The 60,948-nt window shown below is 40.5% G+C and overlaps 2 non-coding genes and 2 pseudogenes across 2 annotated transcripts; all 4 read right to left on the reverse strand.

Moving 5' to 3' along the window:
- Positions 1–36,754: 36,754 nt before the first annotated feature.
- On the reverse strand, positions 36,755–36,918 carry LOC126027453 (U1 spliceosomal RNA). Its single transcript, XR_007502270.1, has one exon. It is a non-coding gene; the product is annotated as a U1 spliceosomal RNA (small nuclear RNA).
- Positions 36,919–42,394: 5,476 nt separating this feature from the next.
- On the reverse strand, positions 42,395–46,403 carry LOC126029418 (plasma membrane calcium-transporting ATPase 4-like; annotated as a pseudogene).
- A 76-nt stretch (positions 46,404–46,479) lies between these two features.
- On the reverse strand, positions 46,480–47,832 carry LOC126030446 (plasma membrane calcium-transporting ATPase 4-like; annotated as a pseudogene).
- Positions 47,833–56,641: 8,809 nt separating this feature from the next.
- On the reverse strand, positions 56,642–56,774 carry LOC126031592 (small nucleolar RNA SNORA51). Its single transcript, XR_007503430.1, has one exon. It is a non-coding gene; the product is annotated as a small nucleolar RNA SNORA51 (small nucleolar RNA).
- Positions 56,775–60,948: the final 4,174 nt, after the last annotated feature.

The following is a 60,948-nucleotide window of genomic DNA, read 5'->3' on the forward strand; positions in this document are numbered from 1 at the left end:
TTTAAATGAATTGCCTTTTTTGTTTTGTTTTGTTTTGTTTTTGTTTTGGGGCCACACCCAGTGATACTCAGGGGTTACACTGGCTATACACTCAGAAATTAATATTGGCTTGGGGGACCATGCGGGATGCCGGGGATCAAACTGCAGTTTGTCCTAGGTTAGCCCATGCAAGGCAAATGCCCTATCGCTTGAGCCACTGCTCCGGCTCCAATGTATTGCATTTTAAAAAAAAAAATTTTTTTTTATTTCTTCTAATTGTTATTATAACACCGTGATCTACAAAGTTGTTCATAATACAGTCATTTCAGGCACTAAATGTTCTATGCCAATCATACCACCAGTAGGACCATCCTTTCGCCAGGATCCCCAAACACCCATTTCAATTACCCCCTTAAAATTAAACTGAGTGCAGCCCACAGCATAGCTACTTTAAGTTTCAGTTCTCTTCAGTGCCAACTCATCAGGTCTAAAGAAATCTTTGTCTTGTTTTGAAAAGAACATCTTTCTTGCTTGTTTATGTGTGTATTACTTCAATATTTTTATATATTAAAAATAATTTTATACACTATCTTGGTTATCTTTGGACACCCATTGGTCCAAACATATTATGTACAGGGCTAAACAGATAGTACAAGCAGAGTTCTTGCCTTGCATGTGGCCAACCCAGGTTCCACTCAGTCACCAAGTATGATCTCCCTAAGCCAGAAGTGATCTCTGAGAACAGAGCCAAGATAAAATCCTGAGCATCAATGGGCAAATCCCTGCCATGCCTAAGTCATGCCAGCATTATCTACCACCCACAATGGCTGCTTCACCAATGGCCCAGCTTCCCTCATCTCTGCAAAGATGCCAAACGAACTAAAACTCCATGTATGCTGTGATTTGTGTTGACATCACCTGGACTTTTTTGGAGTGAATGTGGTACCCTCACCTCCACCTTCTTGTACTTCCAGAAATCTTGCAGTTGAAACTATCTCCCACACCAATTGCAATATCAGCCACAGAGCTTGGAATTCCTGGAACTTAATGCTGCATTCTGTCAATACTGTCATCCCAGTTTTGATATCGAAATCATCTGATGCTAATAAACAAACAAGTATCACAAAGATCAATTAGCAAGAGATAGCTTAGTAAACCTTCTGACCATGACTTAATGACCTCATTGCAAGATACAATAATTTTCACAAATATTCTTTTTACAGTACTTTTTTAAAAAATAACTTAATTACAGCTTACCTATAAACATGCAATAAAAAATATACTACATCTTGCCTGCCAAGAGCATAGGTGGAAATTAATAGACAAAGATGAAGGGAATTTACATAGGCTGTGGGATTGGTGTTGGAACATGAGTGCCAGAAATAAATGTATTGTGAGCAACTATGAAATATATAGTCTTTAAATAAAGTAATTTATTTTTTAAACTGTGCCTGACACAATATACTGCAAGAGATGAAAGGCTAAAAGTTAAGCTTGAGAATAAACTTGTGAAGAAGCCATATGTCAGAAAAGGCAAATATATTGATTTTATTTCATGAGAGTGAATATAAGTTTTTATGTGTGTATCTTATCTGTGTAAAAGGGGATCGTGGTAGATAAGAATGAAAAGGGAGCAGTGTCTTTTCTTACTAATACTCATTTTTATAACCGTGCGGGCGCAAATATACTTTTTGGTATTATCTAAAAATGTTCTTCATTCTACACAGTTCCTAGGAAAGGAAGCGGAATACCAAAGATTTGGATGATAACACTCATATAGATCTTTAAAGTCAGTCTTTATGGACGTGACTTTCTGTACTGACTCCAAGCCGAAATCACAAACAATTCATATATATGTATTGTATATAGCCCCTGTCATGTATTGCCTCTCCCCTTCCCCTGTGTCTCCTCTATCCCCTCATTTTTCAATCCTGATCCTTTATCTTCCCCTAATTTAATCCTCTTTACCCTCAGTTCCTAACTCAGCAGGCACCAAGATTAACCTCCTGCCCCAACAGACCACCTTCCAGCTCCTCAGTGAAAGACACCCTCTGGGTCCCTGTTCTCATGCATTGACAAAGAACTACAACCAGCATGCCTGCTGACTCATGCTTGATGGCCCCTCTCACCCCCACCAAATTGTGGACTGTTGCACGATACAGGAATCGGCCTCAGCAAAACTCCCAGCTCAAAGACACTAAATGGTCTCGTAATGCAGCAAAACATCTCTCAAACTCAATTCCCAGGCCTGTGAATCGAAAAGTACCTTGGCTTTTACTCCCCACAAGAATATATCAAAAGACTTAATTGGGAGTCTTATATTGCCTATTGGAAGCTCAATACCTGTATAACAATACATGTTAAGATGTGTATTCCTAAATATACAAGTAGCCTCCTCCACCACTTGTTTTATTCAAATACCTTTTCTTTTAAACTCAGTTTTATTTATTTGTTCTATTTTAATATATACATTTTTTCTCTATCCTTACCATTTTTGGTGCTGCTTGATACAAAATGCCTTGACTGGGATAAAAGCTCAGAACAAAACCAGACGACAGAGACTTTGTGTGCAGCCTGTCATCCTTACCCAGAATAACACCAGCAACACAGTATGACACCATACGTTTTTGTATGGGCACAGTAAAAAAAGGGGGGGAAACCATAGACACAGAAACAAGATCTTATCTTCTAGGGATAAGAACTCACTTTTTATAGCAGAAGGGTGCCTCCCATCCTGAACATGTGTCATGTGGATCCAACCAGTCCCCAGGAGATTGGACAGTGTTAGTCCAATCTGAAACCCCAGATCCCCAACGTAGAAATGATACAGCTCCGGGCAACACCACTAAGCTCCATTAGGAGATTTATAACACTACTACCAACTTGTGCCAGTTTTGATATGACAACGAGGAAAGAAAAACTTGACCTAAGACCAGGCTGTCCTATCACATCACCTAACACTAAATGGAAATCAGAAGAGCTAACGTCCTTTGAACTGTGAAAAATAAGAGCACCAACAACAGAAAACTGACTTTGACAACTGTGACTGAACAGAACCTACCTTGGGACTAATAAGAAAAACCCCACCCTAGGCTGTAGTCCAGGACACATAAACAACAACAACAATAACAACAACAACAAGATGTCTTATTGCAGAGGTCCAACTTGGACAACAGAGACTGAGCAGAACCTTTGGATCCATAATATCCTAGGCTTCAGCTTAGGGACTTAACGAAAACAGGGAGCAAGTGTTACAGAAGACTGAACACCACAACAACGATGGATAGGAACCTCTAGATTCGAACCTAGAGACTCTATCCTAGACCCTGACCTACAACCTGCGCAAATACCAAGATCGCTAGCTACAGTGGCTTGATTTTCTCACACACAACCGAGAGAAAACTTTCCTGGCCTCACAAAAAAGCCTTTGGGATGGGGTAATGAGTATATATGGAGCCAGGAGTTGATCGCATGATGGTATGCTTCAAGGATTGAGAAACCCTGAATCTCTTAGGCCTGGGGAATTCCCTTTCTTCCCCAATGCTTACTGTGCCTATGCAAAAAAAAAAAAAAAAAAAGTGGGGGGAATGCCAAACCCTACCACTCCAGCACCCATACTTTTTCTTGTTTTTTTTTTATTTGTTAGTTTTTTATTTTATTTTCCTTCTCTTTGTTCTTCCACTTTTCTCTTTCTTTTTCACACTTGTGGTTATTATTTAGAGATTTATTTTTATTTGCCGGGTCCATTTTTTTTCTTTTTTCTTCCATTTTTCTTTTTTTTTTCTTTTCTCCTTTCTTTTTTTTTTTTTTGGTAGTTGTCACCAAATTTTTTTCTCTCCTTCTTCTTATCCTTTTTATCTCCAATGACGGTGGAATAGATGCTCAATCTACAATAAAGTAAAGTGGAGACCAGTTGCACTGGCATACTGGGGGGTAGAGGAGGGAGATGTGGGATGCATGCTGGGAATAGGGATGGAGGGAGGACAGCACTGGTGGTGGGAATGCTCCTCATTCATTATCACTATGTACCATAAATGATGCAGTGAAAGATTTGTAATGCACTTAGGTCACAATAAAAATTTTTTAAAAATGAAAAGGGAAAGAAAATAATCAATGCCCAAAGAAAATAAGTAACCCTCCAAAGTTTATTGAACTCTGTCCACCTCACAGCACCTAAAGCCAACAGCCACACAGATGAAGGAAGAAAATCAAAGTGGACAAGGAGAGGGGGATGAACAAAAGTTGAGTAACATAAAGGAGCACTTTGAGAAATAAAAGAAGAAAGACCCACAGGAAGAGTGGTGCTCCTTTTATAGGGAGTTCACCCTATAGTTTTAATAGATAGCATAAGTTACACATATTCAAACTTGAATCCAAGATTTTTTGCAACATATGGTAATAAGCGAAAATAAAATAAGCCATACATATTTCCAAATGAATTAGAGACTTCAATGTTAGACCAAAATTTATACATGGAGGAAAACATGAACTCTCCATAATATTAATCTCAAAGGAATCTTCAGTGATTTGGTCATTTGAAAAGTAAACAAAAGCAAAATTAAACAAATAGGAACATCTAACCAAAAGTTTCTGCAATGACAAAAGAAATGACAACTAAAGTCAAAAGTCACTCTAATAGAAGAAAATGTGTATATCACATATATTTGAAAAAGGGCAAATATTTGTGAGACATAAAGCTGTCAGAAAACTCAACAAGAAAAACACAATTCCATCATAAAAATAGAAAGAGGAGCTGAGTATTTTCTCCAAGATGGCATGCAAATGCCCAGTAGACATATGAAAGTATTTATCATCATAATCTCACAATCAAGAAAATGCAAATCAAAATAGCAGTGAAGACCTCTGGACCTTTCAGCTGCCATCACAAAATCATTAGCAGCTTGGCATCCCGTTACCCCCCACTTAGGGGGGCAAGCACCAAAATTGTCTCCTTGGCTTTCCTGGTGCAGTCTAACTTTTTCTTCCAAGAAACATCTGCTAGAAGGCCCACATAATAGAGGTTTATTATGGATGGATCCTTTGCGTGGACGGCTAGCGATATTTCTCTCACACCCACCATGTGACTGTGACCCTGCTCTCTATAACCAGACCTCAGTGTTTCTCCTAAACAAAGAAAATACAGTACAGAAAAAAACCGCCAAAAGTCTCCTGCTGAGCTCTTTTGTGATCTCTCTCTCTCCCCCCCCCCCATTTCCTTAAAGGTATCTGGTTTCTCTTTACCTGTTTCTTCATATGCTAATTCTAGCTCTGATCTCATTGGTTCATCCCCTTTTCCTTTCTCCCTGGCTACGCCCCAAAAATCCGTCTATATAAGGCCCGATTCAAGAAATAAACTCTCTCGGGCCTCTCCCTCGCCGCTTGTTTTCACCATGTAATTCTGTGTGGTTTCATTTATTTCATATTTCATAATTCATATTTCATATTCGTCCGCTCGTGCATCCGCTTGATTCCCAGTGGAAAAATAAACCCACTAAGGTTTGCTTCATGGACTTTTATCTAATTATGATAAAAGTCTGCAGCAATCCCCAATCATCAGGAAAGGTGGAAAAATTTAATCACACCTTTAAAAAGATAATGTCTCTTACCTATAGCCTTTCTCAGATACGGAAAAGTCCCTAGAGCAAAAACTTTATTTATTCATTTTGATCTGCTATATAGCAGGCCTCTTTTAATCACAGGTTTCTTATTGGGCTCAAAAAACATAGAATGAATTAAGTATAGGAGGTAATTCAGGAATAATGGGAATGCTGTTTTGCCTTATCAATATATGGGAGTGAACCTCCAAACAAAATTCAGCCTTGGAGTTGAGTCTTACTAAAAATTTAAAAGGTTAAATCCCTTTCTGATGAACTGTTCCCTAAGTGTAAAGGTCTTTACCAAGTTATACTGAACACTCATGGCTGTAAAATTTAGTGGAATTTCTAATCAATCATTCCAGGATAAAGTCAGTGCCATCTACTTCAAGCAGTAATGAGACACCGACAGAGAATAAACCTACTCCTGTGAATCCATCAAGGACCTAAAACTTCTTTTTAATAAAAACTAAGAAATACCCGTCATTTAGAAGCTAAGTGTCATGTCTATCTAAAACTGCTCCTGTTGGGACCTGGCTTCTAAACAAGGAGGGGCGCCATTTTGTAAAGGCCACATGACAGGCTTCTCAGGTTCTGAGCAGGGAAAGATAGCATTTTGTAAGGACCACATAGTGAAAGCCACAAGCTAGATCTCCACAAGTCTATTTCCATTAACACTGCCCCAAACAACCTGGCCATACCAGGAAAGGACACAAGGGAGCAGTAGAAAGATATCTAGACAATAGCCAATCATTTTAAAGATCATCAGAAAGCTGAAGCCTCCCTTTCCTATATAATCTTCTTCATGACCTTGAGTGGAGTTCATTTCCTTCAGGAGATGGCCCTGGTTGGCCAGTGCAGAGACAGGGCCTAACATATTTCAGCATGAGCCTACCAGTATGCAAAAAAAAAAAAACAAAAAAAAACCTCATGTTGGATATGGGGTCTTATGCAGCTATCTAGCACCTTGAGGCTGCTTTGGTGAATGCACTCATTTCAAAAATAAAGTGCTCATCTCTCCACAAACTTATTTCTTTCTTCAAGCATCTCGTGTACAGATCTAGTATAAATAAATGTCATAGTATTTTCATGTCCCTAAAAAGATGTTGCTCTATTTTTGTTGTTGTTGTTGTTGTTATTTTAATTTCTCTTACTATCCCAGAAGAGAGTTTTCTAAAACAAACAAAAAAAACCTGTTTTGCCTTCTCAAAGACAGAGAAAAGGCACTTTACCCTTCCAGTTCTAATCATATGCTTCTCTCGTTTCAGACTTTGAAACTAACAACTCTGAAACCCAACTGACTCATTGCCTTTAAAAACTAAGGTAGCATGAGATTTCACCCCTTATTAGATGGGGTCTTTTCCAGAATAAAAATAATAAAACCAAGAGATAAAATTTGAAGAAGTTACTTCATTGATAAGTTACTTCTTTGATTATAACTTCCCAGATGATCTCAGAAGGAATGCAAGCCAAGCTGCTAAAACTTTCAGGTGCTGAAAACCCTTGAAAGGAAGATTGGTCATGTTGACCTTCCAAGGCTCCAGCAGTTACAGAGGAACCCGATAGCCAATGTCATGCAAAACATGCAAATAGTTCAACTTTACTGTTTCACAAATAACCTCTGTAGAGAAGTCAAGCTGCCAAAAATCTCGGTTTTTAGGCTGAAAATTCTGGGATCTTCCTGGAGTGGAAGCAAGCAGTTTACCACCACTCTTGATGTAAGCTCCAGCAGCCACAATTTTATAGCTTCATTACTAATCTCAGGAAAGACACAAGCCAAGCCTAGCCACTGAAACTCATCAGCCCAGTTCTACAGATTCTTGAGCTCCTAAAATCTGAAATCCCATAGTACTGATACCCTGGTTGTGACACACCAAATTAGATGGGAGAGTAGCATAGACTCTAAGTACAATAAACAAAAACAAGAACATAGAAGGCTCAACTAGCAACAAACAACTTAATAGACTCTAAAACAATTATCTTAATGACCCCACTAAAATTTTCACAAATTTTCTTTTGAAGTATTTTTCAATAATTTTATTATATAATTCGTTGTAGCAAGCAATATAAAATAAATTATTCTGTACCTGTTAAGGGAAAGGCTTGGGGAGGTAGGAAACTAGAAACAAAAGTGGAGGGAAGGTCACACTGGTAGTGGATTAGTGTTAAAACTTTGAATATGAGGCCTAGAGATAGCTTGGAGGTAGGGGGTTTGCCTTGCATGCAGAAGGACGGTGGTTCTAATCCTGGCATCCCAGATGGTCTCCCGACCCTGCGAGGAGCGATTTCTGAGTGTAGAACCAGGAGTAACCCCTGAATGCTGCCAGGTGTAACCCAAACCCCCCCAAAAATTGAATACCCTAAAAAACTGTATTATGAACAACTTTGTAAATTATTGTGTTTAAATAAAGTAAAAAATTAATTAAACAATGAACATTTAAGTTAAGTATAATGTTAATATACAATAAAATTATACTGCAAACATAATTCAGACTTTTAGGTACTATAAAATTTATATTTGAGGGGCCAGAGCAATAGCACAGATGATAGGGTATTTGCCTTGCACAGGGACTACCTGGATTCAATCCTCAGCATCCCATATGATCCCCCTCAAGTCTGCCAAGAGTGATTTCTGAGTGCAGAGCTAGGAATAATCCCTGAGCGCCACCAGGCATGGCTCAAAATTTTTAAATAATCATATTTCAAACGACATTTAAGGATTGAGAATATTATTTCTTTTTTTTGTTGTTTGCTTGTTTGGGGCCACACTGGTGATGCTCAGGGGTTACTCCTGGCTAAGCTCTCAGAAATCGCCCCTGCCTTGGGCTAATCTAAGATGCTAGGTTAGCACATGCAAAGCAAACACCCTACCACCTGCACCACTGCTCTGGTCCGAGAACATTATTTTTTACAGAATATAAGTTCCGAGTTTGCTCAATATCATATTCTCAGATCCTTGCACAGTGACTCATTGTGGCGTATTGTATAAAAGAAGTATGAAAATATTAAATTAAGAAATAAAAGAAGTGGGCCAGAACTATAGTACAGCAAGTAGGGTATTAGCCTTGCACATGACTGACCCAAGTTTGATTCTCAGTATTTCATATAGTTCCCCATGCCTGCCAGGAGTGCTTCCCGAGTACAGCAACAGGAGTAGCATCTGAGCACTACCTGATGTAGCCCAGAAACATGTAAAGCAAAACAAAACAAAGAGGGCCGGAGAGATAGCATGGAGGTAAGGCATTTGCCTTTCACGCAGAAGGTCCGTGGTTCGAATCCCAGCGTCCCATATGGTCCCCTGTGCCTGCAGGTAGCGATTTCTGAGCATAGAGCCAGGAGTAACCTCTGAGCACTGCCGGGTGTGACCCAAAAACAAAATAAACAAAAAACAAACAAACAAAACAAAGAAGAGGGGATAGAGCTATAATACAATGTGTAAGATATATGACCAGGCTTAGATCCCAAGCAGCCTCTATGATTGCTCAAGCTCTGCCAGGAGTGATTTCTGAGCACAGAGCAAGGAATATGCCTTGCTTGCCACCTGTTTATCAAGGAAAACAAAGAAAGGAAGGGAAAGAAAGAAAGGAAGGGAAAGAAAGAAAGGAAAGGAAAGAAAGGAAGGAAGGAAGGAAGGAAGGAAGGAAGGAAGGAAGGAAGGAAGGAAGGAAGGAAGGAAGGAAGGAAGGAAGGAAGGAAGGAAGGAAGAGAGAAAGAGAGAAAGAGAGAAAGAGAGAAAGAGAGAAAGAGAGAAAGAGAGAAAGAGAGAAAGAGAGAAAGAGAGAAAGAAGAGAAAGAAGAAAGAGAGAAAGAGAGAGAGAAGAGAGAAAGGAGAGAAAGAAGAGAGAAAGAAGAAAGAGAGAAAGAGAAGAGAAAGAAGAAAGAGAGAAAGAGAGAAAGAAAGAAAGAAAGAAAGAAAGAAAGAAGAAAGAAAGAAAGAAGAAAGAAAGAAAGAAAAGAAAGAAAGAAGAAAGAAAAGAAAGAGAAAAGAAAGGAAAGAAAAGAAAGAAAGAAAAGAAAAGAGAAGAAAAGAAGAAAGAAAAGAAGAAAGGAAAGAAAAAAGAAAGAAAGAAAAGAGAAAGAAGAAAGAGAAAAAGAAAGAAAAAGAAGAAAGAAAAAAGAAGAAAGAAAGAAAGAAGAGAAAGAAGAGAGAGAGAAAAGAGAGAAAGAGAGAAAGAGAGAGGAGAGAAAGAGAGAGAGAGAGAAAGAGAGAAAGAAGGAGAAGAGAGAGTGGGAGAAGAGAGAGAGAGGAGAAGAGAGAAAGAGAGAAAGAGAGAGAGAGAAAGAAAGAAAAGAAAGAAAGAAAGAAAGAAAGAAACACAGAAAGAAAGAAAGAAAGAAAGAAAGAAAGAAAGAAAGAAAGAAAGAAAGAAAGAAAGAAAGAAAGAAAGAAAAAGAGGGAGAGAGAGGGAGAGAGGGAGAAAGGGAGAGATGAAGAAAGAGAAAGAAAGGGAGAGAGGGAGGGACAGAGGGAGGGAGAGAGAAGGAGGGAGGGAAGAAGGGAAGGAACATTTCCACATATAGTTTTAAATCATACTATTTCTTCTCATAAAAAAGATTACAAAGAGACTATCACCAGGGCCGGAGAGATAACACAGAGGTAAGGCGTTTGCCTTGCATGCAGAAGGACAGTGGTTCGAATACTGGCATCCCATATGGTCCGCAAGCCTGCCGGGGGTGATTTCTAAGCGTAGAGTCAGGAATAACCCCTGAGTGCTGCCAAGTGTGACGCCCCCCCCCCAAAAAAAAGAGACTATCACCATAATCACAAATAAAAACATGTTATTTTTTTTTTTTTTTTTTTTTTTTTTTGTTTTTGGGCCACACCCGGTAACGCTCAGGGGTTACTCCTGGCTATGCGCTCAGAAGTCGCTCCTGGCTTGGGGGACCATATGGGACGCCGGGGGATCGAACCACGGTCCGTCTCCTAGGCTAGCGCAGGTAAGGCAGGCACCTTACCTCCAGCGCCACCGCCCGGCCCCAAAACATGTTATTAAAAACACTTCCTTCTCAGGCTTATTAACATAATAAAAAGGCAATTGCTTTGAAAACAGAAATAAGTCCCTTGGATGCTCATGTAACCTTTTACCTTTTTTTTTTTAGCAATTTTGAGTATAACATAGCATAAATCGTTTTATTCTAATAAATTTTTCCCCTGATTCAATTATATTGAATTTTAGTTTTCAAACTTTTTCTTTGTTGCCATAGTGATCAACTTCCAACGTGAAATCATCTCAGACTGTCTTTCTCTCAAGTTTTAATAACTTGCTATCAACACCTACTTCTCTTTTAAAATGTTCAAGTCCTCTAATCACTTCCATAATAGCTCAGTTTTTGGAGCTGATGTGGGAACTGTGTGAATAAGAAAGGTATGTAGAGTAGGAGTCAAAAATATATAAATAAAATTTGAAAATAAATTAATTTGGCATATGAGATAGAATTTCACCTCCATCAAATAATAAATTCTTCCCCAAATATCTCAGAGTTTAATTTTATAATTATGGGTTATATGACCTTTAAATGAAATTGAGAGTAATTATATAATAAAGGTATATGAATTATATAAGCACTTAATATAAAAATGTCGGCATTATTTATCAATATATTAATACTAACAAATATTATCTTAATATAGAAAATGTATTTACAAAGAAATAAGACACATAAAGAACAGGTGTCATTTATAGGTAAAATTAAGAAGATGGTCAAATATATATAAAGTGATATTCAACTTTGTTAGTAGCCAATTAATTAGCTCCTTTGGAGAGAAAGGTAGAGGAATATAGTTTATGGAAAAGTGCTTGTATGTGTGAAAACTTGGGTTTGATCTTGGCACCACCACCACAAAAAGTCATCTTTTGTTACATAGATTGGTAAAAGTTAAAAAGCATAAAAATGCCAATAGTTTAGAAAAGTGGGTATCTTAATATACTATGGTAATAATTATATTGATATAAATTTTCTAGATATAACTTAAATTCATATATTTACTTCTAAGAACTTATCAAAAGGGGAAAATGGAGGAAAAATATATACAAATTTTAACGGATGGGAAAATAGATTTTCATTTCACCCTTATTTTAATACAATAGAATCAACCTCAATTTCCATCAATATGGAATGGTTTTATACATTATGTTATAAATATATAATGGAGCATTCTGAAGCATGAAATGAGATATGAATCGGTATTTCTTTTTTTTCCTTTGGTTTTGAGCCACACCCAGCAGTGCTTACAGCTTACTCATGCTCTGCACTTAGGAATTACTCCTGGTGGGTTCAAGAACCATAATAGGTTCTGGATAAAGCACCGGTTGACATCATACAAGGCAAATGCTATAGTTCCAGCCCCTACATTTCTGTTTTTTAATATTGATACAACAATATTAAGAGGGTAGAGAGTCAGGTAAGCTAGTTAATTTAACTGGACAGTTTGAATCTTGCCCATGAAGCAGACAGATAACAGAATGGTTGGGGGTGATAAAAAGAAATTCCTAGTCTCTCTCAATCTCTGTGTCTCTCTGTCTTTGTCTCTATCTCTCTCTATCTCTGTTTCTCTCTCTCTCTCTCTCTCTCACACACACACACACACACACACACACACACACACACACGCACACTCACATACACCCAGACAGACTGCCAAATCAGGCAGAGTGCATAAGTCCAAACAGACAGCAAGACAGCAGTAATTTAACCTAAGCACATATGTCCATGGCCAGAGACTAGGAAAAGTGATGGAAAAACACTGGATTACAGTCCTAACGTGGTTTAGCAACAAGATCACATACTAGGAGAATGTACTCTCCATAGAGAATGGCATAGGCACAGGACTAGGCCATTATACACTGGATGCCAGCAGATGATGAGGCACAGGCTGAGTGGTGACACACATGGGTATGTATGTTTACAGGAGTAAAAAAGAGAGGCCTAGGGGCCGGAGAGATAGCATGGCAGTAGGGCGTTTGTCTTGCATGCAGAAGGATGGTGGTTCGATGTTGTGTTAAATAAATAACGATGGGGCTGGATGGCGATGGATGGAGGCCTTTGTGCTTAGGCCCCAGCCACGTGGCTTCATCCCCATCCAGCTGGCGGATTTCAGGCCCAGGTAAAATCACTCACACGCAGGCTTCAGGAAGAATCATCTTTATTCATGCCCTAGCCACCACAGGTGTGTGGCCTATGTCAACCTTTCAAGCATTCAGCAATATTTTGCTAGCCCTGCATCTTATCTCCTGTTAGCCATCTTCCCTTTGGGCTCCATGCGGCCCAAAGATCCAAAAGCCAGAAAGCCAAGCCGGGCCAAGAGAGAAACGGCAAAAGGGCAAAAAGGGGCGAATCCCTTTCGTCCCAGGCTTATCTAACTTTTTCCCGACCCCTCCCAGGAATGGGAGGTCTTGCAGGTAGGGTCACACCTATTATCCGGTTAAGACCCCTCCCAGAAATGGGTGGGTCTTAGGGTACACCACAGTTCAAATCCCAGCATCCCATATGGTTCTCCAAGCCTGCCTGCAGGAGCGATTTCTGAGCATAGAGCCAAGAGTAACCCCCTGAGCACTGGCGGTGTGACCCAAACACCAAAAAAAAAAAAAAAAAGCAGAGGCCTAGACACTAGTGAGAACCTGGGCCCATTTATTAGAACTATATGACCTGAGTTTTGTGTGATACTCTTTCATATAATTTTTAAGAACCTGCTATCACAGGAAAAATTCACTTTCACATTAACAATATTGAAGCAAGCAGGCAGGTAGGCACACAGACATGTAATAACACCCAAGGCAGTGGATTCTTGGGATATAATAAAACAAGAGCCAGCGTTTGGACCAAGGAGTTATTTCACCATTGATAAATGCATCACCTGCCCCCTCCTCCTGTAAACTCAGAGAAGACTGGATCCCCTATCAAGAGAAACTCCAGCAGAAACAAAGGTGAAGAAAGAATGATCAAAAAAGACAATCAACTTCCCTTAGTCACAGGACTCTTACCATGGTAGAAAGCCCAGTATGGACAGGTTGGGAAAACCCTATAAAAGTCAGCTTAACAAAGAGGTGCACACATGTGCTGTTCAGATGAATGGTGCCTGAGTACATGTAATCTGCATCTTCCCTCTTGAGATGGGTATTTCCCTACTTGGATGCTGGGCTGTGTAACTCCATATAAAAACTGGTTTTCACTTCACAGCATGTCTCCTCCTGAAATTTTTTTTTTCTGTGAGGGAAGGTGATGGATGCAAAAGACCTAGGACTGACTGCTCTCCTTGACAGAGCTAAGTCCATAGGCCTAGATCTCCCCAGCCACTTCCTGGGTAGAAGTGGGTTAGAGAGAAAATGGCAGATTCCCTTCTGGGTCAGCTGCCTTTATCCTCCCTGCCCGCCCTCCCACACACACTTCACATAAGTCACCTGGGGACCTCCACTGGCATCAAGATCAAAGTTCTCACACTGACATAAAAATATATCTACATAATATGAAGTCTTTTAAAAAAGAGTGAGCATTTGTAAGACTTCTGAAAATACCATACTATTAGAGGAAGTTAAAGAATTGAGATTACAATTGGGTGGAAGAGAAAGGAGTTTATGCTAACAAACCAAAAGTTCAGGTAGCCTTGAAAACTCTTGGTATTGGACAAAAGTAAACATTCGTATACAAGCTAAATTGCAGTTCAAGTTGATGTGGCTTTGAAGAGCAAAGGGTTTTGCACTAAACTAACCGTTTTGCTTCCATTTCCATTATCTACTGATTTGAGTGCCTCTATACCTTGTTTTCACCTTGTCTTGTTACCATAAATCTTCAGCGCCCCCTTTTTTTTTTCTCTTAGATGCTCCTAAATTCTTCAGCTGTTTTTCACTCCCCAGTTTTCCGCAGTTTCCCTCACCCAGGAAAAATCAATGTAGGAGTATTCACAGAAACAGGTCTAAATGCAGCTACAAGATACGGACTATGAACTTTTCAACATATCTTGTTGAAAGATATGCTTACATGTAACCACAATAGAGATGTTTCTGACTTTGGAAGCACCGATTTTTTTTTTTTTTTTTTTTTTACATAATTTGAAATCTTGGTTCACTGTCACACAAAACTTACAGAAGAGGTCTTTGGGAATTAGACAGCACTTGCAGGAAGTATTGAAGATTGTACTGGGGAATATGTATGGATATGTTTGGTGTAAGACTATGACTGAACAGTTGATGAGTTTGAACCTGTATTCATTGCCCTTTTTGACAGGGCAAGAAGCACAGGCTCAGTAAATAAGGGTGCTCATTGGAGTTCACACAATGAGATTAGGTGTTAACCTAGGCTGCCTGTCTCTGACTTTGTTTTGGTTTTGGTTTTCCCTCCCAAACAGACCATCCCCATTATTCAAATGATAATCTGGTAAGTACACAGAAGGTGTTGATTAATTTTTTATTTTAGGTGGATGACATATTCTGAGCAAAGAAAACATGACTCAAACAATGAGTTGAATTTACATAGAAATTATAGGCTGTGCAGCTATTTGGTAAGAGTTGGGAATTAATTATAAGGTAGTCCCCTAAACAACACCTCTTTAGGCATCACCTGAATTTCTGAAGATTTCCTGTAAATGATATCTGGCCAGGGGCATTTCCTCCCTAAAAATCCAAACAGTTGCCTGTTTATTGTTATATTCCAAACTTTCTAGGAATCAGAAACATACTAAAATACTAACTATATACTTTATATAAGTATTTCTTTTGCTAATATAAATTATTCCCAAATCCAAGTATTATAAGCAGAAAGATAGTTAAACCTCCCTGCCTCTGCCACCCTTGGGGTAGCTGATTTGGTCTAGGACTGATAATGTCTGCAGTGAGCCCCTGCATGGCCTGGACACCAATTGGTACACCAAGTTCCACTAGCCCCTGTAGCCAACAGCCAAGCTTCACCTGACATCCACTTGTTCTGCCCAGCATGGGACTTAATCAGAGATTTATCTCTCAGGGAAATTATGGATTCAGGCTAGAGCAAGGAATTGCTCTTTGCAAGTAAAGGAAAGTCAATCTAGACCTTGCCCATCACCTTCTCTAAAAGAAGAATTTTAGGAAGAGACAAGCAATGAAGTAAGAACAGATTTTATTCAGAAGTATTGAGGAAGAGGAGGGAGAGGATAAGAAAGAGAGAGCAGGCTTTTCCAAAGGCAGAGAGCCCTGGTACACATACCAGAGTTAAAGTAGGAAATTAAACCTCTCAAGAGAGGAAAATGGGTAACATGTGCTTGAGTACATGGTATCCAAGCAACACCTTCTTTTTTCTAATTTGACCTTTAAAGGGTTTTCCCTACCTTTCCCATGTAGTGCTTTCTACCCAGGTAAGAGTCCTGTTGCTAGAGTGATCACCAGAAGGAAGAGTTGGTGATAGTTGAAGGTTGTCTTTGATAGTCCTTTTCTGGCCTTAGTTCCTGTTGTAGCTTTTCTCAGTAGGGAATCCAATAGAGATGACCAATAGGGATGCCAGGGTAGACTCATCAGTTATTTAGTGACTCCTCCAAATTCTGTCCCTTGATTTTTATTACATCTCAAGAATTCATTGCCTTGGATAGAAGGGGGAGGAGGGCCTTCCTACTTGCCTGCCTGCCTGCTTTACCTGCATTTCCTTTTGATATGTGATCTTTTATACACTAGGGAACATTTCTAGGAAAATGTCCTGCCTGTCTTTCCTTAGGATGTATAATTTGCTTTTTCTGTTTTGAGGAAGCCATGTTTTTATTTTCTCTCTCTCTCTCCTTTTCTTTATCTTTTCTTTTTTTTTTTTTTTTTTGCAGGGGGGAGTGGTATTAGGATCTAAGATTTAGAATTACGTGTAACCTAAATGTTGATGTTAGAATATGGTGTGCCTTTAAAGACAATATTTCATTGGCTTCTGTACTCTGCTTGCTTAAGGAAGTTAACTGCTGTAAATCTGGCTTTGCTGTGAACCTAAGTGCAGACATGACAGACTGCAGTTTTAATGTATAAAGACTAGGCCCAGAAGAACATTCAGTTCCTGGCACCAGACCCTAGCGGTAAATGCCAGGATATACATTCATTTAAGGCTAAACAGCAACTGATGTATAGCCAGATGACACTGTACCCTAGATCTGAGGGTGGGGGGAATCATCCCATCCAGCTGTCTGTTTGATGGTACATTTGAACTACAACCAATCCCAGTCTCCTTGTACTAAGGACTAATAATTTTAAAAGTCCAATACCCAGAGGTGGGTATCTTCTAGACTAAGTCCTAGGTATCCCTTTAAATTTGGCCTGTGATGTCCAAATTGATGTCCTCATTTCTTAGGAGATATTGGACCCCAGCATGCTGGAATAAACTCTCTTGCATTTACATTACTGTCTATCTCCCTGTGTCGGATCTTGAGTTCCGGACATAACAGGGTGAGGCAGTACATTGGTGGTGCTCAGGGTTGACTTCTGGCTCTGCACTCAGAAACCACTCTTAGTAGGCTCAAGGTACCAATGTGTGGTGAAATGGGATGGAACCCACATCAACCATCTACAAGGCAAATATCCTGCTCACTGTACATGGCTACAGCCCCTTAAAAATGCACTTTTATCTACCTCTCTTTTTCCTTCCCTTCATTTCTCAAATAAACTTGTTCATTTCTCTCCTTTTATTTCATGAGTAAAATTGTTTTGGGATGAGATGAATAGTAACTTTGAGATGAGATGAGTAGTAATTATTATCCATCTCCTCCTGAAACTTTTTGTTTGTTTGTTTGTTTTTAGGGCCACATCTGGCAGCACTCATGGGTTATTCCTGCCTCTGAGCTCAGAAATTACTCTTGGCAGGGGCCGAAGAGATAGAATGGAAGTAAGGTGTTTGCCTTTCATGCAGAAGGTCAATGGTTCAAATACCGGCATCCCATGTGGTCCCCTGTGCCTGTCAGGAGCAATTTCTGAGCGTGGAACCAGGAGTAACCCCTGAGCACTGCCGGATATGACCCAAAAACTAAAAAAAAAAAAAAAAAAAAAGAAATTACTCTTGGCAGGCTCAGGGAACCATATGGGATGCCGGTGGTAGAATTCAAGTTGGCCATGAGCAAGGCAAAAGCTCTACCTGCTGTACTATCACTTCGACTCCTTCTTTTCTTTAAGGTGAAGGTAATGCACTCGAAAAGCCTGGGTAAGTTTTAGAACTGACACCACCTTCCTTGCAAAGAGCAGCTTTCTCTCCAATCTGAATCTATGGTTTCTCTGAGAAATTGTGTGGTTGGGACTATCTTCCATGCTATACAGAACAAGTGAGATTTAGACACAGCGTTATGACTGCCTCATAGGCTGGTAAGATATAAATTCTGTACCTTTCCAGGTCCCATCACAAATTTTCATCAATTCTAAATTTCCTAGGTACTTCCCCAGGTGACAGAGGTAGGTAGAGAGGTAAATGTAGATTTCTTTCTGCTGCCTCTTTTTCCCTCTTCACATAAGCCACCAAGAGATACTTACTCCTTGCTAATGTTGCATTTCCCACAGACATTGCAGGTGATTTCTGTTTGCTAGCCTGTAACACAGGAAATGACTATGGATGATGTTATATTAGTGGGAAAAGCCCATATTTCTCTGACTCTTGATCTAGTCTCATCTTCAACACTGAGTTTTCTCTGATGTTTCTTGATGTTTCTCTGAGTTTTTCTTTCTTTTTTTTTTTTTTTTTGGTTTTTGGTTTTTGGTTTTTGGGCCACACCCTGTGACGCTCAGGGGTTACTCCTGGCTATGCGCTCAGAAGTTGCTCCTGGCTTCTTGGGGGACCATATGAGACGCCGGGGGATCGAACCGCGGTCCGTCCTAGGCTAGCGCAGGCAAGGCAGGCACCTTACCTCCAGCGCCACCGCCCGGCCCCTCTCTGAGTTTTTCTTGATGATTAGTCATCTGGCCCAAACCTATCCTTCAAAAATATCCTCAAAGTGGGGGATATTCTTCATATTCTTTCTGTCTGCCTGGTATTTTTGTGAAAATCTACCCACCCTCAGCAATCCTATTGCTGCTACCTACCAAGAAAGGTGGATGTCCATTCTCTTAATCTCCAACAATGTCCCTGTGATAGTCTATTGGCATATTCTCTGAAGATAAAAGGATAAAAGAGAAATCGCACTAACTCTAAATCACATTTTTTCACTAAGAATTAAAAGTTACTGAATCTCTCACAAATGACCACCAGGGCCAAATTTTGGAGGCCAAGCAGTAACTAAACCTACTCTACTTGTTCCTATATCTTTTCCATGTATTTGAGAAGCCTCTTTACATCTTTCATAACAAAATAAGTCATATCAGATGCAGATCAAGTCACAAAAATTACCTCCTAAGTGGGTCAGAGCAATCGTAGGTAGGGCATTTGCCTTGCACATGGCTGATCCAGGTTATATCCTCAGCATCTTATATATGGTCTCCCAAGCCTGCCAAGAGTAATTTCTGAGTGCAGAGCCATGAGAAAGCCCTGAGGGCTGCTGGATGTGGCCCAAAAATAAACAACAACAACAACAACAAAGAAAAACACCTCAAGTATTTTCCCCAGAAATTTCTTCATGTATGGACATATCTGAATCTAATATTGGAAACAACTAAGGATCCCAACTACATTTATTTTCATTGTCATTTTACAGTCCACATCAAAACCTGTTTTAACAAAAGAAAAACAGTGTAACTGGTTTGGTGTTAAAAGAAATTTAGCATCTGACTGCTTTAAAAGGTCTATCCATTTGGGTAATGTTCACTGAAGAGAAATGCAGAACAGGGGCTAGGAAGATATAGAGCTAGAGCACATGCCTTGTGTGCAGCCTCTATGTTCAATTCTCAGTATCACTCATTTTATCACTCCCATTACCATCTCTACAGGGTGTAACTTCTGAATACTTCTGTGAAATAGCTCTTCACAGTTCTCTGAGTATCACTGAGGAGGAAATCCAATTCTCCTAGAAAAAAAAAAAGCAAACCCAAACAGATAAACATAGAAGATAAAACCAAGTTTAGTAAACAGTAAAAACACGAGGCCAGAAGACTGTATGGTGATTAAAGCACAGGCCTTGGATAGGGAAGAACCTAGTTTATTCACTTAGATCACATGATTCTCTGAGCATCATTGTGTATAACCCTGGAAATTCTGAGCACCGTCCTCCAAGCACTATTTAGGTAGCCTGCACCACAGGACCCAAACAGCACTCCAACCTCAGGCCATAGCATTAAAGTGCTGGCCCAGTTGCTGTCATCAGAGTAAAAGAGTTCTAAGACCCCTAATTATTACTTAGGTAACCTTCCCCCAAATGATTAAGGAAAATAGTATAACTTCATTTTGGTCTTAAATCTCTTTGTCCCTCTATGTCTTTCTCTGCTCTCTATTCCTGTCTCTCTCTCTGTCTCTCTGTCTCTATCCTTTCCTCCCTCTCACTCTCCCTCCTTGCCTGATTAAATCAAATTTTTGCTTAGAGAATTTTTAAAAAGAGTGCAATAGTCTGCTTCTTTGTATTGCAATTGTCAAACTAAACTTAAAATATGTTTCACAATACTTCCATGAATAGAATGAATCATTAAGCTACCATAGAGCAGTCAGAGAAATCCAGGCCAGAAATATTATGTTATAGATGGAATAAGTTGTTCTCCACATAAAAGTAGGTGTCCCGGGTGGGTTGCAAACATTGTCAGTTGCTTAATTCCTATTTATCTCATCTAATGTTGTAGATGACTTCAACAAAGTAGAGAACGAGGTAGGTAGTAGTGCTAGAGTCCAGATTCTACAGACCACACAACTGAAATAAAGTTTAATACTTTATAATTTGTTAAAAAAGACCCCAAACTGGCCGGCCAGGGTCATCTCCCAAAGGAAATGAATCTTGCCCAAGGTCATGAGGAAGGTTATGTAGGGAAGGAATATGGAGAGGTTCTAGCTTTCTGATGATCTTTAAAATGATTGGCTATTGTTTAGGAGCACCTTTCTACTGATGTCTTGTCCTTCAACTTAAGAATCATTGGAGTCCCAGAGACTCAGGAAGAAAATCTCCAGGAAGAATCAATGGTCAAGAACATCATTAAAGAGAAACTACCAGAGCTAATGAATACATGCTTCAAATCCTGCATGCCCGAAGAGTACCAACTAAAAGAGACCCCAGAAAAAACACCCCAAGACACATCCTAGTCACAATGACAAATCCAACAGATAGAGACAAAATTCAGAAAGCAGTAAGATCGAAAAGAGAAATTACATTCAAGGGAACATCCTTGAGATTTACTGCAGACCTGTCACTGGAAACACTCAAAGTCAGAAGGCAGTGGTGGGACATAGTGACAAAACTCAATGAAATAAATGCCTCACCTAGAATACTGCACCCAGCAAAACTCACTTTCAGGTTTGAAGGAACAATATATGGTTTCACAGACAAACAACAGCTCAGAAACTTTACAGACTCAAAACCATTCTTAAAATAAAAACTGAATGGCCTACTTTAAGACAAGACTGACCAACAGATACACCAAACTTTGACATAAAGATGGCACTAACTCCCAGGACAATTCTTTCTCTCAATGTCAATGGACTAAATGCACCAATTAAGAGACACAGGGTGGCTAAATGGATCAAAAAACTCAATCCAACCTTCTGCTGCCTACAAGAAACGCACCTGAATAATTAGAATAAACATAGACTTAAAATAAAAGGCTGGAGGAAAATCATCCAAGCAAACAACACCCATAAAAAAGCTGGAGTGGCCATACTAATACCAGATGATGCAAACTTTATACGTAGGAAAGTTGTAAGGGACAAAGATGGACATTTTGTATTAATCAAGGGATACATACAGCAGGAAGAAATCACTCTCCTAAACATATATGAACCGAATGAGGGGCCAGCAAAATATTTAATAAAATTGTTGACAAATCTGAAAAATAATATCAATAACAACACAATAATTGTGGGAGACCTCAACACAGCATTGTCAACACTTGACAGGTCAACCAGACTGAAACCCAACAAGAATATACTAGACCTGAAAAGAGAAATGGAAGAAAGAGACCTAGTAGACATATATAGGACACTCCACCCCCAGAAGCCTGGATACACATTCTTCTCTAATGTACATGGGACATTCTCCAGGATAGACTACATGCTAGCACACAAAACATACCTCCATAATATCAAGAGAAAAGAAATTTTGCAGGCTACCTTCACTGACCACAAGGCCCTGAAATTATATGTGAACTACAAAGGGACACAGAAGAAAAACTTTAATACCTGGAAGTTAAACAGCCTCATACTCAATAACCAGTGGGTCCGAGATGAAATCAAAGAGAAAATCAAAACCTTCCTAAAAACAAATGACAATGGAGACACAAATTATCAGAACCTATAGGACACAGCAAAAGCGGTACTGAGAGAAAAATTTATAGCTTTGCAAGTACACATCAGGAAAGAAGAAGGGGCATACCTAAATAGCTTAATGACGCAGCTCCTAGAATTAGAAAGTACTCAACAAAAGGACCCAAAAATAGGGAGACAGAAGGAAATAACAAAGCTGAGAGCAGAAATCAACGAAGTGGAAACCAAAAAAACAATCCAAAAGATCAATGAAAGCAGAAGTTGGTTCTTTGAAAAACTAAACAAGATTAATAGACCACTGGCAAAACTAACAAAGAAAGAGAGAGAGAAACTTGATAACTCATATTAGGAATAAAAAAGGAGAGATCACTACTGATATGATAGAGATCCAAAGGATAATCAGAAACTACTTTGAGAAACTCTATTCCACTAAAAATGAAAACCTGGAAGAAATGGATAAATTTTTGGACTCTTATAATATTCCACGGTTGAATGAAGAGGATGTAGCATATCTAAACACACCCATCACTATTGAGGAAATTAAGACAGTAATCAAATGTCTTCCCAAAAACAAAAATCCAGGCCCAGATGCATTTACTAATGAATTCTTTCAAACCTTTCAAGAGGAACTTCTACCAATCCTGGCAAAACTCTTTCATGAAATTGAAAACACAGGAACACTTCCAAATAGCTTTTATGAAGCCAACATCACCTTAATATCTAAACCAGACAGAGATGCTAACAAAAAAGAAAATTACAGATCAATATCACTGATGAATGCAGATGCAAAGATCCTCAACAAAATCCTGGCAAATAGGATTCAATGCCTCGTTAAAAAGATCATCCACTTCGATCAAGTAGGTTTCATCCCAGGAATGCAAGGATGGTTTAACATCCGTAAATCTATCAACATAATACACAACATAAACAACAAGAAAAATAGAAATCACATGATCATATCAATAGACACAGAGAAAGCATTTGATAAGGTCCAACATTCATTCTTGATCAAAACTCTCAGCCAGATGGGAATGGAAGGAACCTTTCTCAATATAGTTAAGGCCATCTACCACAAGCCAGAGGCAAATATTGTCCTCAATGGAGAAAAACTGAAAGCCTTTCCTCAATGGAGAAAAACTGAAAGCCTTTCCTCTAAATTCTGGCACAAGATAAGGCTGTCCTCTCTCACCACTCCTATTCAACATAGTACTGGAAGTACTTGCTATAGCGATTAGGCAAGAAAAAGATATCAAGGGAATCCAGTTAGGAAAAGAAGAAGTCTAGCTCTCGCTGTTTGCAGATGACATGATACTCTACCTAGAAAACCCTAAAGTCTCTATGAAAAAGCTTCTGGAAACAATAGACTCATATAGCAAGGTGGCAGGCTACAAAATTAACACACAAAAATTAACGGCCTTTCTATACACCAATAGTTATAAGGAAGAAATGGACATTAAGAAAACAACCCCATTCACAATAGTGCCACACAAACTCAAATATCTTGGAATCAACTTGACTAAAAATGTGAAGGACCTATACAAAGAAAACTATAAAACTCTGCTCCAAGAAATAAGAGAGGACACACGGAAATGGAAGCACATACCCTGCTCATAGATTGGCAGGATTAACATCATCAAAATGGCAATACTCCCAAAGCATTGTACAGATTTAATGCGATCCCATGACATTCTTCAAAGAAGTGGATCAGGCACTTTTGAGATTCATTTGGAACAATAAACACCCTCGAATAGCTAAAGCAATCATTGGGAAAAAGAATATGGGAGGAATTACTTTCCCCAACTTTAAACTTTACTACAAAACAATAGTTATCAAAACAGTAATAAAGTTGTTTAAATAAAAAATAAAAGAAATAAGTATGAAAAAGAAAGAAGGAAGGAAGGAAGGAAGGAAGGAAGGAAGGAAGGAAGGAAGAAAGGAAGGAAGGAAGGAAGGAAAGAAGGAAGGAAGGAGGGAGGGAGGGAGGGAGGGAGGGAGGGAGGGAAGGAAGGAAGGAAGGAAGGAAGGAAGGAAGGAAGGAAGGAAGGAAGGAAGGAAGGAAGGAAGGAAGGAAGGGAAAGAAAAAAGGAAGGAAGGAAGGAAGGAAGGAAGAAAGAAAGAAAGAAAGAAAGAAAGGAAGGAAGGAAGGAAGGAAGGAAGGAAGGAAGGAAGGAAGGAAGGAAGGAAGGAAGGAAGGAAGGAAGGAAGGAAGGAAGGAAGGAAGGAAGGAAGAAGGAAGGAGGGAGGGAGGGAAGGAAGGAAGGAAGGAAGGGAAAGAAAAAAGGAAGGAAGGAAGGAAGGAAGGAAGGAAGGAAGGAAGGAAGAAAGAAAGAATGAAAGAAAGAAAGAAAGAAAGAAAGAAAGAAAGAAAGAAAGAAAGAAAGAAAGAAAGAAAGAAAGAAAGAAAGAAAGAAAGAAAGAAAGAGAGAGAGAAAGAAAGAAAAAGAAGAAGAAAGAAAGAAAGAAAGAAAGAAAGAAAGAAAGAAAGAAAGAAAGAAAGAAAGAAAGAAAGAAAGAAAGAAAGAAAGAAAGAAAGAAAGAAAGAAAGAAAGAAAGAAAGAAAGAAAGAAAGAAAGAGTAAACCAATTTTGCCAAAACCCAGATTCAGAGGTTCATCAATTACTTTGCTTTTTTTTTGGGGGGGGGGGCCCACACCCGGTTGTGCTCAGGGGTTACTCCTGGCTCCACGCAGGAGGCTCGGGGGACCATTTGGGACACTGGGATTTGAACCAACTATCTTTGGTCCTGGATTGGCTGCTTGCAAGGCAAACGCCGCTGTGGTATCTCTCCGGGCCCCATCAATTACTTTGATAAAAATGAATTTCAGAATGAAACAAATAGTAAAGTAAAATATCTTTATTCAGAAAATAAACGGAGGTGCAGGGAGATAGTACATTAGGTAAGGTACTTGCCTTACACACAACTAATTCAGGTTCAATACCAGTGGACCCCGTTTGGTCCACTAGGTCTAAAGGAGTGAAGTGCAAAGCCAGGAGTAAACTGTGAGCACCACTAGATGTGCCCCAAACAAAACAAAGACAAAGCAAAACATATGAAGCGAGACACAAAGAATGAAACACATTCAAGAGAGAACAAAAGCTACTCCAAAGTAGCTTTTTAGACTCTGGTTTTGGGGAAGTGGATATGTGTGGATAGTCTCCAAAGTACCTAGCCTGGAATTCACTACATAGATAAGATTTTCATGGGAAAGAGTTTGAATTTCTGGTGGCCTTCTTTTGTGTTGTTGTGTCCTTTTGTCTGCAGGACCTTCTCTTCTCAGAAGAGTAATCCTTACTGGTACTAGTGCCAGTTCAAATTTTATCTGGCTCTTTTTTCTGAATCTCAATAAGCTCTGGCCTTCATGCTTTGCGGCTGCTTTCAGTTGAAGACAGTGACTTCTTTAACTCACTTCTTATTTTGTTACTTCCTGAGAGAGAACAACATAACAAAGCAGAAAGGGGCCTCCCTGTCTGCCTGCTTCCATAGATCAACAGACAACATAATTTGCATGCAGGAATTCTGGATTTAATTCCTGGCACCACATGGCCCCCAGCAATGCTAGAGGCAATCACCCCACCCTACTTAGCATAGAGTCAGGAGTAACTTTGGATTGCTGCCAGGTATGACCCAAAAGAAAAAAGAATAAATTCAAATTCTATTCTAATAACAAACTCCCTTCTTATAATATATGGCCAATGTTTCATGGAATGCATGCAAATAAAATTTAAGCATTATGAAGCATATCAAGTTTAATGCTTTTAAATCTTATCACTCTGACAGAAATGCAATCATTCTTAGAGAATGTTTATAGTCTTAAAACTATTCAATATTTAATTTACAGGCAAGTTAGTTTTGGTTTGAGTCAAAGCCTGATAGATCAGGGGGTTGGCTTTGTTTTTCAATGACAACCCACCAAAAAAACAGCAAATAAACTTCCAGATTCAAATGCTTCAATTTCTTCTCCAAGAGCTCAGGATTTGTATCTCAAAACAAAGTGTTCTTTGAGTGTTTGGATTACTTTAGGGTTAGGCAATTTCATTTTAGTTTTGTTATTTCCCAAAAAAAATTCATTACTAGGGACCACCTACTTATTTGCCTGCAAAAGTGCCACCATCACACAGCTCTATATTATTTCATAAAACAGTCAGCAAAACTCCTCTGGAATCCTTTGATAAATCTCGAACAAAAAAAATCAGAGGTGGGGCCGGGCGGTGGCGCTAAAGGTAAGGTGCCTGCCTTGCCTGCGCTAGCCTTGGACGGACCGCGGTTCGATCCCCCGGTGTCCCATATGGTCCCCCAAGCCAGGAGCAACTTCTGAGCACATAGCCAGGAGTAACCCCTGAGCATTACCGGGTGTGGCCCAAAAACCAAAAAAAAAAAAAAAAAAATCAGAGGAGTGAAGAAGAGATTTATTGACAAAAACCAACAAGCAGAAAGCTAAAGTTGGGAAACTTTGGTCAACAGAGTCTGTAGAAAAAACTGCAAAGAGAAGTGGGAGTCTGATTTTATGCCTAGTAGTGTTAGGGGTGATGTAGCAATTTGTACATATTTAGTGGTCTTTTTTTTCTTCATGACCTCATACATGTGCAGTTGTGGAACAAATCATTTCCATTAAATACATATACACAAATGGCAGAGAAATCTTCCCCGGACTGTGTTTTAGTCTGATAAGGTGAAGAAAATGACTGTTGAGGAGGATTCCATTGCAAAGTTTCCTCACACTAGTATTATTCAACCAGATATCTGGGGTCCTTATCAACAAAATGGTACTCCCACAATTGGTTTTAGCCAAATCCAAAACCAAAGAAAGTAATGAGGTCATTAGGTAACTTCAAACAGAAAGATGTTATATCTTCCAAACTACCAAAACTTGGGTCAATCTGATTTTTGCTTGGTGTGGAGTGCTCAGGACTTACTCCTGTAAGTCTGTGCTCAGGGATCACTCTTGGTAGTACGTGGGGCCTTGAATCTACTAAAGTCAGCTGCCTGCAAGGCAAGAACATTAATCCTGTTCTATTGTTATTGTAGAAAAGGAAATGGGGGGGGGGGGCAGAGAGATAGCACAGCAGCCAACCCAGGACCTAAGGTGGTTGGTTCCAAAATACGATGTCCCATATGGTCCCCCGTGCCTGCCGGAAGCTATTTCTGAGCAGATAGCTAGGAGTAACCCCTGAGCACCACCGGGTGTGGCCCAAAAACCAAAAAATAAAAAATAAATAAATAAAAGAGAAGGAAATTGAGGATGGGGCTATTTACATAATCATTGGTTTTTTTTTTTTACTCCCTTTTGCATTCTTTCATAAAACTTGGTTATTTTTAATCTCGCCTATATAATCTAGTTAATAAATCTAGTTAATAAAATGGCGGCAAAACTTAGGACAGGAAAAAGTAAAAACATAAAAGCAAGTCTCTCCCCAGATCTATCTACACATCCACACACAGACAGACAACACAGAGAAAAAGCAGCTTCATACATGTGCTATAGAGAACAAAGACAGTGAGGCAGCCAGAAAAGACATACCACAGAACACCAGGGACATACCAGCAGACTTTCCAGCACAATCATGGATTGAACGCCATGTGAGCTGGACATTGTTTATAGATACCAGGGAACCTGAGCAGCATGGGACAGAACATTGAAACCTGACTTCACAGAGATTATCTGGCTACAGCAGTACAGGGCCCCTGCTTAGGCCAATAAGTAAAAATATGTGATAAATCTCCCCAACATCTGAGTGTCTTCGTGTTAATCTTACATACAATTTCCAAGGACCCAAAAACTATTCAGTACTCACATTAACACTGTCTTTCCTACCTGTTTTATTTTCTTCCCCAAACCATAGAATCAATCTAAGTTTTAAGGGAAAGAAAAGGGGCACAAAGTTGCACAGTTTTTTGTTACACAAATTATATGATTGATAATACATAGTTATAAATCCAATTGATATATTAGATTATATTTGTTTGTTAAAAGGGAATATTAGAATATAAGCTTAGAATTAACCCTGTTTTTGCTTAGACATCTAAATGTAAGTACAGCCATGACAGGATCAAGTTTAAGGAACAAAGACTAGGTACAGAAGAACAGCCAGTTCCTGGAACCAGACCATAGGGGTACATACTAGGAAATGCAGCAAAGGACAGATGGCCAGGCAACCACATCCTGGGTCTCACAGAAACTGACCACTGAATCCTTGATCTGAAGGTACATGATTTTCTTTCACTGAGCCTCCAGCCCACCTGAGCCATTTGTTTGATGCAACATATACCCTACAAGCAATTCTTGCCATTTGTTCTATTTTTGTTCTAAGAACCTATAGTTTTAAAAATCAACTACCCAGAGATGGAAACTCCCTAAATTCCCTAAAATAAAGCGGCCTGTGAGTTCAACTGGGGTCACCATTTTCTTAGGAAGTAGTTGACCCCAGCACACTAGAATAAAGCTCCCTTACATTCTTGCAGTGCTGTCTGTTTCCTTCAGTTTTTGTGGGATGAGTTTTGAGTCCAGATTTAACATGTTGACCCAACTCTTGTTCTAGTAACCTATGCTAGAGATTCCAAATAAATTTGAGACAGAAGCTATTTGCATGACTTGATTAAGAGTTGTTTACATTGAGGGCTAGAGCAATAGTATAGTGTTTAGTTAACTTGCCTTGGAGGCAGCTGACATGGATTTGATTCCAGGCATCCTATATGTCACCAGGAGTGATATCTGAGCACAGAGCCTTGAGTCTTGGGCATCACCAGGTATGATTTCCAACACTCCCCAAAATGAGTCATCTTGTACTCAAAAGAAAGTTTAGTAAATCTTGCTTTACATACAGGAGGCCTGTACCAACCATTAGTACCACCTGGTTCCCTGATCACTGTCTAGAACAAGCTCTGAAGCACTGAGTCAGGAGTGGCCCCTGAACACTCTTTTGTGTCAAACAAAAAGTAAAAAAGCTATTTGCCTTTGTTCCAGCTTCCCTCTTGCTGAATTCATGGCCCTGCTCTTGATCTTTTATTTAGTTAACTCTAGATATATTCTGTCTTCTAATTTTCTATAACAATTGTCAGGAATATAACTGACTCTGCTCTTTGAAGTGTCTACACTTCATGTGTCAAAGATGATTAGGTGGTTGTCCAAGACATTGTGAGCAGTCACTGCTTTTCCTAAGTAGTCAATGACTAAATTCACAAAAGACCTTATTTAGGGAAGAGAGAAAAGGGAAAGGAAGGCAGGGGAATGCCCAGATTATGGGAGGTTTCTTCTGAGTAAGGATTCCAGAGAAAAGTAAAAAATAAGTTTAAAAAAAAAAACTGTTTTTAAAACTTTTTTAACAAAGGAGTTATGGGGTGAGTGGGCATTTATTTAATGTATATTTAATATATATTAATTAATTATAATTATTTTATATATATTATATAATTATAATTAATTATAATAAATAATTAATATATATTTAATATAAGTCAAAAGCACAGGGAGAGGATGCTGAGATGGTTCTGGTATCTAGTCCTCTAGATCATCAGTCAACCAGGATATAAGGCAGCACCAGAATTCCTTGTGATATTCCAAACCAATAATTTTCTTTCCTTAGAGTAATATTCTTTTGTATTAATTGGTTATGGGGTCATATCAGGCAGTGGGCAAGGCTTACTTCTGGCTCTGTGCTCAGGGATCACTCCTGACAGGGCTTGAAAGACCATACAGGGTGCTAGAGATTGAACTTACTATAAAAGTGACTTACCTACTGTACAATTGCTCTGGCCCTCCTATTCCCACTCCTAGCCTGCCTGTTCCATTTTTGTCCCTATTACATGCTTACTATACTTAAATAATAGCAACATGGCTGGTCTGATGACAGTGGTTTATCAGAACGTATTAACGTTAGTATCACAAAAAAAGTTGGTATATAACCCCCCCTCCCACTGCTCAGTTTGACTGGCTTAAAAAATAAAGAAAAAAAATAATAGCAACAAAATATTTAACAGAGAATTGTTTCAGAAAATATAATTTCCCTCAAAATTTTGTCATTTCACAGAAACCAAGTTTTTCTGATTCTGTTGGGGGAAGTTAATTCAGTCTGGTTCTATTTTGAAATGAACCAGGAGAGGCTCCAGAAAAAATATGCATTAGCAGGCAACTAAAAAGGCAAATAAAATAGAAGGAAATGAATTGAAAATTAGAAATGACTGTTGTAGTGACAGTCAAACTCAGGGTAGTCTATTTATTTTAAACAAGTTAAAATTTATGCAATCCCTCAAAATGAATATGTATTTCCCATTTTCATCAAAGTCGTGGCTACTTTCAGTGTCAAATCACTATTACAACCTTGCTTACAACATTGCTTACATTAGAGTTGTTTGCCTTGCTTACTTAGTGAATACATATTTACCTCCTCCCCCATCTCTTACTTAGATAATATAAACATTTAGCTTATTTAATTAAAATTAGGTGTATAAATTACTAAGCTTTTAACAATGGCTTGCCAATAATTGGGTCATCATAACTAAAATAAAACTAAACATTCACATTAAAAGCATGCAAATTTAAATGTCTCCATTCAATAATTCTTTTTTTTTTCACTTACTAAATGCCTACGAAACAAGGGTTGCAAACACAAATAACTTAGAGCTGACTATGCTGATTAGCAACTCTCTATGTAGATAACCCCCACGAACTTCTATAATTATTGACATAAAATAATTTGGGTTTCATTATAACCCAAGCCATCCAACGTCTCTTTCTTGTGTGGATATCAATGGGAAAAACCTGGACTTATTGATTATCTTTTTTTAAAGAGATATTCTTTTTTTTTTTTTTTTTTTTGGTATTTGAGTCACACCGGCAGCATTCGGGGGTCACTCCTGGCAGGCTCATGGGACCATATGGGATGCTGGGATTAGAACCAATGACCTTCTGCATGAAAGGCAAAAGCCTTACCTCCATGCTATCTCTCCAGCTCCAAAGGAGATATTCTTAATGTGGTCTTTGTCACAGAGGTCGTATCTCTCTTCCCAGAGGTTCATCCAAGTTCTGGGTCTGAAATTCTGCAACTCAATTATTTTCCAATTTCCTTAGATGGATCCTGTGTCTTCAAGGCCTTCATGCCTTTGAATTGATTTAGATTTAAGGTAGAGTTTTTCCAAATATATGTTATAAGGGCTCCCATCTCTTTTTCTCTATCAATATCTATAATGAAATGCATATAGTTCTTAGTGCTAACTAAAAGAGATAAAAAGATATATACAGTGGACCCTGATCTCCTTCTGCTCTCTATCCAGGGAAAAATTGTGACACACACAATTAAAATTTTCAGAGAATGTTTAGGAAAGGGGACTGGAGATTTAGTGCCGTGGTAGAGCACTTTTCTTGAATATAGCCAAACAGGGGTTTGAGCCCCTGTGTTCCATATGGTTCCTAGAACCTCACTAGAAATTATGCCTGAGTCAGAAGTCAGCCTTAAACAAAGCAGAGTGATGTCCAAAGAGTAAAAAGCATGTAAAGTAGTAAATATATTTGCCAGGGTTCTGATATATGTATGTACACATTACAGAGGGCCAAAAAAGTGATTATGCTTACTATAAATTGCTAGTATATGTATGTATATATGTGTGTCTTCAAGGAGGCTATGGTATAAGATAAAAAAGGAAATCAAAGCCCAAAGACATATTAAATGTTTCACCCAAGGTTGTGAAATTCTAGAGCTCTCAAGGCATCTAAAACTTGAACAAAACTATGACGAAGCACAAGTAGAAGGAGGAAAAGTAAAGGACTAGGAGAAGAAGGTCAAGCAAGGGGCTTAACAAGAAGGAACATATAGAAGAATAGAAGAAAAGAGGAAGTCAGGTGGAGCATAGAGCAGTTATGTTCCATCCATCAGTTCTTAATGAACCACATTCATAAGTAATATCTATAAGAGTTTATTCTCATGATCCTTTACAAAAGAGGTGCTACTGCAATTTTATGATAAAACAGTAAATAAGGCATGCTCATAGGGAAAAAGAAATAATATTTGTCAATAGTGACAAAGAACATATTAGTTATTATACATTATTTTATCTTCACTCATTCTAGTACATAAGAGCTATCATTATCCCTATTTTATAAATGAAGACCACACCCCCAGTGTTTTCAATGTCACACAACTAAGTTGGCACAGAAGTTAAAACTGTTCAAAATATCCAGGGCATAACTATTACTTATATCCCATCTCTAAATGAACTCATAACCTCATGGATGACCTCATTAAGTCTTGGGAAAGTCTCATGAGATAGGTATTACTACTACTACCACTGTAGAATCAAATAATTAACGATGGTGCTGGATGGCGGTGGATGGCGATGGATTTCTTTCTGCCATCCCAGGCCACGTGGCTCCGCAACCCCATCCAGCCGGCGGGTCTGGGGTCCAGGAAAGCGACGGGAATTGAACTCACTCACAGGCAGGCATCAGGAAGCATCAACTTTATTCATGCCCTATCCACCACATGTGTGTAGCCTACATCATAACCTTTCAAGCATTCAGCCATTCTTAGCCCTGCATCTTATAATTCAGCCATCTTCCTTTGGCCTCCATCCTGGTCAAAGACCAAAAGAGGAAAAGAACCTAAAGCCAGCAAGCGCAACAGGGCAGAGCACCCTTAATCCCCAAGCTCCAGGGTTTATCTACCTATTCCAAGACCCCTCCCAGGAATGGGCCGGGTCTTGCAGGTAAGGTTACACCTAATATCCGGTTCCCAAGACCCCTCCCAGAAATGGGTGGGTCTCAGGTAGCTACACCTTAATCCAGGGTTTCAGATAGGTACACCTACAACCACTTCTACTACAACTACTAGTACTACTACCACCACCACCACCACCACTGTCACCATTACTACTACTACTGCTCGTGCTGCTGCTACTGCAACTGCTACTACTATGCTACTACTATCAGCCTACTTAAAAAGTAATTAAATTGAGGGGCCAGAGCAGTGGTTCAGCAGTAGGGCGTTTGCCTTGCAAGTGGCTAACTTAGGACGGACCTCAGTTTGATCCCACAGTGTCCCTTATGGTCTCCCAAGCCAGAAGTGATTTCTGAACCCATAGCCAGGAATAACCCCTGAGCATCACTGGGTGTGGCCCAAAAACAAAACAAAAGAAAACATGATTAAATTGAGACTTGGAGTAAAGGTGACAGCTCTGGGTTAGAAACTGGTGTTTTTGATTATGAACTGTATCTGCTCGACCCCATTTCCAATACTGCAAGCCTCCACCTCAGTCCACAAAGAAATAGCTGGCAAACATTCAAATATGACCAACAAAAGGAATGGCATTTAATTCAAGTAAAGGAAAATGCTGGTAGAATGTTAGTAGTAACGTCTTAGTTTTCTCAGATTTAAATGCATTAAAGGGGAAAAAGAAAAGAACTGATTTGCTCAGGAGATCCTGATATATTCAGTATTAACATCTCTAAACTAACATCTCCAACTAATAAAGACTTAATTAGAATATGTAGCTAAGTTCTGAATTCAGCTATTGATTGGCAAAATTAGAAGCACGAGGTCCTTCCATCCTCACAGTAAACAACTGTAATGTTGGTTTAACTAAAAATATTTCCTGACTTTATCCTAGTTACATACATTTTTTTGTTTTTTGTTGGTGGTGGGGGTTTTTGTTTTGTTTTGTTTTGATTTTTGTTTTTGGGTCACACCCAGCAGCACTCGGGGGTTACTCCTGGCTCTACGCTCAGAAATCACTCCTGGCAAGCTTGGGGGACCATATGGGATGCCGGGATTTGAACCACTGTCCTTCTTCATGCAAGGCAAATGCCTTACTTCCATGCTATCTCTCTGGCCCCCTAGTTACATATTTTTTTCAAACAAATGCTGAAAATCATTTCCTCATTTATTAAGTAGAAAACATATTTTATTATATATAATTTTTATTTTGACCATATTGGCTTACATATCTTTCATAATAGTATTTTAGGTATATATTAACATTGAATCAGGGGAATTCTCGTCACCAAGTTTGTCCTCCCTCCACCATATTTTGATATAACTTCATAGAACCGATTAAAAAACTTTTCTTTCCTAATTCACTTTAAAAGACTCCTACACTTTTTATCCTTTTCTTCTGTAAGTTATCTTTTCTCTCCTGAGACAGAGTGTGTGAGAAATATGTTCTGCCCTATTTCTTGCTGAGGAAAGAATTTAGAGATTATAAATTTCTACATGTCCAGTTGTAATCTCTTTTCAAGACCTTTATATGGGAGTCAACCCTCCTCCTCTGCCCATAAGGACAACCTAAGCTGTAGGGTGACAATTTAACTATTGTTTAACACTTAATTATACCCTTAATTGTGTTTTTATTTTAATTATATATCTATAATAGTAATCATCTAGCCCTTCATAATTTTGTGATGAGCATGATATTGCAGACCGAATAATAAAAAGGACATCTGTGTGCTAGGTACTGAACTATATACAAATTTAAAATTCATAATAACTTTAAGAGAATATACTGCTTTTCTTTTGGGTTGTGTGCATTAGTGGTGCTTGGAGGCTCTATGCTCAGGGGTCATTTCTAGCAGTGCTCAGAGAACATGTTATCCCGAGGATTAGATGGGAATCAGATCCATACAAGGCAAGTAAGTACTAAATTTCTATACAAACTATCCAACTCCTAAAGTTCTTCACTCTTGAATGTGTCTCAGGAAAACCCATCACAACAGGCTCACAGGGACATAGCAATACAAGACAAGGCAAGCGTCAGTTGCCCTTCTATGATGGAAATTAGGATATTCTGCCACCCAAGAGAAAGGAAGATAAATGAATGGAGCCTGGCAGATAGATTTGTCCTTCATATTTGGACACTTAACAAGACTTCAATCCAAATCTGTCACAGGCTCAATCTAGACAAAAGAGATACCAACTAAAAGGTCATATGAATGAGAGGAGTATGTATGATAATGGGCCTGAAACTTGTTACCATTTCCTTAGGCCAACTTGATAATAAAGAAGCACACAAACCACCAGGACTGATCCCTGAGTAAAGAGCCAGGAGTAAGCCCTGAGCACTGCCAAGTGTGTCCCAAAAACTAATAACAAAACAAAAAGACGATTAAGTTATGAGATCGCTATCAAATTTAAAAGACAAACTTCATTCGCATCACTATAGAAACTGGTTTGAATGTCTGGCAGAGAAGGCAGAGCTATGGAAAATCAAATACACTGAGTAGTTAATTGTAAACTTCAATTGCTAGCTTTATACAAGTGGTTCTGCCAGCAGTGGTTCACTCTTATTTTCCTTATAGGCAAAATATAATATTTTATGCAAATGTTTCATTCAGGTATTTACATGATGAAACTAATGAAGAATGCCCTTGAATGGCATCATCTCTCTACTTTTAGATTCCTTAATTAATGACCTGACTTTTGCTTTTAATAAGAGATAAAAAGATGGGCCCGGAGAGATAGCACAGCGGCATTTGCAGACAGCCAGGAGTAACCCCTGAGCACCACCGGGTGTGGCCCAAAAACAAAAAAACAAAAAAAAAAAAAAGAGAGAGATAAAAAGATTTTTTGAGAAACATGTTTTATGTTATACTGCTCAAAATTGTTCCTCAATGAAAATATATGAGCAATGATTTTAAAATCATGCAACTCTTTTTCTTTTTTTAATTATCTTTATTTAAACACCGTGATTACAAATATGATTGTAGTTGTATAATTACAGTCATGTAAAGAACACCCCCCCTTTGCCAGTGCAAGATTCCCTCCACCAATTTCCCAGATCTCCCTTCTCCCCACCCCACCCACACCTGTACTCGAGACAGGCTTTCTATTTCCCTCATTCATTCACATTCTTATGATAGTTTTCAGTGTAGTTATTTCTCTAACTGTACTCATCACTCTATGTGATGAGCTTCATTTCATGAGCTGCACCTACATGGGTAAGTGGGGGAAAATAATGGTTGGGACTGAGACAGTAAAAGATTAGAAATGAGCTTTGTAGGGCAGTATCAAGGTCACAATACAAGATAGATATTAAGCATATATAAACTATATGCATATAATGCTATCAATACATATTGTATGCGTGGAGGCACTAGCCCCTGTGTGGTTTTTGAAATGGAGACCAAGGTGAAAAAATTTCCAGTGACTGTCCCAACATAAACGAGTGCTGCAACCGCCCGCCCTCCTCCCAAAGTGCATTCCCATTAGTGTAGGGAGAGGTAGGGGGAAAGCCTGATGACCTCTATAGAATCCACCTGGACCGGCGCCCAGGGAAGGCCTGGAGTCCAGGGGAGAAAGAGGGGAACAGTTGGGGGCCTACCAAGCCTCCCTGCACTCTTTAGGCTAGGGAGAAGGCCTCCGGCATGGGGCCTCCCCAAACCCCATACCTAGCAAGAGCTGGCCTCCAGAATCAAAGAGGAAACCGGAAACCAGATATCTGCCTGCCCTCCTCCCCATGCACCTCCCCCCTGGAGTACAGAGGGAAGGGGGAAGCCTGAGGACACCTAAGTGTCCACCTGAACCCACTTCTGGCCATCCAGGCTGGCACCCAGGGAAGGCCTGGGCAACTCTTTTTCTTTAGACAGCTTTATTGATATTTTCTGGGTTTAGTTGTAAAATTCAGTAATGCTTAGTGAACCATATAGTTATTTTAAAAACATGTCATTTCAGGGCTGGGGCTATAGCACAAGAGATAAGACATTTGCCTTGTAAGTGGCCGACCCGACTTTGGTCCTTAATATCCTATATGGTTTCCTGAGCCTGCCAGGAATGACTTCTGAGCACAGATCTAGGAGTAATCTCTAAGTACCACCAGGTGTGCCCATCAAAAAAAAAAATAGTAAGAGTACTTTTTTTTCCAGTGGGAATGGGTTTTTATTCTTTTTCTTTTGGGGGGGAGCGCAAACGCAGTCCCCCACTACCACAAATTATGCAGTCGAGTTTCCCACATTTGGGGAAATTGCAGGGGTCAACACATTCGGAGTGCAATGGATAAGCCTCACCCTGGGAAAACCACCTTCATGATCATGGTATCTACTCTGCCAGGTAAGTATTGGGCTTTTATTCTTAGTGAATGGCATTTTGGTTTCAGATCATCAGCCAGTTTTATTGGTTCCACAGTTTTTCTCCTGTTTTCCCCCATTTTTGAATATTTCCATCTCAGTAGGATAATATAGTTCAGATTTGCCAGTGCTTTATAATAGCCACTACCCCTATGAACCATATAAGTACATGCAAAACATAGCACAGAGAGCTTGAGGAATATCAAAATGCCAAGAGATTATGTGCATGATTAAGCTGGACTGCAAATTAGACAACACATACACACACACACACATATACACATACACACATGAGTGTGCATGCAGCTCTAAGTCACCATGTTGTCTATGCCATGCAGACTGCAAATGTCAATCTTTTGTTGTGTCTTTTTCATACTAAAGTGAGTACTTGTTACAGTTATTGCAAACCAAAATAAGGGGGGGACTCAATCCTTGTGCCTACTGATCAGAAAACAGACAGACTTATTGACATATACATAAGGCATATTCACACATGGCATATACACCTGGGAAGAGACCCAAAGGCCCATGCAGAGGCTAGGAGTAACTCCTTCCTTCTCTTCTGATGGCCAAGTAGTCTCTCAGCAGAAGGAGGCAGTGGGCTGCTCCTGGCTCATGTGGGATGTGCATGGTCTGTCCTGGAATCTGGGTTGCCGGGATGGCTTATTAATAGTAGGCCACACCTAGTGCTCTTAGGGGTTACTCCTGGCTCTGAAGTCAGGAATCACTTTGGTGGGAAATTGAGAGGTCAATCATGTGCAAGGCAGGCACCCTTTCTGCTTAACTATCTCTCTAGCACCAAAGTAGACCTTGGAAGCACCTTGCCTGGTGCTCTCTTAGAATGACTGGGTGGTCCCAAGGTGGATACATAGGAAGTGCACTTTTGTGATGGTGGCTTTCCTCTTAGGTAAAGAAAATCGCAAAAGGAAGGGAGTCCTCAGTGGCTCCAAGGCCCAAGGGAGCTGGCTACATCCCACTAGGCACACCCAAACTCTTTCTGTTCTCAAGTTCAAGAAGAAATCTCCACCTGACAGAATAAGCAGGTACTAGGGTGTTCCTAGTCTACTTCCACCCCCTTGAAGAATGGGGGTTATCTCAGCAGGTAGGGGCTGCCTGCAGAAGGAACTGGCCCTAAGGCTATCACTCCACCTAGAATCAGCCTGTTTTATCCACCTCCAACTCTTTCCCCATAGAATACCTTGAGCAGAATCTTTTTAGGGGAAGTCTTAACAGACACCTGTGCACAAAAACTCACCACTAGAAAACTCCAGAGAAAAAAGGTGAAAAGAAAAGCTAGAAAATAAAAATCTCAAATCTAGGTACTCTTGCAGCTCAAGAGTCAAGCCCTGGGGACCCCTTTGCCTCTGCTTTTCTAGAAACAAATTCAGCTACAGTTATGCTCCTAGGAATCTGGGGCACATCCTGTCCTGGGGCTCCCCTCTTCACCTGGTACTTTCCTTTCTATTTTGGTTCACTGCCTGTTTCTAGCATGTCCTGAAAGGACCCTAAGATGATACATTCCCCTGCTTCCCTTCAGACCCTTTTCAAATCCAAAGCACCATTTGGGGGAGAGGAGAAATTTTATTATTTTATGCCATAGTTAGTTACTCACAGCCAGTAGGATCATTGAAACCAAATGGGGTGGGGGGGAACTTATATATTAAAACATATGCATATAAACACTGGAACTTAGTAAATTCCAAATCAACAAAATTTATATTAAAAAATATAGAGCCCAATGCTTCTCCTACCCCATCCCCAAGAATAAAGATGACTGTCAGGAGAAGGGAAGTACAATGCACTGGTTTAATACCAATCACAAATATACAAAGTTACCTGCTATGTGCTCTAGCCACAGGGAGACACAAAAGCACTTTATTTTAAACCTTTTAAACAAAATACATATGACTGACTCAAAAATATCAATTTCTTAGCTAAAATAAAGCATATAGTTTTGCATATTTCTATATTTACTCTCCTATTATGGAAACTAGAATACACACACACACACACACACACACACACACACAAAACAGCTGGCTACAAGAAGCAGATACAAGCCCTCCAAGCACCATGAGAGTCATGTCAGACACCATGAGAGTCTTGTGGGTGCAGGAATGGTAAAAAGAGCCTCCAAAGATTGTTATTGGCTTGGTTTTTTCAAAAACTGATTTGAGGAAATAAGAAACTTGACAGAACTCATTCTTCCAATATATGTACTTAAATATATATATGTGGACACACACATATATATGTATATATGTGGACACACATAATATGTTGGATGAACTTTTCCTCCACAATCCCACTCACTCCTCATCATGAGCATTTCAGATTTCTGAAACGTGGACTCACCGTAAAACCAAAATCTCATTTGGTGGGTTATGGTGAAACAGGTAATTGGGAGGAGTGGCCTTTCTTGGTTGGCTCTTTTTATCTTGGACAGTTCAGATTAAAGGGGTGCAGTAGAACACTAGAAGATCTGGTTGGAGGGGGTAGGCTGAGGTAACTGTCTCACCAGGAGAAATTTGGCAATTCATAAGAGCCCCCACCTCTTTTCCCCCAATCCCCTCACTTTAGCTAAAAAGAGGCTTTATTTCAGACAGCCTTAAGAAACAATTCTTCAAAAAACATCAGCTCCTTTGTTAAAGCAGCATTAGTTTCAATACTCAAAGGCTGGAAACAATGCAAGTCACTACAAAACTAAACTATGCAGATGGTTTTATATATATATATATATATATATATATATATATATATATATATATGACAATATGTATACATAGATAGGGATGGGTATGTATATGCCATGTGTCTGAAAATGGATAGAATGAACAGTATGCTGAAATAAGTTAATCAGAAGAGGTTCAGATGCAGAACTATTTTATACATAGTTTGTAATAAAAAAAAATAACAGGGAAGGAGCAATAGCACAGCTAGTAGAGCATTTGCATTGCTGAACCAAATTTGAATCTGGCCTGACATGCTATATGGGTCCCTCAAGCCTGCCAAAGGTGATTTCTGATTACTGATGCTGGAAAAGACCTGAGAGCAGTGGTTCTGACATCCTCCAACCCCACCTCAAAAAAAAAAAAAAAAAAAAAACAATGCCTAAAGGCTGCAAAACCCAAGAACTAACCTACAGAACCAAGTGAGCCTCACTAATGTGAGGTGATAATTTATTGCAGTTTGAATTTTAATTTCCTGATAACCAATGACAGAGAGATGTGTTGCATGTACTTACTGGCAATCTATATTTTTTCTTTTTTCTTTCTTTATTATTATTATTAATAGTATTATTATTGGTTTTTGGACCACACCCAGCTGTGCTCAGAAGTTACTCCTGTCTCTACCCTCAGAAATCACCCCTGGCAGACTTGGAGGATCATATGGGATGCTAGAGATCAAACCCGAGTCCATTTCAGCAGCATATAAGGAAAACATCCTACTGCTGTGCTATCACACTGGCCTCAATCTGTATGGTTTTTTTTGGAAGAAGTATCTGCTTGTCACTTACCCCCATTAGTAAAAAAGAATTTTTTTGGTTTAGGTGGTTAGGTTTTAGATGTGCTTTCACTATCCAGGATTATACTTTTCTATCAGATAGACAAATGATTTCTACCCATTTGAGCCAATAGAATCACTCAATCTGGGAGGTATCATTTTGTCCTAGTCATTGTTTTGTTTGAGATACATTTTATAATTGATGTTTCTTTGTGTATATTCTAACATACAGATATTTATCAAAATCTGTTTCTGTGATGTTGGCCTTAGTGTGCTACTCTTAGTTCTATTGCTTTAACCATTGACACCAAGGACTGAAAATTAGCCACCTTCATTCAAATGCAATGCCAATAAAATAAAAGTCACTAAAAATCACTAAAAGTCACTAAAATCAGTGAATAAAATGAGGGGAAGGTGCTACAAAACAACATGGACACAAACTTTTGGACTTGGGAAGAAATCCAGAAACTTTCTTCTGGTAGGTGAGGAGGTCAGAGAATAACATGGAGGAGCTGGAAGAAAAACTGCATTCAAGGTGGCGCCTTCTGTCCTATCTCTTCACATCCCAAAGATATCCTTAATTAGTAATACCAGTATATGGAAGCCCTGGCTGCCAAGCCTCAACTTCAGTGACAATGAAGAATGTGTTCTTGGATTCCCAAGACATTTAACTCACTAGATCATTCTGGGGAGCACCTCATGCCCATCACAAATATCAAGGAGCCAATCACCCCAAACAGTTTTGGCTATTTTCAAAAGTTCCCATTACCTTAAATATATGATGCTCCAGACTCTAATTGAATTTCCCCCTGTAACAAATAGCCCAAGAAACCACTCTCTCTGACTCAGCATATCTTAAAGCTTTCTAGGAAACAGAACAATAGTACAGGGCCAGTGGCACTACGTGTGCATAAAAGTAAGGAACTTTTGATCCCTGACATTCCGATAAGGTATCCCAAAACACCAAAACAGACAAATTAAGCCACCCTCCACGCAAAACCCCAAAGAGCTAGGCATGGAATATCAACATAATTCAACTGTTAAAATCAATGCTGAGCTCCAACAGACTCCCAAAACATCTTTTCTTTGTTTTTGACCATTATCTATATATTTATTCATTTATTTATGGGAGGGGGCATGGCTGCAACAATTAGAGGTCAGTCCTGGCTCTGTGCTCAGAAGTTACTACTGGAAGAGAAAAGTGGACGATAGATGCTGGGTTGGAACACAGATCAGCGTCACCAGGTATGGCAACCAAACCAGAAAGGAAAAAAGGGGGACTGGGGACCGCACTGCACTGGTGGGCTTCGTAGATCAAATCTGAATTGGGTCTGTGTGTGCAGTTAGGGTAAGAGGCACTGCACTATCTCTTCACACCCAAATGATTCCACTTTGCCCAAAAGGAAGAACTCCATTTGGAAAAACTCCTAGACGGGACCCTTGAGATTTCTCTTGATGAAGCCTACAGCAGAAGAGGCAGTAGCCACGCCTCAGAACCGGAGCCAGAGAGACGTGGACCAATGGGAATGCTATTCCTGGAAGGACGGTTGCCAGTGGGCAGGAACAGGGATTCCTCCCCTACCGGGATTGGAGGGTGCTTATGTCCCCACCCTCCTGTACCGTTAAGGCAGTTGCTTTGGTACCAAGGTCCATCTCTCATGCTCTTGAGAGCTAGAAGAAAGCATATCTCTGGTCAACTAGAGGCAGGGGCTTTGGCCTCAAAGTGGAAAAAAGGGACTGGCGGTGGGGGTTATGCTGATGCTGCAGGCAGATCATCAAATTCCAGTTGGGGTACATGGTAGAGACTTTATGTGGAGCTGGGACTGACTTGGAGAAGCCTGACTTTGCGGATGGGACTCCCACAGCAGTCTCTATGCTGTTAGCCAAAGAAACGACAGCAAGCTCGGGCCTCCTGCCTAGGTTTCATTGGCCCCTTGCACATTTTGGAAGCCACTTCCTATTCCTAGATTCCTTCCTCCACGTTATTGTCTTTCAACATTTGCTTCATGGAGTAGACCAAGGAGATGGTGACTGCCAGTGCCAGTCCCTCAGGCACAGCCACCCCAGCAGCACAGTGATGACAAAGAACTTCAGGAAGGACTGAATGTAGATAGCCATGCACTAGGCAGACAGGGCTTGCGCTGGAGGACAAAGTTCTAAAGTAGTAGACCAGGATGAGGACGGTGATGGCGGACATGATGAGGCCTGCTTTCCTGATCTAAATGGCCTCGCAGGCCGCCTGCCCTGTAGCATTGACTTCTCCTGCCTGGGCATCTTGGTAGCTGCTTTCTTTCTCTCCTGTAAGTCAGCGCTCTCCTGGATGTTGAGTGGCTGGATCTCCAAGGCCACTCCATCCTGAGTCTTTGCTTTGTTGCAATGTGGGGGAACTCACCCACATTATTATTTACCTTTCTTTTTTTCTACGTCTCTTCTCCCACACTGGGCCCTAAGAGGGTAAAGATGATTCCAGTTTGGAAGTTGATACCGTTGGTTCTTCCAGTTTGGGAGTTGATGGCCGTTACCACCATGTGGCCAGACCCTTCTAGGACATGTGTGCCGAAAGCAACATGGGATCGTTTTCTAAAGATTTCTCGATATTGTCTGAGTCCCCAGGGAGAGACCTCTCATCAATCTTGACATCATTCCCCTGAATCAGGACACCTTCAGCTGGCACCACGTCACCATATTTAAGCTGGGCGATATCACCCTCCACGATGTCAGCCACACAGAGTTTTATGATGTGGCCTTCTCAGATAACAGGGAATTTCTGATCCTTTTCAGTATGGTGCTGCAAGCCTGGGAACTTCCTCTCTTTGCTCCAATTGTTCAAAGTTGATATTAAACTTAAAATATTTTTGTCAGCGAGAAAAGGATAGAGGCCCCTTCGATCCAGCCAATGTGGGCATCCCCTTCATCCTCTGTACCACTAACGGGCATACCACATTGTTCATTTGTTTCCCTGAAGACTGGTAGAAGAATAGAACCAGGGAGATGGTGGCTGCGATCTCCGGGACCAGGATGATAAGCGTGACATACTGAAGGGCTTTCCACACCAATTCTAAGAATGTCTTGGGCTTGTTTGGGGGGCGGGGTGAAATCAGGTTTTGTCCAAAATAGTTGCTTATGCTTCTCTAGATCTGCAAGGTTCCCGACAGTCCTTCCACAGGGTTGGTCTGAAGCTTTTTGCAGAGACTTGGGATGATCTGGTGGAGGGCATTGGATGAATGGATGCTTAGGGGTTATCCCTAAACCAGGGATTACTCCTGGCTCTGAACTCAGGAACCACTCCTGGAGGGATACTCTATGAGAAACTGGGGGGGTCAGTCATGTGCAATGCAGGCACCCTCCCACTTACCTATTTCTCTAGCACCAAAGTATGCATTGAAAGCACCTAGTCTGGTACCCCCATAGAATGGCAGACTGATTGCAAAGCTGGACACAGGAAATGCATTTTTTTGATGACATATTTCCTCTGAGAAAGCTGCAAGAAAGTCCTCAGTGGCTCCAAGGCCCAAGGGAGCTGGCTACATCCCACTGGGCACACCAAAACTCTTTCTGTTCTAAGCTCAAAAAATCTCCACCTGACAGAGTAAGCAGGCACCAGGGTGTTCGTAGTATACTTCCACCACCTTGAAGAATGGGGGTTATCTCAGTAGGTAGGGGCTCCCTGCAGAAAAAATTGGCCCTAAGACTCTCCAGCTAGAATCAGCCTCTGTTTTATCCACCTCCAACTCTTTCCCCATTGCATACCTTGTGCAGAATCTTTTTTTAGGAGAAGGCTTAACAGTCATCTGTGCACAAAAACTCACCACTAGAAAACTCCAGAGAAAAAGGCAAAATTTTCAGAAAAGCTAGAAAATGAAAATCTCAAATCTAGGTAATCTTGCAGCTCAAGAGTCAAGCCCTGAAGACCCCTTTGCTTCTGCTCCTAGGAATCTGGGGGACAGCCTGTCCTGGGGCTCCCCTCTTGACCTGATACTTTCCTTCCCGTGTTGGTTTACTGCCTGTTTCTAGTGTTTCCTGAAAACACCCTAAGATGATACATTCCCCTCCTTCCCTTCAGATCTTTTTCAAATCCAAAGCACCATTTTGGGGAAGGGGAAGAAATTTTATTAATTTATGCGATAGTTGGTTACTCACAGCCAATTGGATCACTGAAACAAAATGGGGTGAGGGGAACCCTGATATGTAAAAGCATATGCATATAAACACTGGAACTTAGTAAGTTCTATATCAACAAAATTTATATTAAAAGAAATCTAGAACCCAATGCTTCCCCCATCCCCACAAGTATAAAATTGACTATTGGGAGAAGGGAAGTTTGATGCATTGGTTTTAAGACCAATCACAAATATACAAAGTCACCTGCTATGTGCTCCATCCACAGGGTGACACAACAGCACTTTATTTTAAACCTTTTAAACAAAAGACATAGAGCTGACTCAAAACTATCAGGTTCTGACCTAAAATAAAGTATATATTTGGTATAATGATTCTATATTTACTCTATTATGGAAACTAAAATACACACACACACAAACTGGCTTAAAACAAGTAGACACAAGCCCTCCAGAGTAAGCTGACAGGTACCATGAGAGTTGTGAGTGCAGGAATGGTAAAAGAGCCTCCAAAGACTGTTAATGGCTTGGTTTGAAAGAACTGGTCTGAGGTAATAAGAAACTTCACAGAATTCATTCTTCCAATATATGTACTTAAAAAAAATATGTGTGTGTGAGTGTGGACACACCTAATATGTTGGGTGAACTTTTCCTCCAGAATCCCACTCACTCTTCATCATGAGTATTTCAGATGGCTGAAACATGGAACGACTGAAATCTCATTTGGTGCATTATGATGGGATGGGGAATAGGATGGAGTGTCCGTTCAGATTGGCGCTCTTCACCTCTGATAGTTCAGATTAAAGGGGTGCAGGAGAACACTAGAAGAGCTGGTTGGAGTGGATAGGCTGAGGTAACTGTCTCACCAGGAGAAATTAGGCAGTTCATTAGAGCCCTCACCTCTTTTCTCCACAACCCTCAAACGGCTGCATTTATGAGATGGGAACGGGCAGGTATGAGTTATCCCTAGCATAGAAGGACACCTCAGCAGGAATAGAAATAGAAAACTGAATATATATATATATATATATATATATATATATATTTTTTTTTTTTTTTTTTTTTTTTTTTTTTTTTTTACTGAAGTCATTGTTGTATCAGAGTAACAACCATCAGATGCTCCAGGGCTACTCCTGGCCTGCACTTTGAATGACTCCTGGCATTTTTCAAGGACCTTCTGGAATGCCGAGGATCTACCCAGATTGGCCGAGTGCCAGGCCAGGGCCCTGTGCATTTGCTCTCCACATCTGCCTTTCCGAGGTTGGTGGGCCGAATGAGCAACAGCACAGGATGTGACTGCCGACAGCACAGCTAGGCATTGGCCTAGCAAGCTATTGACTGGGTTTCATTCTTGACATCTGATTTGGTCCCCTTTGCCTGCCAGGACTCATTTCTGAGCAAGGGCAAAGAGGAGGCCCTGAGCGCCACCAAGTGTGGCAACCAAACCAAAAAGGAAAAAAAGGGGGACGGTGGGATCTCACTGCGCTGAATGGGCTTCGAGGATCAAATTGGATTGGGTCTGCGTGTGCAGGTAGGCATCAGAGGCACTGTCCTATCTCTCTCTCTACCCAAAAGATTCCACTCTGCCCAAAAGGAAGAACTCCATTTGGAAAAACTCCTAGAGGTGACCCTTGAAATTACTCTTGACGGAGCAGATCTCTGGTCAACTAGTGGCAGGGGCTTTGGCCTCAAAGTGGCGGTGGGGGTCATGCTGATGCTGCAGGCAGATCATTGAATTCTGGTTGGGGTACATGGTAGAGACTTTAGGGGACTTTATGTGGAGCTGGGACTTGCTTGGAGAAGCCTGACTTTGCGGATGGGACTCCCACAGCAGTTCTCTATGCTGTTAGCCATAGAAACGACTGCCGGCAGGGGCCTCCTACCTAGGTTTCATTGGCGCCTGACACATTTTGGAAGCCACTTTCTATTTCTAGATTCCTTCCTCCACGTTATTATCTTTCAACATTTGCTTCATGGAGTAGGCTAAGGAGATCAGTCCCTCTGGCACAGCCACCTCAGCAGCGCAGTGATGCAGATGACAAAGAACTTCAGGAAGGACTGAATGTAGATGGCCGTGCACTAGGCAGACAGGGCTTGCGCTGGTGGAGGAAGTTCCAAAGTATTGAACCAGGATGAGGACGGTGATGGCGGACATGATGAGGCCTGCTTTCCTGGTCTGAATGGCCTGGCGGGTCCACTTGCCTTGTAGCACCGAATTCTCCTGCTAGGGCATCTTGGGAGATTTCTTCTTTCTCTCCTGTAAGTCAGCGCTCTCCTGGATGTTGAGTGGCTGGATCTCCAGGGCCATTCCATCCTGAGTCTTTGCTTTGCTGCGATTTGGGGGGGACGGGGGACTCCGTGTTTATTTACCTTTCTTTTCTACGCCTCTTCTCCCATACTAGCAACCACGAGAGTAAAGATGATCCAGTTTGGGAGTTGATACCGTTTGGTCTTCCCGTTTGGGAGTTGATGGCCGTTTCCACCATGTGGCCAGACCCTTCTAGGACATGTGTGCCTGAAAGCAACATGGGGTCGTTTTCTCTGCTTTTACCTATATCGTCTGACTCCCCAGGAAGAGACCTCTCATCAATCTTGACATCATACAGCTGGATCAGGACACTTTCAGCTGGCAGCAAATCACCGTATTTAATCTGGGTGATATCACCCTTCACAATCTCATCCACAGGGAGTTTGATGATGTGGCCATTTCGGATAACAGAGAATTTCTGCTCCTTTTCAATACGGTTCTGCAAGCCTGGAAACTGCTGCTTTTTGCTCCAAGTGTTAAAGGCTGTTACCAGCACCACAATGATCAATGAGAAAAGAATATTGGCTCCCTCGAACCAACCAGTGTGGGCTTCCCCTTCATCCTCTGGGCCACTTATGGGCATACTTCATTTTTCATTTCAGTGGAGGACTGGTTATCAGGACAGAAACAGGGAGATAATGGCCATGATCTCCTGGATGATGAGCTTGACATCCTGAAGGGTTTCCCACACCAATCTAAGAATGTTTTGGGCTTTTTTGCGGGGGAGGTGGGATCATGTTTTGTCCAAACATTTGCTTAAGCTTTTCCAGATCTGCAGGTTACCCAACAGGGTTAGTCTTCAGCTTGGTGCAGAGGCTTGGGATGCCCCCCATAGTTGGTGTTGATCTTGTGGAGGGCATTGGAGGAATGATGTTCCATGAGCTTCAGCAAGTCCCCAAGAGTGCAGCCTAAGTCCCCTTTATGTCCTTCCAGCCTCGTGTTGGCTGACATGGAATGGCCTGGGTAGATTGTCATTTTCTTGCTGTTATAAAGCCCACTTGATCGAGGAGTTTTTTTTTCTTCAATTGATCAAGTTCTCATGTCCCTCTGGCCTTGACCTTGTTTCTTCATATTTTTGCTTCTCTGTGGGCCCAGTCAGGAAATAGGCTGTATCTCATGCAATATACTTCAAGTATATAGAAGCAGCCTCAAGTCCAGGTGCTTTTTTTTCCCTTTATGAAGTCTGGCAATGGAGGAGGAAAAGAATGGGGAAATCAAGTGGAAGCTGAACCATGTGCCACAATAGCTGGTGTCCCCCAGGTGTAGGTACAGGTATAGATGTAAATTATTGTCCAGAGCAGGTAGGTTCCTAATTTAGATCAACTTGACCAGATGGAGGTGTATATTACAGGACATGCATATTACAGAAGACAACTTTAACAAGGACCAGCAATTGTAGAGAAGAGGCAGGAGGAAGAAAAAGAGGCCTTGGATATCAATGACAACAGGATCTCTCTCTGTAGCAAAGATCCAGGCTTCTTCAAGTGGGACACTCCCTCAGCTTTCCATGCACAGGAGGAGAATAAGGTTGACCCTCGGATTGCACCTATGTGGCTAGCACAGAAGAGATGCTGGCTTGGTTTTTTTCAAGTTCATGGACAAAATTTAAAATCAAAACTTTAGGAAGATATAACTCATCAAATTCCTGAATTGATGAGCTATCCTACACATTTGGATATTAAAGGCCTAAGTTAGGCTAAATAGAATATATTTAGTTCTATTCAATTTATAATTTCCTGATTTTGGACTTCATGTTTGAAAATGAGTTTTATTTTTTTCACAGAACATAGTTGTTAGCATGTTGAGACAAAGAAGAAGTACAAAGGGCAGGGTGTTTTTCTTGCAAACAGGTGACATGAGTTCTGTCTTTGGAATCCCATAAGGTTCCCCAAGTCTCACCAGGAGTGATCCCCTGAACACATGCCAAGAGTAAGTCTGGATGTGTGTCCCCAGAAAAGTTATTAAAGAAACTAAGTCCTGTGACCCTTACTGGGAAATAATAATCCATAACAATAAAAGACAATTAGACCAAGTGATACCGCAACTGATAGAGCACATGACTACATGCTTGACCTGCCTTTGATTCCTATTACCACACACTACCTCAGCACTGCCATACGTGGTACCACATCTGGCACCCCACACATTGCCTAACTGGAAACTCTAAGGTCTCCACTGCCAGGCTGAACATTGCCAGTAATGGCCCATTCAAAAAGTAATTGTCATAATAAAGCACAAGACAAAGAGTCCAATTTTAAATGTAGAACAAAGTCATTACAGACACTTGACCAAACTTATACAGAAGGCAAAAAACAAAAAACTCATGAAACAGTGTTCACATAATATATTATTATGGGGGCCCAGAGAGATAGCACAGTGGCATTTGCCTTGCAAGCAGCTGATCTAGGACCAAAGGTGGTTGGTTTGAATCCCAGTGTCCCCTATGGTCCTCCGTGCCTGCCAGGAGCTATTTCTGAGCAGACAGGAGTGACCCCTGAGCACTGCCGGGTGTGGCCCCCCCCAAAAAAAAACAAAAAAATATCATTATGGAAATGCAATTGTAAACAACAAATCAATACCACTACACCTATTAGAATGACCATATATATATATTGGTTTTTGGGTCACACCCAGTACACAGGGGTTACTCCTGGCTCTGCTCAGAAATTGCTCCTGGCTGGCTCAGGAGACCATATGGGTTGCCAGGATTTGAACCACCCTCTGTCCTGGGTTGACTGCGCGCAAGGCAAATGCCCTACTGCTGTGCTATCTATCTCTCTGGCCCCAATGACCAAGATTTAAAGCCTTGACAATACCACATTTACATTTTAAAGACCCACCTAAGCTGAAAGAACTTCTAGATAGGCTCTTTACCTTAACCCACTCCCCAACCAGGGAGTGGTCCTATCTTCCCAATAAATACTGTAGTCCAACTAGCCTCTTATTCTTTCACTTCACATAGTAGAAAAGTCCCTGAACACATGTTCCATCTCTCTTCAGCATGGATTGCATTATTTCCTGTGGTGGCTTTGCTCCAGACCCATTTCCCCCTTCAACATGGGACTGTGGCATGTGGATTTAAGGCAGCATGAAAAGATACCTCATTTTTTATATTTTAATATCTAATGATTAATGATGTGGAGTATTAGTATTGTGGAATATTTTTCATATGCACTTTGGCCATCTTTATTTCCTCAGTGAAGAAGTTTCTGTTCATCGCTTCCCATTTTTTATGGAGTTACATTTTTTTCTTATTAATTTTAGATGGGTATTGGGTGAATGATCTATCCCACTTTGTGGGCAGTATTTTTATCCCATTTCTGTGGGTCATTTTCTCATAGGAAAAAGAATTTTAGGAGAAGGCTAAAGAGTAAAGCAAGATAACTCTTACTGAAATTTTCCTAGGAATATGTGAGGGGAGAGAAAAGGTGTAAGTGCGTGCTCAAGAGAGAACACAGGCTTCTTCAGAGCAGAGAAAGCAAAGACAAAGACATAAGCAAGCAAGATATATGTTTGAGGGAGAACACAGGTTTAAAGAGCTACTCCCAATTGGCTCTCAGAGGAGCTTTAACACAATTCTTCCACATGATTTTTTTCTGAGACTTTGAATACATACAAGGTGTAGTATCAAATAATTAAAGATTGATCTGGATGGCGATGGATGGTGAAGGATGGAGGCCTTTGTTCTTAGGCCCCGGCCACGTGGCTTCATCCCCCATCTACCGGCGGGTCTGGGGTCCAGGAAAGCGACGGGAATAGAACTCACTCACAGGCAGGCATTAGGAAGCATCATTTTTATTCATGCCCTGACCACCATAGGTGTGTGGCCTATCTCATAACCTTTCAAGCATTCGGCCATTCTTAGCCCTGCATCTTATAATTCAGCCATCTTCCTTTGGCCTCCATCCTGGTCAAAGACCAAAAGAGGCAAAGAACCTAAAGCCCGCGATAGCAGCAGGGCAGAGCCCTAATCCCCTGGCTCCAGGGTTTATCTACCTATTCCAAGACCCCTCCCAGGAATGGGAGGGGTCTAGCAGGTAAGGTCACACCTAATATTCAGTTCCCAAGACCCCTCCCAGAAATGGGTGGTTCTCAGTTATCTACAACCTAAATCCAGGGTCTCAGATAGGTGCACCTACACAAGGTAATCTGGGCATTGTCATAAGAAAAGCATGTACTGTTGCTGTTATCATAATTTCATCCCTTACACTACAATTGTCTCCACAATCCTATCCCTTACACTCTGAGTGATCATTATGATGCCTGGGCTTTTGGGTTAATCACCTTCCCTCACAGAAAAAGAATTTTAGGGGGAGATGAGCAATGAAGTAAAAACAGGTTGTATTGAAAGGTCTTGAGGAAGGGAAGAGAGGATAAGAAATGGAAAGAGTTATGTGCTAAAGTGCTAAAGAGAGAATGTGGACTTCTCCAATGGTGGAGAGAGCCCCAGTATACAATCCAGCATGAAAGTAGGAAAGTACATATCTCAAGAGAAGAGACACAGAGGATATGTGCATGCCAGGACCATGTTCATGGGCCCAAGGAACATATGTCTTCTTTGTTCCAACTTGCTCTATATGGGACTTTATATGAGGTAAGAGTTCTATTGTGGTTGCAGGAGGAAGGATCTGGATCAGTTGATCACCCTTGACCTTCTTTTCCTGGCCTTTGTTTTGACAGGAGCTTCTTTGATCAGGACTTAGTTTCAGAATCCACAAAGTGTGTCCTGGTGGCCTAAGGACCAGTAGCTAATCCATAGAATAAGAGTAACTTCTCCAAATTCCATCTCTTCCTATTATTATGTCCCAAGAACTTTATTATATCCCAAGAACTCATTGTTGAGTATGTATCTGTGGGGAGGGCTTCCCTATCTACCTGCCTGATTCATTTCTATAGTCGTATAGATTCTTTTATAACTTATTTTCTGACATTTCACCCTCCTCTGGGTGTGGCCTTGGATTTCTGCATCTGGGTGGTGCCTCAGGTTCTCCTTTCCAGGGCCTGGCAATCTTTTATTATTTTCCAATAGTACATTACAAGCCCCCCCCCCAACCGATCTGTCTATAACACCTGAGCCCCTCAGAAAGACAGGTAAGGGACAGTGAGTAACTCAAAGCTAGAGTACATGTTTGGCATACAATGACTTTGAGTATGAATGCTGGCGCTAAATGAAGCCTGTATACTTCCAGGTGTAGACCTGATTTTACCTACTCAAGTAGTATCACTTCCCAGAGCTGAGCAATAAACTATTAAACCCAGTTGACTATCACAGGAAATGGCTCTGGGCTCCTCAATCATTTGTGAGACACTTAAAACAAAATATGAGAGAGAGAGAGAGAGAGAGAGAGAGAGAGAGAGAGAGAGAGAGAGAGAGAGAGAGAGAGAGAGAGGGAGGGAGGGAAAGAGGGAGGGAGAGAGAGGGAGAGGGGAGAGAGGAGAGGGGAGAGGGGAGAGAGAGGGAGAGGGGAGAGAGGAGAGGGGAGAGAGATGACCAGGTTAGTTAGTATTGATCTTCTAAAATAAAAATAGAAACCTAGGGGCTGAAGCAGTGGCGCAATAGCATCTGCCTTGCTTCCACTAGCCTAGGACAAACCATGGTTCAATCCCCAGGCATCCCATATGGTCCCCCAAGCCAGGAGCAATTTCTGAGTGCATAGCCAGGAGTAATCCCTGAGCGTCACTGGGTGTGGCCCAAAAACCAAACCAAAACAAACAAAAAATATAGAAGCTTAAATTACATCTTACTCAAGAGTAGACAAATAGAAGTAAATTATCATTTAAAGGGTAATGAGAGGGCCAGAGAGATAGCACAGCGGTAGGACGTTTGCCTTGCACACAACCAACTTGGGACAAACCCGGGTTCCATTTCTGGCATCCCATTTGGTTCCACTAGCCTGCCAGAGATTTCTAAGCCAAGAGCCAGAAGTAACCCCTGAGTGCTGTCAGGCATGGCCCAACCTCCCCCTAAAAGTAATGAAAGATAAATTCTTTCTAGCTTAAAAATAAATCTTAGAAATATTCTAATACATAGAGATGGAATTAAAAAAGCTGTGATAGGGCCAGAGCAATACTACAGTGGGCAGGGCACTTATTTTAAATGCAGCTGGCCTGGGTTCAATCCTAGTCAGCCTATACGATCCCCAAAGGCAGCCAGGAGTGAAATACAAGTCCAGAGCCAGTAGTAAGCACTAAGCACAGCTGGTTTGCCACAAAACAAAACATTGTGTGTGTGTGGGGGGGGGGGGTCCACACCCAGCAGCACTCGGGGGTTATTCCTGGCTCTGCACTCAGAAATGGCTCCTGGCAGGCTTGGGGGACCATGTAGGATGCTGGGATTCAAACCAGCATTTTTCTGCATGCAAGGCAAATGCCCTACCTCCATGCTATCTCTCTGGCCCCGAAAACACATTTTTAAATTATTTTAAAATTTAAAAGAATGTTGCAATAAGGCCTCGTGAGAGAGTACAGTGAGTAAGGCTCTTGCCTTGCAAGAGGCTGATCAGAATTCAATCCTCAGCATGCCATATGGTCCCCTAAGCTCATCAGGAGTGATTCCTGAGTGACTTAGGAGAGCTAAGAGGAACTTCTGAGCCATGGTTGTTGTGCCCCCAACAACAAAAGAAAGACCCCAAACAAAAAATGTTTTAATAAAAATGATCTCTAACCATTCGGACGGATGTTTGATCCACTTCTTCACCACACAAGACTTAAATTTATGCCCATTATTACCTTTAATAATGGTTATTGAAAAGAATAACATGGATGAAGACCAGAGGGATGGTACAGTGAGAAGGGTTCTTGTCTTACCTGCTACCAACCCAGGTTCCATCCAAAACACCACATATGGTCTCCTGAACACCATCAGGGATGTTCTCTAAGCTCAGAGCAAGTGGTAAATACTGAAAACTACCAGGTGTGGCCCAAAAGCAAATAAAAAGAATGGTAGTGCTAGGGAACTAGCTCCGAGGATGAATTAATTGTATTGCATCACACATGCATAACACATGATCCTACCCAAGTGCCACTGGGTCTGGCCCTGTTGGACCTTAGCACTGTCATACTGAGTAAGGAACAATCATATGCCCATTAACCCACTCACATCCACCTGCTAAATACCCAGTATAGCTTCTCAGGGCTCTAAATATTATTACCTAATTTAACCAGTGGAGTAGACCTCAATTTAGTTAAATATAAATTTGACTAAAAAGCTCCCGTTTTTCACCTCTTTGGTTTTTGTTTGTTTTGTTTTTTTGTTTGTTTGCTTTTTGTTTTTGGGTCACACCCAGCAGTGCTCAGGGGTTACTCCTGGCCCTGTGCTCAGAAATCGCCCCTGGCAGGCGCAGGGGACCATATGGGATGCCGGGATTGAAACCACTGTCCTTCTGTATGCAAGGCAAATGCCTTACCTCCATGCTATCTCTCCGGCTCCAAGCTTTTGTTTGTTTTAAAGCCACATCCAACAATGCTCAGAGTTCATCAGGGAACTATACAGAGTGCTGAACTCTCTTTTTCTATTTTTTTTTTTTTTTTGTGTGTGTGTGTGTGTGTGTGTGTGTGGTTTTTGGGTCACACCCAGCAGTGCTCAGGGGTTATTTCTGGCTCCAGGCTCAGAAATTGCTCCTGGCAGGCACAGGGGGACCATATGGGGCGCCGGGATTCGAACCGATGACGTCCTGCATGAAAGGCAAACGCCTTACCTCCATGCTATCTCTCCGGCCCCTCTTTTTCTATTTCTTTCATTCCATGTTCCCTGAGAGTACCTAACCTTTCTCAAATTTCTTTCTTTTACTGTTTTCCAGTTTCATTCCTTTCTTAGTATCTCTAGCCAAACATTCTTATTGTATAACCTCTATGGAATTATATTCTTGCCAGGAAACTATTACCATTACCTATTAAAACGGGTGACTATGACCATAGAAATAGTACAGTGCTGAGGCACATACTTTACATGCAGCTGACCTTGTAGTGATCCCAGGAACTGGTTGGGATCATTAGAGACCCACCAGAAGTGATCCCTGAGCACAGAGCCACTAGTAACCATTGAGCATTGCAGGTATGGCTCAAACTAAACAAATAAACATTGTGATTGCTAATTGTGTTTCACTGGCACCTGGAGAATTTTACCATTTAAGATTGTGAACTCCAAAGACTGTGGTAATAATATAGCAGGTAGAGCATTTGTCTTCCATGCAGCAGACCTTGGTTTTATCCCAAGCACTCTATATATGGTACCCCCCCCCCCAAGCCCCAAGTCTGGCAGAACTGTTCCTTGAGCACAGAATCAAGAGTAAATTGTGAGCACTGATAACAGTATGGCCTGAAAACAAATAAAAGATTGTGAACTCTTGTTCAATGTTTGTGGGTATCCTCTTTATCATGATACAAGTTAATCAGTACAGGGCCATTTTCCTGATGTAGAAAAACTTAGTGTCAACTTTGGCCAACATAAGTGAATTTTTTTTAATTTTTTTATTTTGAATTATGAGAACAAAAGATGCAAAGAAAGAGGACAAGGTAAAGTTACAGTGGAAGGACAATCACCCATAACATAATTCTCAGAAGTCCCCTTGCTGATATCTTAACTTTGAACTTTCAGCCAAAGAACGTTAAGATAAATAAAACAGAATCCATGTGCAATTACTTTGTCCCTCAAGTCCCCAGATTGTAGCACATTATAATATTTCTTAACAGCACACAAGGCAATCTAAAGCCATCAAACTTACGTAACTCCTTAAACATTAGAGGCATAGTATTTTTTACATTTCCATGTACATGCATATTAGCTTAAGTTAACCTCAAATTTTAAGTGGGCGCGTTTTAAGGATTAGAGTCAAAGGAGCACAGTAAAAACGGTGTTAGAGTGGCAATTGTTGTTTGCATAGGCCCACCAAAATATGAGAGGCATGGAAAGGAATAACCTTGGCCTAAATACAAAGAGATCCTACCCCTGAAGTTTTCTGGCATAAGACCAGCTCTAGGCTTCAGGCAAGTTATCGTCCGATCCAAGACATTGTCCATAGTGCCAACACATTTTTCACATAGTCTCTGTTGTTGGTATCATGTTTCTGTATTAAAGATTCTGGAATCTGCATATCCTACATTGAAGTCATGATGTGGAGTGTCTTCTCGTTTCACCTCACCATGAAAGGGCAATGCAGGAAGCCCTGTCCTGTAAGCAGGTTGTTGTTGTTAAGTCTTCTCAGTGTTAAGGGAATTTTAATTTTAATTTTAATAAGTGAATTTTAAACTCAACTGTGTTTTAGGAGGCGTCCCAAAGATACACATTTTTACACACCTCATAACAATTCAATCATTGTCACCCCTCATGACTGAGTAAATTTTTATCTAGTTTATCTCGTTTTTGTTGTGTTTTTTTTTTTTGAGCCATATTCAGCAGTGCTCAAGAGTATATGCTCGGGGGGGGGGGGTGAGGTGGCGCTAGAGGTAAGGTGTCTACCTTGCAAGCACTAGCCAAGGAAGGACCACGGTTCGATCCCCCGGCGTCCCATATGGTCCCCCCAAGCCAGGGGCAATTTCTGAGTGCTTAGCCAGGAGTAACCCCTGAGCATCAAACGGGTGTGGCCGAAAAACAAACAAACAAAAAGATTTAAAAAAAAAAAACCAGAAAAAAAGAGTATGTGCTCTGTTTCACTTCTGTGGACTTAGAAGAACAAATGGGATGATGAAGATCAATCCTGAGCCATTCACATTCACAGCAAGTGCTCTACCCACTGTATTATCTCTCTGACTTCTCTAGTATATATCTTTTTTTAATCTTTATTTTTTTTGTCCCCCAATTCATAATATAGACCAGGCAAAGGGCCTGTGTTGAGGTGTATATGGGGTGCATTTACTGTACCTCCTCTTTCTATACAGTCAGTGTAAAGAACACGGCCTGTAGTAAGAATTGGGAGGCCTTATCTTTTCTTTTTTTGATTTTTTAAATACACACACACACACACACACACACACACACATATATATATATATATATATATATATATATATATATATATACACAAAAAATCCTTCACCAGTGCAACATTCCCATGATCAATTCCCATGATCAATATCCCAAGTGTCCTTCCTCTCCACCCCACACAGGCCTGTACTCCAGACAGTCTTTCTACTTCCCTCATTCAGTCAGATTTTGTTATGATAGTTCTCATGTAATTATTTCTGTGACTGCACTAAACGATCCCTGTGGTGAGCTTCATGTCGGGAGCTGGACCCTCCGGTCCTCCTCTATTTTGTCTCTGAAAATTATTACACAAATGTTTTTCATTTTTCTCAAAACCCATAGATGAGGGAGACCATTCTGTGTTTATCTTTCTCCCTCTGACTTATTTCACTCAGCATAATAGATTCCATATACATCCATGTATAGGAAAATTACATAAAAAAGTCATGAAATTTTCCTTAATTTTTATTTAAGCACCATAATTACAAGCATGATTGTAGTTGAATTTCAGTCATAAACAGAACACCCCCCCTTCATCAGTGCAACATTCCCACCACCAATGTCCCCGATCTCCCTCCTCCCATCCCCTGCCTGAATACAAGACAGGCATTCTACTTCTCTCATTCATTAACGTTGTCATGTTAGTTGTTAGTGTAGTTATTTCCCTAATAGCATTCACCACTCTTTGTGGTGAGCTTCATATTGTGAGCCGGTCATTCCAGCCCTTAACTCTATTGTCTCTGGGATTATTACAATAATGTCTTATTTAAAAAAAAAAAAAACCATAAATGAGTGAGACTATTCTGTGTCTATCTCTCTCCCTCAGACTTATTTCACACAGCATAATAGATTCCATGTACATCCAAGTATAAAAAAAATTTCATGACTTCATCTCTCCTGATGGCTGCATAATACTCCATTGTGTATATGTACTACAGTTTCTTTAACCATTCATCTGTGGAAGAGCATCTTGGTTGTTTCCAGATTCTGGCTATTCTAAATAGTGCTGCAATGAATATAGGTGTGCAAAGGGCATTTTTTATTTGTATTTTTGTGTTCCTAGGAGTGGTATAGCTGGAGTATATGAAAGCTTAATTTCCAATTTTTGTTTTGTTTTGTTTTGCTTTGTTTTGACGCTCAGGGGTTACTTCTGGCTATGTGCTCAGAAATCACTCCTGGCTTGGGGACCATATGGGATGATGGGGGATTGAACCAAGGTCAGTCCTAGGTTAGCGCATGCAAAGCAAACTCCCTACAGCTTGTGCCATTGCTCTGGTCCCTCAATTTCCAATTTTTAGAGGAATCTCCATATTGTTTCCCAGAAAGACTGAACTAGACAGCATTCCCACCAGCAGTAAATGAGAGTTCTTTTCTCCCCACATCCCCACCAGCACGGATTGTCCTTATTCTTTGTGATGTATGCCAATCTCTGTGGCATGAGATGCTACCTCATTGTTGTTTTGATTTGCATCTCCTTTATGATTAGTGATATGGAACATTTTTCATGTGCCTTTTGACTATTTGTATTTCTTGTTTGAGGAAGTGTCTTTTCATTTTTTTCCCCACTTTTGATGAAGTTAGATTATTTGATGGAGTTAGATGTTTTTATCTTGTTCAGTTCTGTCAGAAACTTGTTTATCTTAGATATTAATCCCTTATCTGATGTATATTGGGTGAGTAGTTTTTCCCATTCTGTGGGTGGCCTTTGTATCACTATTTCCTTTTAGGGGCAGAAGCTTTTCAGTTTAATATAATTCCATCTGTTTATCTCTGCTTCCACTTGTTTGAAGATGCCTTTAGTCTCAATGTCATCGAGTGTTTTACCTATGTGTTGTTGTATATACCTTGAGGTTTCAGGTCTGATATTGAGGTATTTAATCTATCTGGATTTGACCTTTGTGCATGCTGTTAAATGTGGGTCCAAGTTCTCTTTTTTGCATGTGGCTGACCAGTTATCCCAGCACCATTTGTTGAAGAGGCTTTTCTTGCTCCATTTTGCATCTCTCATCTCTTATCAAAGAAAAATTGATTGTATGTATGAGGAACATTCTCTGAGTACTCAACTCTATTTCATTTATCTGAGGGTCTGTCTTTGTTTCAATACCTTGCTGCTTCAATGACTATTGATTTGTAATACAATTTAAAGTTGGGGAAAGTGATGCCTCCCTTCTTTCTCCTTTGGATTGTTCTAGCTATTTGTGGGTGTTTATTGTTCCAAATTAATTTCAGGAATGTTTGATCCACTTCTTTGAATAATGTCATGGGTATTCTTAGAGAAATTGCATTAAATCTGTACAACTCCTTGGATAGTATTGCCATTTTAATGATGTTAATCCTCCCAATACATGAACAGTGTTTGTAACTCCATTTTCTTGTGGCCTCTTTTATTTCCTGGAGCATTGTTTTGTAATTTTCTTTTAATATGCCCTTTACCTTTTTAGTTAAGTTGACTCCAAGATATTTGAGTTTGTGTGGCACTAATGTGTTTTGTTTTTTTGGGGGGGGGTCACACAGCGATACTCAGAGTTTACTCCTGGCTCTGTGCTCAGAAATCACTCCTGGTAGTCTTGGGAGACCGCTTTAGTCGGCTTCTGTTCTACAGTGTCAGTGGGATTTCAGTGAATCCACTTCAGGGAGAGTGGGTTGCACAGGTGGCAAAATATGAAATAATGAAACCACACACAAGTATGAGGGATCAACACATCTTTTGGCAGGAATACAACAAGCGTAATCTTTAAGCAGGGGGGTTTATAAGGGTTAAAGCCAATCATAGGTATAGAGAAAAATGTTTATAATCACAAAGCAAAGTTTAACAGTAAACAGTACTGAAGCTATGAATGTGAGCTGTAAGAATTCTGAGTTTCTTTTTTTTTTTTTTTTTTTGGTTTTTGGGCCACACCCTGTGACGCTCAGGGGTTACTCCTGGCTATGCGCTCAGAAGTTGCTCCTGGCTTCTTGGGGGACCATATGGGACGCCGGGGGATCGAACCGCGGTCCGTCCTAGGCTAGCGCAGGCAAGGCAGGCACCTTACCTCCAGCGCCACCGCCCGGCCCCAGAATTCTGAGTTTCAAAGAAGGTCACAACCTAAGGTGGCTTTTAACAACTAACTTCAAATGCAAAATAAGGGATTATTAAGAAGTAGAAAAAAAAAATCTAAGAACTTGGTCTTCATTGAGATGAGCTCTATTATTTTAGAGGTCAAGGAAGGAGCCAAATTTCCTAAGGTGCAGTTCCCATTTTCTGAGAAGGGTCAATAGCCCAGAATCTGTATTCTGGCTTCACCCTTGATTACTAGACACTGAGGCTCCAAGGACATATTTAAAAAAGAGAAAAAATATTATCTCAGTTTTAATAATAATAAAATATTATTTCAGTTCTCCACACCAGGGAAATCCGAGGATAGATCTGGTGGGCTGGGCTGAGTTCACCTTAAGTACATGCATGTCGTGGCAAGGGACCATATGGGATGCCGGTAATCGAACACTATCTGTCCTGTGTTGGTCAAAGGCAAACGCCCAACTGCTGTGCTATATCTCCAGCCGTCTGTAGCACTAATGTGAATGGGATTGTTTTATTAATGTCTATTTCTCCTCTATCATTATTTGTAAATAAGAAGGTCATTGATTTTTGTGTGCTAATTTTGTAGCCAGCCACTTTGCTATATGCATCTATTGTTTCTAGAAGCTTTCTTGTAGAGTCTTTAGGGTTTTCTAAATATAGTATCATGTCATCTGCACACAGTAAAAACTTAACTTCTTCCTTTCCTGTGTGGATGCCCTTGATATGATTTTCTTGCTTAATTGCCATGGCAAGAAATTCCAGCACTGTGTTGAATAGTAGTGGTGAGAGGGGGAGCCTTGTTTTGTACTATATTTCAGAGGAAAGGCTTTTAATTTATCTCTATTGAGGATAATATTTGCCATTGACTGTGGTCGATAAACTTGATTATATTGAGAAAAGTAACTTCCATTCCCATCTTGTTGAGAGATTTTACCAAGAATGGCTGTAGACCTTATTGAATGCTTCCTCTGTGTCTATTGATATGATCATATGGTTTTTATTTTTCCTTTTGTTGATATGGTGTAATATGTTGAATTATTTACATATGTTAAACCATCCTTGAATTCCT

This window comes from Suncus etruscus, chromosome 1 (assembly GCF_024139225.1).
Source record: "Suncus etruscus isolate mSunEtr1 chromosome 1, mSunEtr1.pri.cur, whole genome shotgun sequence".
In the NCBI taxonomy this organism is placed as follows: domain Eukaryota; kingdom Metazoa; phylum Chordata; class Mammalia; order Eulipotyphla; family Soricidae; genus Suncus; species Suncus etruscus.